The 68,591-nt window shown below is 36.1% G+C and overlaps 1 protein-coding gene across 4 annotated transcripts; it reads right to left on the bottom strand.

Annotated features, from left to right (window-relative positions):
* Positions 1 to 11,411: 11,411 nt before the first annotated feature.
* Phf6 (PHD finger protein 6) lies at positions 11,412 to 66,767 on the bottom strand. Of its 4 annotated transcripts, none has more exons than XM_013144413.3 (11): positions 66,585 to 66,767; positions 62,509 to 62,692; positions 62,068 to 62,169; positions 48,980 to 49,113; positions 48,666 to 48,709; positions 29,827 to 29,996; positions 29,423 to 29,566; positions 28,457 to 28,561; positions 25,178 to 25,311; positions 18,474 to 18,600; positions 11,412 to 11,646 (listed from the first exon to the last, which is right to left on the bottom strand). In XM_013144413.3, exons 2-10 carry the CDS (start codon positions 62,644 to 62,646, stop codon positions 18,474 to 18,476), a joined length of 1,098 nt encoding a protein of 365 aa, XP_012999867.1. In that variant the 5' UTR covers positions 62,647 to 62,692; positions 66,585 to 66,767; the 3' UTR covers positions 11,412 to 11,646. The 4 variants fall into 4 exon arrangements, with proteins under 4 accessions (XP_012999867.1, XP_005000338.1, XP_005000339.1 ...); XM_005000281.4 differs by lacking the exon at positions 11,412 to 11,646 and adding an exon at positions 15,108 to 18,136; XM_005000282.4 differs by lacking the exon at positions 11,412 to 11,646 and adding an exon at positions 15,108 to 17,206.
* Between the last annotated feature and the right edge of the window lie 1,824 nt (positions 66,768 to 68,591).

Below are 68,591 nucleotides of genomic sequence, written 5' to 3'. Positions count from 1 at the left end.
TTTTTGTCTTCACAAATTCCGTGTGGGATGGGGCCAAAAATATGCCACTGCTTACTCTCGAACAGTTGTTTGTAGCGACGACGTTGCTCCTGTTGTCATCTGTGTAGCTCCGCACCCCCCTCAGTACCCGGGCCCCCACGCAGTCAGCGGCTTCCCGCTTCTGAGGATCATGAGGAAGATGTGCTAGAAAATGGGGAAACCGGCAGGTCGTTGCACTCCGCTGAACTTCTGCCTCTCCCAGCTACGTGCCCTCCTGCAAGTTTGTTTGTAGTTCCAGCAGTTCTGGGCGAGTCCGCTCAGCAGCTCAAAAAAATTATATATATATATATATATATATATATATATATATATATATTATACACACACTGAAAATGATTTCTGTTGTGAAAAACTAGTATGAGGGCTGTAAAGAATGATTTATGTAAAGCACTGACAATGGTACTTGCCACATAGTAGGTGCTCAAGAAATACTAGCTGTTATAATTTTAGTGTGTGTAAATGTGTGAACTACATACTTTCCCTAGTTTTTATGCCTTCTCTGTCATGGAGCGGCAAGAGGCTACAATGGAGAAGGTACCACATGAATTTTAAATGGAGAAAGATCTGAATTCAAATCCGGAGTTCACCAGTAGCACTGTGATTTGAGGCAAGATCCTTGAATTCTATGCTTCAGTTTTCTCACGTCAAGTGAAGCTGGATCTCCATCACAGGGCATGGTGTGGGTTAAATGAAATAAGGTATGCAAAACGTCTTATAGAACATCTGGTTTGATATATAATAATACCAGTGTCGCATGCTTCATAGTTTTGCCTGCAACAGTTCCTCACTACTTATCCCTGTAGCCTGTAAGAATTTTTACCGATTTTCCTCTTGATGGGCATTTGGGCAGCTTCCATGGAAGTTGGGACTGCAATGAACATTTTAAAAATACGTTTTGCTAAATACATGAATGTATTTCTATTTGGAACAGACGTTGAAGTTCATATTAGCATATTTTCATTACTTATCCTCTTAACAAACATTGAAGTCTATCTGGAAGTTCATTTTGAAAACTTCAGGTTATATAATTAGTTCCTGACACATGTGGACTCAGCTACCCACATTTGTTTGTAAGTTAAATACTCAACAACTCAGAATCCTTCCAGCTTGCTTCCGGGCTGCCTTTTCTTTCTTTAAACCTCTCAGGTATCATAATAGTAGATTTGGCATAAACAGTGATAATCAGGTAACTGGCAACCAGGCAATTGTAACTACATGATTTATACTGACAAAGAACCAGTACTATTACTACAGACTTGTCATTCTGTATGACAACTTGGAGTTTTTATGATGTTTAAATTGGAAAGTAGTCAACAGAGTACAATTTGCAAAATGTAATGCTTCTTTTTGGTAAGTGAAAATCTGGGTCATAAATGAATGCTTTTCTGAAATCAGACATTACAGTTAAAATTGAAATATAGTCCTTAAAATTTGCTTTCAAAGTAAATATGACATTAAGAAATGATTACTGGGGCTGGGGATTTAGCTCAGTGGCATAAGCGCCTGCCTTGCAAGCAGGCAGTCGTGAGTTCGATCCCTGGTACCAATAAAAAGTTAAAAAGTTAAAAAAAAAGAAATGATTACTAATTTTTTCATGATTCTACAGAAAATATTTTGCCATATTTTGTTAAAAAATGATCCACTCTGGGATTAGGGATATAAATCAGTGGTATAGTACTTGTCCAGCGTGTGTAAGAACCTGGGTTTAATACAGCAAAACTAAAAAAGAAAAAGGATTTCTCTATTCCTGCCTTCCCAGAAAAAATGTTGTAACCTGTGCGTTTGAACAGAATTATGAATTCTTTTTGCACTACAACCATTTCCAACTATGTTTCTGCTTCATAAATTTCTTGATTAAGAACCATGTTTTAACCATGCTTCTGTGCTCCTCCAAAATTTATACTCTTATGAAAAAAATATCACCACAAATATACCCTAAATGCTGAATTTTAAAACTGAATTGACAGTAGCTTTCTTAATAATGTCAGAGGTTTTGCTTTCACCAGAATAAATTTCTGTAGCATTGATGCAATGAATTGAGTAGAAAGTTGAACTATTATTGGAACTAACTGATGTAATGATTAATTTTGTGTGTCAACTTGGCTGACCACTGCTGCCTAAATAGTTGGTCAAACATTATTCTGGATATTTCTGTGAAGGTGCGTTTTTTGGATGAGAATAACACTTAAATCAGTGGAATTTGAGTAAATCAGAATACCCTCCAGAATGCGGGTGGATCTCATCAGTTGATAGCCTTAATAGAACCAAGACTGACCTTCTCTGAGTTAGAAGAAATTCTGCTAACAGACTGTCTTTGGATTGGAACTTGGCCGTCTCCCTACGTTTCCAGTCTGCCTGGCTACTCCATCCAACTTTGGACTCACCCAGACTCCACAGCCCTGTAAGCCAAATTTTAAAAAATCTCTCTCTCTCTCTCTCTGTCCCTCTCTCTCTAGGTATATCTAGACATACATATATATGTTCATTCCAGTGGTTCTACTTCTGTGGCAAGCAAACTATAGAACTTAACTAATAGAACTGACTTTCTAACTGGAGCATCTAATGGTATCAATTTGTAAGTGGTGTCACTTAACTATTTGAGAAGTTTGGCTGATAAAACTACACATTAAAAGTATTGCTTCATTTTCTATCATGTGCACGGAATTTTGAAATAGAAAATGAGGAAGTGAATTTTTGTGAAAGTCACTTGCTCTAGAAAATGATTCACAGAACAATATGTAATTATCCTCTTTGCAGCAGCACCTCCTTAAATCATTATCTTTGGGCATGGTCTTCTGAAAAGGAACTACTAATCTTGGAAATAGATGCTATTGCTTTCTCTTTTCTCAGAAGATTTATGTTTTCTGGTTTTCATGTGGTTGGTATCCTCACTGTGCCCTGAGAATGGATGATAAATGTCAACAAATGTTTTATGCACATTATACATTCACCATTGGCTTTCTTGAGAAATAAATTTGATATTTAATTTTTTCATTAACTATGCAATTTAATTTATGAACTCATATGTGGAAAGAGTTGACTGCAAAATTTCAGAAAGTACTACCAAATAATGGGTTGTAGATTTGCACCATGCAATGACTGATCTAACCACTAAGGGCAGACTACCCTTACATGTTACATGTTCTATGGCAGGATCATTTCACCTTTATTGCCGAATATGTTTACATGCATGTATATACTGACTTTATTTTATCCGCTGACCTACTGGCTGGTGGCCTTGCAGCTTCCTTTATTTTGCAGGCTTTGGCCTGTGTACACTTGGCTCATACAGCAGGTATTCAGCAAGAGACACAATGGACAATACTCTCACGCTCTGCTGGGACTGGAGTTACTTGTTCCCAACGCTTGCAGTCTTGAGTGTCCCTGTTCTGTTATCAGTGAACACTCTGCATGCTGTCCTTGAGAGGGAGTCATTGTTATATTTTATTTGGAAAAGATTAGGAGAAGGGAGAACGGTTATCACTGGTTGTTTCTGTTTAATCTTGTGTTAAAGTGAGAACTTTGTCCTCTCCGTACCTATCTCACAAGCTAGCAGTAAGGCAGAAACTGGAATTTAAAAGTTCCAACACATCTATCCTGGCTTATTTCAATGCAGGTATCATATCAATACTTAGAAAATAAAAAATCTGGATTAGCTATTCAATTGGACAAAATGCTGGGGGGATAAAAATATATGAACTGGGACTTTCCCAGGCAAAGTGGGCTGCAGAGTCCTCAGATACCGAGATATGCGGCTGGGATGGAGGATGCTTCCCAGTGGTGCACATGGCAGCAGCTATTGAATTGCAGGATCCCAATCTCTGACTGCAATTTGCTTCCTCTCCATTCGTTTCTGGCCACCCTAATTGTGCTGTGGACTCATGAAAATCCCCAATTCTATGGTCTACCACTCAGCTCCCAGCTTCCTTTACTTCCCAGTTCTGTTGCTTGACTTCCCAATCCTAGAAGTCCCTTGTATCCTCCCTGGTTCTGCTCTGCAAAAATGGCTAAGCCATATCCTGGGTGAATTGCACAGTTGCTGAGTGCTGCTGCGGAAAACCCTGCAACCATGGAGAGTGCTATTTCTACAGTTTCATGCTCTTCAGTCCCAACTGAGCCATCAGAATCGTCCACAATCCATTGAGTCCTAGATTGGCTTTCTTATTCCTCTCAGTAAAGTTCAGAACATTGTTCCTCATTCAGCCTCCTCTATCAGCATTTTACACATAGGTTCAACAAATGCATTTTTGAAAAGACTGGACTCACATCAGTTCCTTCCATCCATATACACTGCTCCCTTCCCCCTTTCCTCCAGGCATAGAGGTGAGGAGCCCTTCCTCTGGCCAGTGGATCTGTGTCCTGTGTTTCCAGTGTAGGAGCCAATCCAGAAGGACATGGCATGATTCATTGTCAGGTCTCCTTAGTCTCCATTATTCTGGAAGAGTTCTGCAGCTCAGTCTTTGACTGTCATGACCTTGCACTGGCCAGTTATTTGGTACAACTCTTCCCAGTTTGAGATTGTCTGCTGTTACCAGTGATTAAATTGATTAAATTTCGGGGCTTGGGATTTAGCTCAGCAGCACAAGTACCTGCCTTGCAAGCAGGCAGTCCTGAGTTCGATCCCCAGTACCAATAAAAAAGATTAATTAAATTTCCATTTGAAGATAGAAATACAACAGTAGAAAAAATATGTGTCATGACAGTGCTTCATACTGGGAAGTACATGACTATAAGGAGAAGTACTTGTTGCTTGGGTCAGCCTTAATAGTCTGAAAAGTATAACAGGAAGTGATGGCAGCTGTGTGCCACCACCATGGGTTATAAATCTAGAGTTTTTTGTCACCATCCACATGCTAGGGATAAAACCCATGGTCTGGCACATGCTAGGCAAATGCTCTACTGATCAGCTATATGCCCAGCCTCACAAGAAGCTCCTTTTGATCATAGCTGAGTTAATATTAATAATGACTTAGGTGGGGCCTCTAGATCACCTCGGGGTGGGGCTGGGCACCAGAAAGACCAAGTGATTAGAGGGTTGGAACTTGCAGCCCCACAGACCAACTCTGGCAAGGGGGTAGATCAAGCTCTGTAAAATTTTTCCGCAGTAAAATCTCATGAACTTCTGGGTTGCTGAACACATGGAGATGCTGTAAAGATACTGTGCCCAGAACCAGCACAAAAGCTGCATGCCCTCTCCATACCTTGCTCTGTCCATCTCTTCCATCCAGCTGTATATCTGCATCATTTTAAATATTTTTTATAATTACAAATGGTTCCCCAAATCTTTTGAGCTGTCTTAGGACTTTTAAAATTTTTATTAGTGCATTTGCAGTACATGATTGCATTTGTCATAAGGAGTTGGTACATGTGGATAATACATCTTATTTCTTTTTTATCCCCTTTTCTTCTCCTCCCTCTTCCATCTCTTCATCTCCTTCCCTTTTGCAAGTTATTTCCCTGTTTCCTATTATCTTCTTTTATTGTACTATTTTACTTATACTTTGGGTTTGTCATGTGAGAAATTGTGCAATATTTAAGCATGTGTGTCTGATTTATTTCACTTACCATTATGGTCTTTTTTTTTTTTTTTTTTTTTGGTACTGGCAATCGAACTCATGACTTCATACTTACCTTATGCCACTGAGCTAAATCCCCAGCCTCCAACATTATAGTCTTAAGGTGGATCCATTTTCCTACAAATGATCAAGATTTATCCTTCTTTAGGGCACAGCAGTACTCCATTATGTATAAATATTACATTTTCCATATCATCTCTTGATGGCCAGAGTCCACATCCAATATTTAGCTGAGTTGCACTGCTATAATCATGGGCACACATGTTATCACTTCAATATGATGCCTTTAACTCTCTCAGGAAGATACCTAGAAGGGGAACAGCTGGATTGAATGGAATTTCTAGTTTTAGTTTTTGGAGGAACCTATCATAGCTAATTAATTGAAACTGAAGGGGGATTGTGGGATCTCCTTCCCCATTTACAGCTGGTCAGAAATACAAGTTACAAAAAAAAAAAAAAGAAATACAAGTTACTGCCTGGAACTTGCAATTGGTATTGGAGATGAAACGGGGTAGTCTAGTGAGACTGAGTCCTTAATGTGACTGATACTATCTGCAGTTATAGGTCATCTGATCACAGAAGTGTTCTGGGCTGTGTTGAGAACACAGCAAGATCAACAGGTTTTTTGTTTTGTTTTTCTGTTTTTTGTTTTTTTCTTTTTTCTTTTTGAGGATCACTGGAGCCCAGGAGTTTAGGGCCAATCTGGGCCCAAAGACCCCTGTCTCTTAAAAAGAAAAGAAATATTACTTCCACAAAATGAAAAAGGAACCTAGGACAGATGAGGACAGGAGATACAAACTAAACAACAGTGACAGCTGAGGGATGAAACAGCCCAGGTTTATCCTCTGTTTTGGATACACCATAGTCACCCTGAGGATTAGGAAGGGAGAAAGTTCTCTCTTGCTCATCTGACCCCCACTTTGTCCTCTTATCCTCTCACCTCCAGGGGCGTGTGTGTGTGTGTGTGTGTGTTACTGAGGACTGAGCTCATGGTCCCTGTACCACTGAGCTATGTTCTACATATACAGCTCTTTAGTTTGTTTTTTGAGACAGGATTTTGCTAGGTTGCTCACTCTGGCCTCCAATTCACAATCCTCTTATCTTAGCCTCTTCAAGCCAGATGTGGTGCCATATGCCTGTAATTACAGCAGCTGGGAGGTGAGGCAGGAAGATCACTATAGGTTCAAGGCCAGCCTGGCACACTGCGTTTCAAGTCAACCTGGACTACATAGAGAGCCTCTGTCTCAAAAACAGAACAACCCTACAAAGCCCTAAACAAACAATGAATTAACAAATAAAAAAAACCAAAAACCCAAACAAACATTAGCCTCTTTAGGAGCTAAGATTAAAGGGGTGTGCCACTGTACTATGCCCATTCAGATGTGATTTTTTTGTTTTGTTTGGCTTGCAGACGGGGTGTCGCTATGCAATTTAGGCTGGTTTTAAAAACAGTGTAGCCCAGGCTGGTCTAAAACTCACAGTGATCCTCCTGCCTCAACCTCCTGAGTGCTGGGCTTACAGGCATTTGCTACCACACCTGGCCTTACCACTCACTTTTTTTAAAAAAAAATTGCCATTACATCTGGGTCATGTTTCTTTCGTTTTTTTTTTTTTTTTTAATCTGGAACATTTCTTCAGCCTTTGTTTTTGAAGGCTTTTCTTAAGGAGCTCAGGCCAGTCACTGTGTAGATTACCCTTCAATTTGGAGGTCCCTGCTGTTGCTGTGATTAGATATCAACACTGTTTGCAACAACAAAATAGCAACAACAAAACCTGGCAACTATTTAAACGTCCAATGATAAGGAAATGTAACTCAACTATGAGAAATCCACAAAATGGACAATGATGCAGCCATCAGAATGACACTGCCCTGCAAAGATATGTCTAATCTTTAAGTGAAAAAAAGATAACTTAGTAGGTAGAAGAGCCTATTTTGTAAAAATAGTGTGTATAGCCATATATGAAGGTGTGATACAAAATATGATGAATGTTTAAATTAAAAATTACTGTAATGAGCTGGGAGGTTACTTCAGTGGCATAAGCACCTGCATGGCAGGTGCGAGGTTATGAGTTCGATCACCAGTCCTGCCCCCCCCCAAATTACAAAAATTAAAAATTACCATAAAAGACACATTGCCATTAGTCCAACAGATAGAACTTGCAAGGTGATTTTGTTTTGTTTTTGAGTGTCTTGCTGTATAATAGTTTAGGCTCATTTTGAACTCACTATGTGACGCAGGCTGCCCTCTAACTTGCAGTGATCCTCCTGCCTTAGCTTCCCAAGTCCTGGGATTATAGGCAATGTGCCACCATGGCCGCAGTGAAATGGGCTGGGCTCTCTGAACCTACAGTGTTTGACAGAAGGCAGACATTATGCAGATATGCAGCAGAAGGGGTTCCTGCAGGAAAAAAGTAGTATCACTTTTTCACCTGTCTGCTACTTGCCTGGATTTGTGGTTGGAATGTTCAATTTCCCAGCTTTTGATTTCATGCTTTGCTCATCTGGTGATTTTCATAGGTTTTATAACTAGGCATGTTTATCTTTCTTTTGATTAGATAAAAATAACATGTACACATGTACATACATACATTTTTCATTCCCATGGACTTGAAGCTTTTGTCTTGTTCTATTTTCATGATGAGTTGGTCAATCTACTCCATTACTCTTTTACATAATGGCCTCAACTTTCTGTCTCAATTGTCTTTCACCCTTTTTGCCTCCCAAGTACCTACATTTACTCCACCCTTACATCTGAGGGTCTTTCTTTTGCCAAGAAATATCAGATTTGGGGTACAGTGCTATGAAATCTCTGCTAGTAGGTAAGGTATGTAGACCATATAGAATCCCAGGTGACAGAAGGACTTTTCAGTTTTGGTCCCAGCATCTAATGTGTTACTCCCACTCTTGAGTCACTGGCAAAAGCAGATTGGCAGAAGATCAAGTGACAACTCTTATACTGTCAAGGACAACAAAGAATCAAGAAGTAACTTAAGAATAAGAAAAGCACACTTGTTTTTCAAATCCCAGTGTAGTCATGGTGAATTTCACTCAAACAGTTTTAAGGGTAGTTCAAAAGTACAAATGGTTGGATAGAAGCAAGCACAGTGGACCAAGGAACAAATTATAAAAATACAAAAGTGGAGATGTGAAGCACACACTGGGCTTTAAGAAAATTAAATGGGTGAGAGAATAAATGGGGCAAAAGGTGGAATTGGGAACAAGGTACAAGGGACAGTATTGAGGGATGGGAGTCTCAAATCTGGGTTCCCTTTCTTGAATTCGCACAAGTTTATGAATAAAGCGCTATCTTTAGCTACATTTTATAGGTATCAGGTGAAGGCAGTCAATAATTCAATCAATGGGGCCGGGGATTTAGCTCAGCGGCATAAGCGCTTGCCTTGCAAGCAGGCAGTCGTGAGTTCGAATCCCGGGTACCGATAAAAACGAAAAATACAAAAAAAATTCAATCAAGCATACATGCAATTTGAACCTAGGCTACCAAAATCTGGAGTTTCCATGCTTATGTTCATAACAGATTCCAAAGACAAGGAAGTAAAGGACTAAAGATCAGCAGTAGTTGAGCTAACTACCAATTAACTGTGGTAGCATCAGTCTGCATAGTTATATGACTTTCTCTAGCAAGTCTTCCTCCCAGATGTGAAGGTGGGACAAATTAGGGATGAAGATGACATGGTAGTGATGATGGCGGTGATGTGACAGGATGGCAAGGAACTGAGAGAAGTGAGAGTTCGAGGCCAGTGCTATCAAAAAGTAATCTGCCATCACAATGAGAATGATTAAAGAGAGAAGACCAAGAATTGTCCAATAAAGAAAACAAAGGAACTAAAAGTCTGAACATGGGCAAGTTAGAAATCTTAGCAAAAGGTCAAAAATAAAGTAGAATCCCCATTAGCCTAAAAGCAAGATGAAGATGGCTCCATAAGACAGAGTGATAGATGCTGAGGAACTTAGCAGCAAATTAAAGTGGAATTTGAAGAAGACCAACTATTAGGCTATTGATTAATGATGTCACATCCAAGCATAAACTTAGGTGAGTACAATTTAGTTTGGGACTCATGCTTTAGTAGACAGCATCCTGGGTAGAAATTAGCATGGAATTTCAGTGAGCCACAGTAAGGTGACAAATGTAGTAGACTGTAGTGATGGATGAGAATACCACGTGGCAAAGACCTGAACATGGTTTGGATGTGTCCCTCAAAGGTCCACATTTAAAGCACTACCTCCAGGGTAGTGCTATTGGGGATGGAGCCTGCTGGGAGTTCTTGAAGTCAGTAGCGGCAAACCCTTGAAGGGGATTATGGGACCCTGGTCTCTTCCTATTTGCTGCCTGGCTGCTAAGGTGAGGAGTTTCCATGATGCGCTGTCTCATCAGAGGCCTGAAGCGATGCACTAATTGCTCTTGGATTAGAACTGTCCAAATTGTAAGTTAATATAAACCTTTTCCAAGTTTATTATTTTAGCTATTGTTATATTGACCGACAGCTATCACAACCAGGAACATGGGTGGGTAGGGACAAGCGTCAGAAAAGGAATGGTCTTGAAAGGGTGAAAATCAAGGCAATAGTTTCCAAGATGGCATCAAAGGAAAAAAAATGAATAATGATGTGACTGTTTCAAGTTTTGTGCTAATCATTGTAGGAAGTGGCCTTCAAAGTGTTAGCTACATTCCCAAGGCCATAGTAAAGACTGCTTAGTCTCTCTCTTCTACCCTGCCTCTTCCCCAGACAGAAAATCTGTTAGGCTTCTGCCTGAGCAATGCATTTTCTTTAATGCTCTACTCCTGCATCCAGAGCACACTGGCTAGCTGCATACGCCATTAGGGAATATGGAAAATGGTAAAATGCCAGAGGAATAACTTTATTTTTTGTACCAAAAATCAAACTCAGGACTTTGTGCTTGCCAGGCAGGCTTGTGTCTCTGAGTTATATCCTCTAGTCTCGGAACAACTCTTCTAAGGTGTGTTCAGAAAGAATGCTGTATTTGAGGACAATGCCAAAATTTCAGCGCTCTGTTCTGTAAACTTTCAGAAAGTCTCTTTTGTTTGCTCTGTAAGCAAGAATATGTGATACTAGGGTTCAAAGAGTTATTGCTTGCTGGTAATACTAGATCAATACTAAAAATAGAACATAAGCCTATTGGGCTTAAGGATCAGGAACACTTGAAAATAAGCCTTTGTGTTAAATTGTCCAGTTAACTTCTGAAATGAAAATGACAGCAGTCTGTATGACTGCTGCAGTTCTAAGTTACAGAAAGAGGTCTCTAATGAAGTCACCCTATTTTGTTGCCTCCCTTCCCCCCAGATTCTTAATTAACAAACCTATGAAGAAGAAGTAGAAAGAAACATGATCAAAGGTTGGGTCATTGATAAAACATTATAAATTCTGTTATTTTTGTATCAGGATCGAACTTACGACCTCGCGCTTGCCAGGCAGGCACTTATGCCGCTAAGCTAAATCACTGGCCTATAAATTACTTTTGTAATGCTATACTTCTGAGTTAAATCTTCTTTTTTAATGAAATAGTTTCACTAATGTTATAAATACTAAATAGCACAAAATTTTTGGAGAATTAGAAAAACCCAATTTTGAAGTATCACGAGTCATCCTTGAAAATAATTTTTTTCTTTGTTTAGAAATGTCCATGCTGACTGATCAGTATAACTGAGTATCCAACTTACTGTTAGCAATAATTTCTTTTCAGACATGTAGGTAACTGTTTGAAATCACTAATGAAAAAAAGGCCATTTTCTAGCAAATAAGCCAAAAGCAAAGTCATTTTCTTGGTTAATTTTAGACTTTATTCATAAAAAGCCAAAATAGTTTAAAAGAAAAACATTCAAAGGACTTTTTCTTCTTTCACAGAATTGACCAGTTGTTTGACACAGAATAAAGGTCCTAGGAGTTCAGCAAAACAGTATACAACCCCTTCATATGTACTGCACTGAGCAACATACAACCCTGGACACAGAGAAGCAGGTCAATCTGGTAACAGTAGACATTGATGTACAATCTATTACAAAAAAGAAAAGGAAATGATTGATCAATTAATACACATGAAACAAAATCTTTTGATTTTGTCATTTTACAAGTGAAATATATTGCCTATTTTTTCAAAGATAACCCATAGCTCGGTTTGACTATAGTCTAATATGGGCTTTACAACAAAATCAAAACACCATGGCATGTGTATTAGAAAAGGTACCACACACACCTCTTTTCACTAAAAAGCACTGTTCTAAAGTGGAGAAGCAGGCAAGCTTAATCCCTATAAATAGACCATTAAATTGGTACACATTTTTTGGATGGCAGTTCTGATCAAAACTTTTAACTGTGCACACCTTTGACATAGCTTTTCCACTTGTGGAAATTTAGCCTAAGAAATTACTTGTATAAGAACATAAGGATACCGTATGTGAGACTAGATAAAACATTTCAGCTCATTCATAGAATGCAATGATAGAGAGGCTTAAAAAGCATGTAAAAAAATCTAGATATCCTGACACCTTGCACTGTGTTCAAGTAAAACATACTATAGAACTTAACAGCATTTTAACATTAATAGCATTATCCTAATAAAGAAAACCATATAAGTTATCTATGTACAGAAGCATGTAACAGGATATATATTCAATACTTCTGGGGAATAGTCTTGTGGAAAAAGGGAGTATTTTCACATTTTGCTTATATATTGTTGTATATTTAATTTTGTACAATGACCATATACACTATTAGTTTTCTAAAATTCATGTAGCACACTCACCCTTTTAAGTGTGTAATTTCCTGGTTTTTAAAGTATATTCACAAAGCTGTGCAGTCATCAAACACTAATTCCAGATGTTTTATCACCCTCAAAAGAAACCCTAAGCCTGGTAACAGTCACTCTTTTCCCATCTCTGTAGCCACTGGGAATCAGTAACCTGTCTTCTGTCTCTTTGCATTTCTCTCTGGAAAGTTCATAAAAATGGAGCCCTATCATATGTGACCTTTCATATCTTCCTTTTTGTATAATGTTTTCAAGATTCATCCACATTGTAGTATGTTCCAGTAATTTAATCTTTTTCATGATGTTACTTTTATAAATAAGAAATCTATAAACAGTTCTGATTTTAAAAATATGCAGAAACACATATTACCTTCTGTAAAAATCACTTTATAGAAACTCAAAGACAGATCTAAATCCAGTGCCCATATTATGCGAGTTTATTTGGGTCTCACCATTCCTAATGCTCTCTTAAATATCTAGTCTCTGAGGACCATTTAAAAGGCTACCCCCTCAAACAGTATTCTTGTTTTCATATATGCCTTTTTGCTACAATATTATCAGTCATAAGTAGACCTAGTTAGTTCTTTTTCCAGCTGCCTTTTATCTTTCCTAACCCCCCACCATCATAGTAAACGAAGCAACACAGATATAGCCAAAGTCATAATTTGGAAATTTTGTGGATCTATTGTCTTTTGACAAGGAACCAGTGCTGGGTGGTTGACTTTAGTACACTAAGCATATGCAGAACATGTCTCCTAAAGGGTAATATTTTCAGATGCCATCAGTAACATCACAGAAATTGGTACTTTGTATTTTTCCTCTTCTGAATAAAAATCAAGAATATTTTCTAAACCAGGCATGATGGTACATGCCTGTAACTCCAGTTACTCTGGAGACTGAGGCAGGAGAATAATGAGTTCAAGGCCAGCTTGGGCAACTTATCAAGATCCTAAGGGAAAAAGAAAGGCTAGAGATAAAGCTGAGCACTCCCTAGGTTTAATCTCTAGTGCCACACACAAAAAAGAACATATTTTGGCCTTCTATCTTTAGTAATATTACCTTATTATCTGAACAAGTCAAAGTTATGTAACATTAGTTGATACAAAAAAGAGCACTTTGCCTTCACAATTGAAGACTCTAAAATATAAATGTAAGATGAGTTTATTTTCTCTTAAAAAGATAGACTGGCCATTTTCGGGCCACAGAATTTTGCTTTGTAATGACCTCATTGATTTCTAGGGACTACAGTTAGTAGAACAATAAGCCAACTGTCATGGTTGGTTTATTTATGGTTTTTTGTTTGCTTGTTTTGAGACAGAGTCTTGCTCTATAATTCAGGCCAGGATTGAACTCGCTATGTAGACCAGGCTGGCTTTGAACGTGCAGTGATCCTTTTGCCTCAGCCTTCCAAATGCTGAGGTTACAGGTATGTACCACCATGCCCAGCAATCAGCTGTCATAGATTTCATCAGCTAAAGAAATCCACATTAATTCCCCATCTCCGTATTTTTATTGGGGCAATTCAAATGAAACCTAGTAGTGGATTTTAAATATACACATGCATGCATGTACTATTTGATAGAATTTGTGGTAAAAGCATACCATCCTATGTTCCTACATGGATCAGAACCTGTTAATTGATATTTTCTTCCCCTCTGAGGAAGAACATGGATTAGGAATTATGTATAGAATAAATGTATTCCACTAATTAAAGCTTCTTTTGTGGTTTTAGGGCTTGACTTCAGGGCCTTTCCACAGAACTTCATCCCCAGCCCTTCTTTTTATATTTTTATTCTGAGGGTCTCACTTTATCACTAAGTAGTCTGCTTAGTTCTGTACAAACCACTTTATAGAAACTCAAAGACAGCTCTAAATACAGTGACCATATCCTGGGCTGAGGTTAAACTTGCAATCCTGTTGCCTCAGCTTCCCTGAGTGCTGGGATTACAGGCATGTGTCACCATGCCTAGCTCATTAATTAAAATTTTGGTTTTTAGGGGCTGGGGATTTAGCTCAGCGGCATAAGCACCTGCCTTGCAAGCAGGTAGTCGTGAGTTCGATCCCTGGTACCGATAAAAAGGAAAAAGACCAAAAAGAAAAAAAAAATTATTTTTTGGTTTTTGCCCTGAATACGATAAACTTCGATATAGGAACACTGTAGCAAACTGTCCATATAAGGGGAGTAAATACTAAGTGTATGAAATGGAATCCCTTTATGGCATACTAATCCTTCAATTCTTTTTTCTGTCAGATGAACTGCACAAGGAGTTTTGATGTGTTGATTTTTTTTATCAGTACCAGGGATCAAACTCACAACTGCCTGCTTGCAAGGCAGGCACTTATGCCGCTGAGCTAAGTCCCCAGCCCTGATGTGTTGATTTTCAAAATCACTTTCCAACTAGGTTCCAGAATTCCTGATTTAAGCTGTAGATATCTGAACCACATACTGGAAAAACCAAGATATAATGCAACTCTGCTGAATGTAAAAGACTACCATTCACTGCCATAATAAAAATTTTAATATTGTAAAACTTTAAACTGAATTCAAACACACTTTTTCCCCCTCCCATACTTGTTTATTTCCACAAATTCTTAAACTATGCCAGGCATTTTCACCTTGGAATAAAGCAAGATTAAAAGGAATATAATACTACTGTTCTACTCAAATAAACTTCATTATACATTTTCACAAAAAAGACATACAAATATGAAAGTCATAACTCATTTATTGAATGAATAGTATATGCAAGAATACCAATAAAAGGAAACTAATACTACAAACTACAATTTTGAAAATAAAGCCAATATAACAAGAACAAAATATACATAACATGAGAGGAATGTTTGATTTTTGACCCATGATGCATTCCTTATCTTTACAATTAATCTAAATGTCTGTTAAAACAAACTATACCTTGGTCTAACCTCAGTGCTTTTTAAAAAAGCAACAACACTCTAGAAAACTTTTTCCTTTGCTTTGAGATATTTGAGATTCACGCATTTGTTCAAGTACATAGATTCTGATTTAATAGTAGATTGACAGATCTTATTATTCTCTTAGTATCTTGAGTAGCACGTCATTCTGAGCAAGTATTATCTGAAATTCTAAAATTGCTAATCCTTGAAATAAAATTCATTTCAGTTGTGGGTTTTTAATAAATTGAGATGAATGTAAAAATCCCCCCCTCACCTCCCCCCAGGAACAAACAGTTGTTATTAAAGTATAGAAACTCAAGTCTATCTTTCTACTCTAAAGAACATTTCTTACTAACATTTCTGGTAAGGCAATAAATGCTCCAGAATAATCTTCAATATATGCTTGCAAAGATTACACTGTTTAATAACAACAACAACAACAACAACAACAAAACAAAAAGAAAAAAACAAAAGAAAGAAAGAAAAGACACTTCAAAATTTTAGGCTAAAATATGCATAAAAGACAGCAATGGCAATATTTTTTGGAAATGATGTAAATGTCATATACTTATCAAATAATGTCATGCTTATTAAAACTACAGTTAAGGACTTAAGAGATGTACAGTAAATACACTGCTGAGGTCCATTTATCTAAATATTAATACCACAATGTAATTACTACCCAGAAGATGATGATACTACTTGGGAACATAAGTACTGTACAATTTTTACATTGTAAGGCACTTGTACTCAGCATGTGATGAAAAATGGATAATCAAAACATTGTAGGCTTACAACCAAAGATGACCAAAGATGATTTTTCATGTGACTTCAATTTGTATTTCAATTAATGAACAATTATTCAGCCAATCACACCACAGTGAAAAAAACAGGTAGTCAGCCACTTATCTAGCCAACCAAAAGGTAAAGTGCTATTCTGGTTGCTAGTGGCAGGGAAAGAGCTGAAGAAACCCATACACAGTCACGTATTTTACTACACAACAAACTTATCAACTGACAGCTGTAGTATTTGAAGTCTATTATATAATTATTGACTGGCCATGATTACCCCTGGCACCTTCTATTTTTCCTTAAAAATATTCATTACAGTAGTTGTCCAAAAATGAAGGAGTTCTGTTTCTCCATGGGTAAGTTCTATGGCACACAATGTAAAAATGACCTAGACACAGTGATTTAAAGATTTAAGAAAAAATGGTTTTCAAGCTGTTGCAGAGAAATAAAGTACAGATCCTTTGGAAAAAGTCACATAGCTTGGTAAACAAACATTTAGATCTGTCCTTGCACTTCAAGTCATGAATTCTGAAAATTAATCACATACACATGATGGCATATTAAAAGCAAAAAGAAAACATAGAGGGCAATCCACTACTGAAGACAGTTTCCTTCTAAAAATAACAAGAAAGATGGTTAAAATAAAGCAAGCATTTAGTCCCTTGATTGAAGTAAATGTGTGAATACACACTTGACAAACGTGTTCTTAAGGGACTAGCAGTTTAAAAATTCAGTCACTAAGCACAGTGTAATTTTTCACTTAGTACATTTAAAAATGCTGTTCTATCAGCTGCAGAATATCTCAATGTAGTCAAGTTAACATGATTTTTTTATTTCCAACTCTGCTTTATTGTGGTAGGTTAACTAATAATTCAGAAATCAGAATCCGCATCCTTGGTATTGAGGTGCTATGGTAGTATTAGGCAGACCACAACTAAAGCTTTTTGGTTTTGCCATAAAGAAATACATAAATGTGCTTCAGCAGTAAGTGGAAGAAAATGTCACTAGCGAGAAATGCCAGTGTGAAAATCCTTTCTAAATAGCTGGGTTCTTCGGCTTTAAGAAACAATTCTGATGATCAATAAAACAACGCCGAGCCCTACCAGGAAAAAAGCAGGGCAGAAAACACTATTTAATAGATAACCAAACAATGACAGAAAACATTAAAAATATTAAATAAGTTTCTAAAATAGTGGTCACAAAATTAAAAATAAATACTGCTTTATGTGAAGACTGTTTTTTACTTCTACAGCACACGAAACCTCCTTACACATTTTGAGCCAATATGTGAAGTGTTCCACACAACGGGGCATTTGAGAGAAATGGGTTTCAGATGTGGTGTCTAACGTTCTTAGCAGGTAGTAACCCTTTAAATCTGCAAGAGGTTTAATTTGCTGTTGCCAAATATTGGTTTAAACTGGAAAGGATTCAATCATTTTGCCAGAAGCTTTTTGCATGACATGGAAAGAGAAGTGTATTGTCATGAGAATTTTGGCATAAGCACTGGAGCTTGCAGCTCATAATCGCCAGCTGCCCAAGTCCATGCTGGTCAGTGAGAACAACTCTGCCAGGAAACCAAATAAAAAGCTTCAGCACACTTCTTGGAAGAGACTTTTAGTATGTGTTCTCAAAGCTAAGATAAAAAGCAGGTTCTCTTCATTTTTAGCCTCCATTACTTGAGTGCAAAAAAAATTCACAAACTACCATGTGTTGCCACCAGAGGCATGTTTGCATTGTAAAGTAAAATTTGCTTACATTTCCCTTGAGCATGATCCACTAAACAAACTTAGGGTTAATAGTGTTTCAATTGCTTCCCAGAAACTGCACACTACAGCTATGTAATATCGAAATGTCAAACTCAGCCGTCTAGAGAAAACTCATGAAACAAACAAGATGTTTTTAGGCAGTTCAGTGAAGGATCTAAGAGTTGGGCAGTAAAAAGTTACAAACCCTTTTAGAAAACAGTGAAAAAGAATAGTAGTTATGGATGTCTTATTCATTCCCAGTTTTCTAACTCTGTCCCATGAACCTGTTTAAAAGATGATAAGAAAATGTAAAATATGATGCTTGAGGGAAATACAATCAACATAATGTTACTGAGGAGTGAGAATATCTTACTGATTTGACATTGTAACTACATTTATTGATAAAGTAGATAGTTTGGTTTTATGGTTACAAAACTGGCTAGTCAAAAAAAAAAAAAAAAAAACTACACAAGCCTATATAATCCTCAGCATTCTGGTAACATGCTCTTAACTAAATACTTTAAGGTTTAAAAAAATCTTATTGTATACCATTACTGTATCATGTATTTATCAGTGAGTATTAGATCCTGACCACAGATCCCATATAATTAACGTTCATACCTAGTTTCCATTAAGTTGCTGCTGAGCTTGCTGCTGATCAATTTCCACTTTTCCTCGGCTTTTACTCTCTCGTTCCTCATCTTCTTCATCTCTCTCATCATTTCCACTATGGTTTTTACAATACAGTCTACAATGATGAAAGACATTGTCGATGAGAATACATCTGTGTTAGCATTAGCAGATGAGGCTGGTGCCCATATAAAATATGGGTTTCCTCATTCACATTTAAAAACACCCCACAATCAATTAAAGTTCCATTTCTATCTGAAAGATAGGAAACTATACCATTACTAAGATTACAGAAGTTCATTTGGAATAAAACCTCTAGTTAAATACAGCAGTTATCATAAAGGCAATTCTCATTTTGCCCAGTAAGAGTAAAGCCAGGTTTTCAGTCAACTTAAAATATCAATTTTTGGCGTAATGAAATAATAAGAATTCTATAAATTCACTTTATGTACACAATTTACAATCACATTTCAAGAAATACAGTCTATATATATTTTACTTGCTATTCACATTCTGTAAAACAATTTTACTCATACTCTTCAAATGCCCTTTCATCATCACTGTACTGGCCTTCTTTAGAATACATTCCTTCATGCATCATCCACATTTTCCAAACTGCATTCAGTTCTGTCTCTCTCAAGCTAGACTGGTCCCTCCAACTTCTTTTTGTCTCTCGACACTGACTTTTTTGGATGAGACCAGGCCAGAGAGCTTACCAATTGAACCACACTGTGGATTTTCTACTACAGTTTTGTTTCTCTTCTCAAATTTTTTTAAACTGGGAATAAGGCTTATGGGCTTGGTTAGCTTTAGGTTCAACTTGTATATATGTTCAAACAGCTCCATTATTAGTGAGCCTATGCTTAGTTGATTGGTTAAGGTGGTAGTGACGGATAGATTTTGTCTTTAAAACAAGAAAGTGATTCCTGTAGTGACTCATTGGCAACATGTTTTTCCAACTTTTTATTTGGATATATACACTGTACTTTTGAAATTTATTAAGTTTTTAATAAAAATAGTACTGAAGGTGGTTTGCGATAATCAGAAAAAGGTGGGCTGATTTGAACTCAATGTCAAGTCAACTGTACATAAGATGATAGAACAACTCTTAGAATATGTTCATTGCTGGCCCTCTTGTGGTCAGCAGTGGACAGAAGGCTCTACAGGAATTTACCTGTCACAAATAGATTGTGTAATCCAGAGGGAAATAAAGAATAAAAGGCAAGAGTGGGGTTGGGAGTACCATCATAACAATTAAATTCAATCTAGTTTCATTCATTATTTTAGAACCTTAAAACATTTTCATTAGCTTTCAAAAAGCCATGGAGAATTTATACTTTTTAAATGTTCTACCTTGGGAACTACCTTTTTTTAAAAAAAATCATGATTTTAAATATTAAGAGATTCCTATGTAGTGTCATCTATGAAGCATCTTCTCAAAAATATAACCCAAATGAAATTAAACATTTGAACCAACTTACAGTTTACACAAAATATGGGGCGAGAGGCTGGGGATAAAGCTCAGCAGGACAGTGCCTGCCTGGCAAGTGCAAGGTCATGAGTTCGATTCCCAGTAACACCACCACCACCACCACCAACAACAACAACAACAAAAATCGGTAGAGGAGGGAGAGAGTTAAAGATACAAGATAAACAGCATCACAAAATAGCACACAGGCAAGTATAAAACATGACAGTTACGGGACAACTTACTGGAGTATTTCAAGAAAGAGAATGTCAGGAGTGGGGTGGGTATGGTTCCATTTTAAAACAGACTTAAGAAATGGTAAATGCCGTGCAGGGATCTCATAAATATTCAGATTTGAATGTATCAAGTCTAAAAAGCCATTTACAAGACAACTGAGGAAATGCAAAAATGGACTGGGTATGATAGGATGTTAAGAAATAACTGTTCACATTATATCCTGTGATAATGAGATAGTGATTATGTAAGAAATATCTCTTCGGGGAAGGTGGCACCAGGAATTGAACCCTAGGCCTTCAATGAGCTACAACCTTGACCCTTTAAAAATTATGTTTTACTTTGAGACAGAGTCTTGCTAAATTGCTAAGTCACCCAGGCTGAGTTTGAATTTGTGATCCTAACTCAGGCTCCCAGTGTGCTAGGATTACAGGCATGTGCCACAACACCCAGAAAAGAAATATCCCTGTTTCTAAGTATTGAAGTACACAGGGATAAAATGACAAGAGATTTTGCTTTAATAAACTTTTGGGGCAAAAACACAATACATGACACAGCTGTGGCAATAACTAAGTAAACGGAATAGGAAAGTTGTTATACTACTCTATTTCTGTGTATATTTGGAAATCTTTTTAATAAAGAGTTTCATCTAAAAGGATAAGTCCTTGGTTGTCGGAATAAAGTTTTAATCTTTCTATGGGATTTTCACCTGTGAAATATATCTCATAGTCCCTTACGTGCTCTTCACTTGTCTAAGGCATTAAGGTCATAGGTGTCGAACTGAGCCAACAAGAACTCTGCAACAGCACTCACATTTTATGGTAGGAGACCGACATTTTAGAAGTTTATTTTAAATAATTTTAAAATTTAGTAAAGATAAAAATCAGGATATACAAAAATAAAATCCATTATATATTCTTCTCATCCCTTTTCAAATACGATTAAGTCAAGATCTAGAAAGGGCTGGTAAGGAAGGAAAGTCACATTTAGAAGACAGAAAAGCCAAGGCATTCAGAAATATCCCTCCTGCTCTTTCCTTCTATTTGTCGGTTCCTCTCTCCCTAAATTATTTGCATATAAATTCTTATTTGAATTCTATGGTCTATCTGCAGCCACACTGAAAGCAGATTTAAGAAATACGTTTCTATTATTTTGCGCTTTAAAGACAGGGTCTCACTATGTTGCCCAAATTGGCCCCAAACTTGCTATGTAGTCTGGGCTGGCCTTAAACTTGCGATTGTCCTACCTCAGCCTTCTGAGTGCTAGGATTACAGTGTACATCACCACACTCAAGAGTAAGAAACACAATGATGCAGAAAAAAAAGCAATTCAAATTATCATGGATCCTAGCATGAATATTTTTATTCAGAGATGCTCACTGAAACATTTTTTAAAATACTTAAAAAGTAAAATTAATGTAAATGTCTAAAGTAAGAAAACAGACTATTAAACCATACATGTAAGAAAATTCTGCCAGTTGTGGTGGCTCATGCCTGGTATTCCAGCATTCAGGAGGCTGAGGAAAGAGGATTCCTGCAAATCTGAGGCCAGTTTTTTTTATTTTTTTTCGAGACAGGGTCTCACTATGTAGCTTAGACTGGCCTTGAACTCACTATTCAGCCCAGCTGCCCTTGAACTCAGCAATCCTCCTGGATCATCCTCCCAAGCAAATAGGATTACAGACATGTGCCACCATACCCAGCTGGGATACATAAGAGTGAGAAAAAGGCCAGCAGCCTGAATTACATAGCAGGATCCTGTCTCAAACAAACAGAACTAAAAAAGAAAACTCCCTGTGTTTATACATTTAAACAAATGTCTAGAAGAAACATTCCAAAAGATTTAAAATTGCTATCTCTAGGAGGTAGAATTATTTTACTTTTTATTTTTTGGTACTGGGAATCAAACTTGGGACCCTGTGCTTGCCAGGCAGGCACTGTGCCACTGAGTCATATCCCTGGCCCAAGGTGGTAGAATTAAAATTGACACTAACTTTTTGTTGGTTTGTTCTGACACAGGGTCTCACTCTGTAGTCCAAACTGGCCTTGAATTCTTGATCTTCCTGCCTCGGTCTCTGAAGTGCTGCAATTGTAGGCATATAACACCATGCCTGACTAACTTTTCAATCTTAACTAATTTTCCAGTTTTTTCAAAATGAAAAAAGGTAACTATAATATCTAAATAGAGATAAAATTTAAAGCAACAATTCTTCACACAGTCAGACTGTAGATGTTTAAAATGGGCTTATTTTCAAATAATGGCTAATAATGGACTGCTTGTGGAAATATTCATACACCACAGAATTGTCTCCTGGAGCAGTATGAAAACGGGCTCTTCTCTGGCATCCTGACAAAACTAACAACAGGTAACAATGCTGAGTTTGTTGAATGTGTTTCTAAAGCTATTCCTACAGATATAAAAACACACATGTGGAATGGCGTCCTAAGGAAGAGTGAGTAGAATGATGGTGGGTCACCTGGGGTCCTGATGACATCTGGGAAACTCTGTCTTCCATCTACTCTTTTCCTCTGGTGTCTTTATGTAAAAAGTAACTATCTTGTGTAAGCTATTTTTCTCATTATATAAAGCACATATAACCATTAAAAATAGAAAATTATACTGTTTGCTCTTCTGCATTAAACCATCAAAAATTTTGGATTTGATGAAAATTATACCAATTTATAGATTAATTTGGTGAGAATAGGTATCCTTCAGTGCTGCATGATTCTATTAAGGAACATAATATATTTCACCATTCATCTGTGTCTTATAAAGTACATTTTTTAAAAGGAAAGGCTTACTATCTGTGGGATGCATGCACACATGTGTGCATGTACCTGTGCAGGCAGGCAGAGGGAATGACCATTTCTCCTTTACATTTTCTCTAAACAGTTAATTTTAAGTCATCTCATTCTACGGCATAAGTGAGTATTCAATGATTTTACTAAGTTAATGACCATTTTATTTATTATACAGTTTTTTTTTCATTGATGGGAATGGAACCCAAGGCCTCTTTAATATTGGACGAGGTCTCTACTACTGAGCTATGTCTCCAACCTGCCCCTTTCTTGTTGCACTAGCTTAACTTTCCCAAAAAAACCCACTGGAAATCATGTTAGTAGCTCATCTAATGAAAGTGGATTTAGTCTAGTGGCTCAGTTAGAGATGAACATGAGAATTTCTGGAGACTCATCAAACAAGGGTTAGGGTTCAACCCAGACCTACTGAATTTACATCTCTGTGAATGAGGCCCAAGCACACACCATTTCCAGAGAGGACTCCAACTACCCTCAGGGATACTGAGGCTCACTCCTAGATAAAAAACAATGCTTCTTTAGTTCAATATTAAACAAACTATTTCTGTTTTCTCTTACACATCCACTAAGTTTCCTAGCTTGCCAGGCATGGTGGCATATGCCTACAGTCCCAAGTAGTCCACAGGGCGAAGCAGAAGGATCGTAAGTACAAGTCTAGCCTGAGCAATTTGGTAAGGCTCTATTTCAAAATAATTTTTTTTAAAAAGGGCTGGGGATGCACCACAACACCCCCTGGGTTCAATCCCTGGTGATAGCAAAACATTTCCTAGTTTACCAAAGTACTCTTACTGTGGTATTTTAAGATCCAGAAACGGATGTTTACTGAATATTATAGAGTATTTCTTTACCATTCATGGGGAAGGTTTTTTCCTTTATTAACTACAACAGAACACATTAACTAGTTTTGGGTATCTTTAAATTCTTGGATTACAGAGCTGAATTTGACTTGCCAGTATTTATTTCAATTTTTGTGTATTTATAAAAGGAAGACTGGCATAGTCTTTGTTTTTTTATCTTGTTCAGGTTTGATACCACAAGTATGCATGCTTTACAGAATGAGCCAAGATTTCCATCTCTTTGTGCTAGATCTCCTCAAATATTTTATACTGGAATTATTTGTTCCTTAAAAACTTGACACAACTCCCTTGAAAAATATTTGTGCCTTTACAATTAAACAAAATTTGGTAAATTTTACAATAGCTCTAGCATCTGATGCAGGTACCCAAAGGATCTGATGACAGTGTAAATTGTTTTTTACATAGAGTTAACACAAAAGTTACTGGCTCACTGCATACTAGACATGTGAGAATATGGAAATGGTTTACCACTTGTAAAGGTCAATTAAATTTCAGAGAGCCTTCCCAAATTATACTCTACTTGATTAAACAAATGGAGCCATTACAGATATACATTGTAATACCAGCCCAAGGAAGCAGAGTAAGTGGAAGAACCATGAAAAGGACAGTGTCACGCAATTCTGAAACTCCACACCCTTAGTTTTTGTGGTGCTGGAGGTCAAACTGAGGAACTTACACATGCTAGAGAAGTGCTCTACCACAAAGCTACACCTCCAGCATCTTCAAATCCTGCACTTCCATCATCTTGGTTTCGATCTTCAGTTGTCTTCTAACTCATCTCATCACATCCTCTTAGTTTCTGTCCCAAAGGTCTTGCACATCCCTGTTCTCTGCCTAGAACACTTCCACTTAGTTTACCTTTGCACTTCCTCTTTCAGTGCTAGCACTATTTCCTTCAGAAAATTCTTAAACATTCCTCTACAGACTAGGTTAGCTCTTCCTTTTTACAGGCTCTCACAGAACCTTGGAACATCATTACAGGGCATATGTAGTTTGTAATCACGTATTTCCTCACTAGGCCATTTAATTAATGGTTTCTCCTGATAGACTGTATGCTTCATGAGAACAAGTTTGTGTTGGCTCTTTATACCCATGTCCTAGCACAATGCCTGGCACAGTGTAAGCATAATACTGGGTGAAAAATGCTAATCTAGGGCTACTAGGAAGAAGGAAATGTCAATCACAGTTCTCATGCCTTCTATAATATCCTCAGTACTCTACCCTTGACTAACACCACTTAAGAACAAACATCATTTAAATTAGTGTCATCTATTTAAGGAGAGCTATTTATTCTAGGAAAATGGACAATTATTTTCTTACTTGTAAATTCCTCTTGACATATTTTCAATGTATTTAGCTTTGTCTTGTACTCCACAGTGGTAATGGTAGGTCTTAACACAGGCTTTTATTTCACATCCAATAGTAGCACCAGGCTGACTGCAAAGCGTACATTTCTGTTTAAAGGAAAAAAAAATAATCATCATAAGCCATATTTCAGAGTTTAAGCAATCTATGTTGTTATTGCTGTTGTTGTGAGGCAAGGGCCCCTTATGTAGTTCAGGCTGGCCTCAAACTCACTATGTAGCCTAGGCTGGCCTGGAGCTCACAGAGATCCTCCTGCTTCACCCTCCTGAATGCTGGCATTACACACCCAGGTAGGCAATCTTATTTATTTTACTCATATTTCAGCCAAACATTTAAGTTTACAAAGCAAACAGCAGCCACTTTCTACTTTTAAAAAGGAATACACAAAACTCATTACACAATATATAATTGAAATAATGCTATAGTCAGACACATTTGTTTGCCTTAACAGTCTTATTCAGAATGCTGAGGCAGGAGGATCACCTGAGTCCAGGAAACCTAGTCTCAAAACAAAACTGGCGGACTGAAGGTGGACTGGCACATGCTTGTAATCTCAGCACTTGGGAGGCTGAGGGAGAACTACTGCAAGTTTGAGGCCAGTCTGTGCTACATAGTGAGTTCAAGGCCAGCCTGCACTACAAAGTGAAACTCTGTCTCTAAAACCCAAAGACTAATAATAATAATAATAATAATAATAATGATAATAATGATAATACTGCAACTTTTACCATACTTCTAAAGTCATCCCCTGATGTTTTAACTGTTTAACATTTATAAACTACCAAAATATTAAAAAAAAACACCCTAGCCAGGAGAGATCTGACATCTAAGTACTGTATAGAAAAGACATTCCTTGATAATGCCAAAACTAAAAAGAGTAATATTGCATATTTCAGTGGTTTGATTTTTTCTCTCTCCCCAAATCAGAGGTTTCCCATGCTGACTGGGCCAAAGAATGGGACAACAAAAAAGCAATCTCCTTAGACAAGGGTCACTACTAAGTAGGCAAAAGGACAAAGGGAGACTAAAGAAAACGAAATCTTTGAAAACTTCTCAGTGTGGCCTATATCAGCATCACCGAAAGAATGATCTGAGATGAAAAGGTACCTGGAGAGAAAAAGGATTTCAGTCAAATATGTTTGAAAAATACCAGGTTAACTCGACTGCTTTATTGTAGAACTCCTGATACACTTTTCTTCAGGAAGAAGTATACAGTAAAAATTTTTCAAATTTACTAAACTCAAGCTAGGGATTTAGCTCAGCAGCATAAGTGCCTGCTTTGCAAGCGCACAGTCATGAGTTTAATCCCCCCAAAAAACAAAACAAATTTACTGAACTCTAACTGCCCTTTTATTTTTGAAGCTGGCTGGGAGTATTCTTATAGACTGGCTAATTTCCTTTGATGCACACCTCAGAGAAATGCTAGGTTAGTAGTGCAGATATAAACGATAAATTGATTGAGAGAGTTGAATTACTGGGCTGTGTGTGGTGGTGCATGCTTTTAATGAGAGCCCTCAGGAGGCTGGGGCAAGAGGATCACCATTCGAAGCCAAGCCAGCCAAGTGTGTTCAAGGCCAGCCTAAACTACACAGTGAGACTCTGTCTCAAAAAACATAAACAACAGCAACAAAAAGAGTTCAACTGTTGCTTTACTCACCTAATCAAATTTTAGTGTATGATACATTTCTGCATTATACAATAAATGATTTTCCATTTTTTAGTACTACAGGTTGCTTTTTAACATTTCATTTTTAAAAAGAGCAACCGAAGTATCAATATTCTGAACTATATCAAAATAGAAAAGATAAAAAGAATGTTTACACTTTAAAATAGGAAGTTCTATGGAGGGTCATTTCCAGTGGAGGCAAAGAAGATAACTGTCTGAAAATGTTACATGAGACAGAAAGACGACTTCATAATTGAGGGAGGGATCAGACACCACCTGCATTCAAAGATCAGCCATTATGATCTATCTGCTATGCTACCACATAAAGTTGAAACTGAATCTAAGTAAGCCATTACATGCAATTCTCACTTTAAGTGGAAATATGGGCGATGGAGTGACAAATGAAATAATGCCATGAGAAATCAAATAACACTAGGATATTCTACTGAACAATTAAGTCAATTTCTTCAACAAATCAATAGCATAAGAAATATCAAAAGCAACCAAGAGAGGGTGAACGTTTTATGCTGTATTAAATAAGGGATGTGCTATATAAGAACCAAATGCAAATACAGTCATCTTTTGGAATTCAACTCAAATAAATCAAGCTTATAGTTTTGAGACAGTTAGGGAAATACAAACATGAACTAGTAACTATTAACTTACAATGTGTGTGATGTTGTTAGCTAAGAAAATGTCCAATTAAGAGATGTACACAGAAGTATGTAGAGGTGAAATACATGAAGTCTGAGTTCTGCTTTAAAATACTTCAAACAACAAAAATTAAAGGCATACATAAAATGAATGTCACAAATACTTGATAGTTGTTGGATAAAGGTGATGAGTGGATGTGTTACTAGGCTTTCTTTTTTTGATGTTTTAAAATTTCCAAAAAACATAATGAAAAATTAAGTCATTTGTAGAGATGATGATGGTTCTTAAAGAAAAGACTTTGTATTCCACAGATTTTTATATTCATAAGCTTCAAAGGAATATATAATTAAGAAAATCACCAGTATTTCTTGAAGCTTCTTAGTAGTTCAGTTATGTTTAAAAATATGAGTCTAAAACACATTTTACTAAAAACATTTACTAATGTTTTACAATAAACATTTTACGAGACATAACTGTTTATATATAATCTAAACAAATGACCCTAAAAAATTTTATTAAAACAAAAAAGAAGAATTAACAGTATTGTGTGGTTCTCAATGCTGCATTAGGTTTGTGCAACTTTTCTTTAATCGAGCTTATATAATTTAACATTTTAAACTTTATAAGCTTTTCCATATTCATATCTTCATTTATTTTATTAAAGTACTTGCAAATACCTTGAAATGAAAATCTCCTTTGTATAATTTTCTTAAGAAATGAAGTTGCATAGAAAGAGGGATAAGTTTCAGTAACATTAACATCCTTTATTATATTACATGTAAGTCAAATATATACCTTGCCCTAACATATGAACTACTTTATATTAAATTTCCGGATGACTGGATATATTTCAGATACACTATAATAGAGAATTTAGAGTAATGTTGCATAACACAAATATAAAAATCACCGACCATTCTTTTTCCTCGCTTAATCTCCTGAAGTACTGTTTTAATATCAAAATCTCCAAATTCTGCTCTTGATGTTGTTGTTAGCTGGACTGTGCCAGAGGAAAACAACTAGAGAAGAAAAATGCAGAAGTATTACCATTCAGAGTGCCCTTATAAGAGGGTAAACAAGATAACAAACACATAATATTGCTCTAATTTCAAGAGCAAAAGATAATTTTTCTTAATAATATGTATTAAGTCAAGTATTTTATTTAACATAGTCATATCTGATTAAAATACAACCCAAAATAAGAACACTGGGGGAAAAAAATACACTGAGACTGCCAGTGTATAGCCAAGACTAGATACTCTGCTTCAAACAATGAAGATTAACATTATTACTCTATTGTCTCAATGGTTTCATATTTCATAAAGCTTCAAAAACTACTTTAAATATCAAATTTTAACCAGAGAGGCAGATGAGAAACTCCTGTATTTCTGTTCAGTACAATATAAGAAACATTTTTGTACTCTAAATCAGGCCTGGATTTAAGAAAGGAAAGATAAAAACAACTTCACCATATTGGGTCAGGGATCTAGCTCAGCAGTGTAAGTGCCTGCCTGTCAAGTGTGAGCTTGTGAGTTTGAGCTTGGTACACCCCTCCAAAAAAACACTTCACCTTACTCTTATCTTCAAGGAATTTAAGGGTCTATTACGGAAAGCAGGTTCATCAAAATATAATTGTAATACAGTATGCTAATCACAATAAAAATGATATTTATTAGAGTATAAGCCTAAAATACCTTTCATAATGTATTTATGATGACGAAATTATTACATCTGTGAAGTAATTATTAGTTAAAAATGTAGGTTTGGCTGGGACAGAGCCTCAGCTCTAGATGCTTTCCTAGTATATCCAAGGTTAAACCCCCAGTATTGTAAGCAAAAAAAAAGTGGGCTTAAAAGCACATAAAAAGAACCATGCTTACCATGCACTTATAATGTGCAGCTGCCTTCTTAGCATTAAATATATGCAGTTTTCCTCTTGCCTCATTTTCTTCTTCTCCGACATGACAAAATCCACATTTAGGCCTGGTGTCACTGGGGCTGCTTCTATGTGGAGACCTGTCTCTCTGCAAATGGAAAAGAAAAAAAGTACTTTAAAAATGCTATGGGGGGGCTGAGGATTTAGCTCAGCAGCATGAGCACCTGCCTTGCAAGCGCGTGGTTTTGAGTTTGATCCCTGGTACCCCACCAAAAGAATAATTTTAAAAATGCTATCATTTTTCAGGCTTATTTAACACTTCAAATGATAAACCCTACTTATAAACACAGTTTAAATGAAATATGCATGATGTAACAAAAACTAAGAATCCAATAGTTTACTACTTACATAGGAACTACTTTCCATTTCATCTGTTCCATGAGAAGATGTGGACCTGGTATCTTCTGACAGTCCTTTAAAATTAGTTTTTCTTGGTCTTCCTTTACGACTTTTCTTTTTACTTTTTGGGGACGAGGGCTCCAATTCATGCTCATTAAAACTTTCTTCTAAATCAGCTGCTTAAAAATGAACAAAAGCTTTATATGGACCAATCATAAAAAGGAAAATTTGTTTATTAATCCACAGGACATAGGTTTTCCTTACAATTAAATCAGTAGAAATGAGGAAAAATGGTCTGTTATAATCAACATAGCAACCTAATATTTCAGATAAATGCAACAAAAATAAAATATAACATATTATAAGCATTGTAACCTTAATTATTTCCTTTGACTTGCAATTTTGTAAAAGTGAATTTTGTGATCTTGATTATGCAATTTTACTTTTCCTTTTGTTTTTCTGAAACAGGGTCTTCCTAATTAGGCCAGGTTGGCCTCTGTTTGAAACTTTCCTGTCTCAGACTCCTGAGTGCTGACATTACAGATATGTGCCACCACACTGCCTTGCTTTCAAATATTTCAGTCATTTAAAATGAAAGTAAAACCAGTTTCACAGTCACGCCGACCACATTTCAAGAGCTCTCACCCACACATGACTAGCTGCAACAGTACTCAGCTGCACAGATATGGGCTGCTTCCATCACTGGTCTAGATAATCCTTCAATCATCATGGAAACAGAATGTACAAATTCATCAAAGATGTCACCTATAATTGAACTGATCAAGTAATTAAACAAATAATAAGTAAAAAAAGAGTTCCCAACACAAGCGGGAGAAAGGAAATGTTTAAAGTTTAGTTGTGTATATTTTGATAGATTGAACAAAATTTATGTATAAACTTCAGAATTATATTTCCCAACAAATTGAAAATAATTTCTAGCACTAATGGAAGCTATTTCATTCAAATAGTAACTACAAATATTTATTAAAGTCTACTGTACATAGATAATGTATTTAAATTATCAGAAGGGTATAAAAACTGATTCTTGTCCTAGGGTCAAACCATAAATGTTCTAGGCATAGCCATCTAGCACCTTCACTGATTTTTCCTTTAATATGTTATTCGCTTAATTCTAGAGACTAATTTCACACCAAAAAAGCATCAGCTCCTCCTCTCAGATGCTTATGCCTGCCTGCCTGCCTGCCTGTTCATTGACAATGATGGGGATTGAACCATACTGAATTACAACCCCAAACCTTTTAAAAAATTTTTTAAGACAGAGTCTTGCTAAGGTGCTAAGCTGCCTATGTTGGACTCAAACTTGAGAACTTTCTGCCTTGGTCTTCCAGAGTGCTGGTATTACTTTAGAAGTGTCAGTATTTTCTTTTTTCTGTGCTAGGGATTGAACTCAGGGCCTTGTGCATGCAAGGCAAAAGCTCAACCACTGAGCCACATCCCCAGTCCTGGGACTACTTTAAATGATTTTTTTTAAATAAAAGCACATACATTACGGTGAGAAAATGGTAACTTAATTAGTATACTTAAAACGTAAAAATTCAGGGAAATTTTAAGTATTAGACTGCAAAATGACTAAGTTATATGAATGGAACTTTACCTAACTATGATGGGATTGGAGGGATTTAAGGGGAAAAGGTGTAAGTTAGTGGACAATGATTTACAGGGAATAAGATAAATCTATGTAAACAACTTCCTATGCAGACAGAGAACTAAACATAGGTGATCATAAAACTACAGAAAATTTCATATCAAAGCATATTATTCACTTTTAATATTCAAAGTGACTTTATTAAAGCTGTTAGGATTACTTATACTTGCTAAAAACTAAAAAGGCTTCAAATGAAAAATCATAGCTGAATTTTTCAATTTTTGATATATATTTGTATATATATTTCAGTTGTGTGCATAGATAGTGGTACCTCAGTTCACAAACACTTTTGTGTGTAAACAATTTGGTTCAGAAACAAAAGTGTTTGGCAGAATTTTGTTTTTCTTTGCAAACTCTGCATCAGGTGACAAACATGATCTTGGTCACCTTACCCACAGAAACAAAAATGTGGCCATCTTTTCTAAAATCATAGAACAAATTAAGTTCATGAACTGAGGTGCCACTGTGTATGTAACATTTCATTATTTATAATTAAACAATCACTAATACCATAACACTACATTAGTCTAAAAGAAATTAAAAACTGATCCTATTACCAGCACACATGACTAGTTTTCCACATGACATCTTTCTCCTAAGTATGAAATCATTCAGCAAAAATATTTTAGGAGACATTAGCAAAACTAGTAAAGTTGCACAGAATTGACTTAAATGTTCAATTTTTAAACTTCTGGAAGCTAAAAAGAATGGTGAGTCAAAAGGCAAACAGTAATCTAGAACAGTATTTCCTATACTGTGACAGAAAATTATTATTCTTATATAAATTCATATACAATTAATACCCCAGTAGAAAAATGGATCAAAGACGTGATGACAAAATTCATGAAATATATGTAGTTAATAAAACGTATTTTGAAATAATTTCTGCCATGCATGGTAGAACACACCTGTCTGACCTACTAGGGAGGCTGAGAGAGGAGGATTGAAAGTTTGGTCTGTCAAGGCAACTAACAAGATCCAGTCTCAAAATTTAAAAACTTAAAACAGCTGGGTAGCTCAGTAGTAGAGTGCTTGCTCAGCATTTGAGAGGCCATGAGTTCAATCCCCAGCACCAGAAAAATATTTAATTTTCCTAGCATCAAATTATAAATTAAATGATATTTTATCTATCAAAAGAGACTTTAAATAGAAAAATTACAACAAACCCAACAAAAATGTGATAGAAGTAAAAATATAGAAGTCCTTTCTAAATGCAGAACACAGATCATGTTTCTAAGTAAAGGGGATCAACATTAGAAAACAAATTTTGCAAATCTAATTTAACATAAAAAGAACTTTAAGGTATTTCTATAGTTTTCTGGCAAAGTAAATGGACAAGAATACAAAACAATACCTTTTCAAAAAATACCAAATATACTATATAGCAACAGCTGTTAAAATATTGGTATGAGAACAGACACATATAAGTGAAGACAGACCAAGTGGATGAGAAAGGTAAGCTTGAAAATGGATCATGAAACATTTGAGAACTAAGAATAGGATAATGCTAGATTTTCAGATGAGTGGGGAAAAGACAAGATCATACTACTGGCTATTTTTTAAAAAATGAGATTCCTTTCCTCATACTATATAAAAAATCAGAGACACTTTAAAACCTAATCACTAAACAAATGATAAATGTAACAGAATGGAGATTTTTACAAATATTCTGTAGAGTGGGATACATGTACTTATAATAGAAAACAGAGATGTGACTAAAAATAAGTAGCTTTTCTACAGCCAGATGTATCATAAATTAAGTTTAAAGATAAAATAGGGCTGGGAATACTGAGCATCACAAACAGCAGCAACAAAAAGACAAATTGTGATACTATTTGCATATGGTGGTTGAAATGCAATACCAATATCACACAGACCACCTACAATTCAACTTTACAAAGATAAACCTCCAAGAGAAAAATACAAAAAGGACAGGAACGGGTAATTCATAAGAGAAATAATGACCAAAAAATATGTACAGAAGCCCAACCTTACTAATGATAACAGAAATGAAAATTAAATGACATAATCAGAGTTGCAAAAACTAAAGACAAAATATTAAACTCAAAACTTGAAAAATCAAGACTGACACTCTTGGTGGTAGCTCAAATTGGGTAAATGATTTCTGAAGCAATGTAAAGGCACTTACTCATAATGTTAAAAGCACAGAACCTTTGACCATACACAACTTTCTAGGAGTTTCTCCCATAGTCACACAAATTAAGTACATATATATATTTTCACAAGGAAGATCATTGCAGCATGATTTGTAACCACAAAAAGTTTTATAATATATTTTTATTAATAAATCCTTAAAGGGTGACTCTATTATATTCCATGGAATAGAACTTTAAAATGACATAGATCTGTACGCTTACAGGGAAGGTCTAATTAATATATCACAGAATGAAACAAGCAAGTTGCATAACTGTGTGTGTGTGGTATAATGTCACTACATTAAAAGTGTGTAAGTGCACATATGTCTAAATTTGTATGGAAAAATAGCTCTGGGAAGATCCAAATTATTACTACTGATTTCTCCTTTTTATGGCTTATAACTAGATGCTCCTGTGAGAGCCTCACGCACTTATAAGCAGGGCTTCTGGAAGGTGACTGGATTATGGGGGCTTATAGCTGACTTGCTGTTAGGGAAAGGGGCCTGTTAGGAAATGGTGAGTCACCAGGGGCATGCTTCTTCCCTGACTCCTCACTTTGTTCTCTCTGATTTGGGGCATGCCTGACATAAGCAGATTCCCTCTATATACAAGCCCTTCCACCATGCCGCAGGACTGAAACCTCTATAAACTGTGAGCCAAACAAAATCTGTTTGCCTTTAAGTCCTGTCAAGTATTATGTCTCAGCACCAAGAAAAGTGACTAAAACACTTGTGGAGATGTGATTTGGAATGAGGAAAGAACTCTTAAAAACTCACAGTAATAGCATCTTTGTACTTTTTTTTGTAGTGCTAGGGATGAACCCAGAGCCTTATATATGCAAAGCAGGTATTCTAACCCTCAGCTATATATACCCATTCTAATTTTTCTTAAACAGTGAGTATTGTGCTACTTTTGTAATTACCAGAATTTGCAGTCTCCCATGTGGTGAAGGGGGTGGACATCTATTCATCACTGGTGAGAATATAACCTAGCACAATATATTTAGCAAGTAATATGGCAATGTGGATTACGGTCAAGAAGTCAAACTTTTTGTTAAGAAAGGGTACTTTTTGTACCCTTTGACTCACTGAGTTAAGTTATAGGAATTTACCCTAAAAAATAATTGAAACTGTACATGAAAAAGTGAACACAAAGACAAAACACCTATTTAAATTTTTCATGATTACAACCTATTACATTTCCCTTACCATTCAAAATTGTAAAAGGTTTTAACATTTAAAAACTGTATTTCCTTTTGTAATTATAAAAGAAAGTAAAAATCCCCCTGCTACCGTCTGCTTCCACCTGCTCTGCTCTTCCAGCTGGCTCCCCAGCCAAACCACCTCTCCTCTTCTCCTTACTCTTTAGGAGGTTCTCTCTCTTCACTGCTTTCCTTTACTGCCTCAGAAACTTGAGTGCCCTAGTATAAGTCTTGATATCTATATATCTACACTATATCTCCTTGGACAGAAAACCTACTTCAGAAAATCTTGAATAAATTACATGAGTTAGTTCATTTAAAGTACTTAGAACAATGCTTGGCAATAAAACACTTAAGATTAGCTATTCTTTTCTGAGTATGCAAATTCTTTTCCAAGGTATACACAACAAACAGAATTCTAGGCATACTATTCAACACCTTGCCTTTTCTTTTAATATGGCTGAGCAACCTTCCATGTCAGTAAAGGCAAATTAACCTCCTTAAAGAGTTGGCAGTAATACATTCTGTTTAGCCAACTTGATTATATGACCTATAAATTATTTTCTCATTGTTTTTGCTATGTTGTAATGCATGTCTTTCTCCATTTATCTTTTTCACCTATAGAATATCTTATCAGCTTTCATTTGCAAATACATATGCATATATGCAAATAAGAAATACAATCAGAGCTAATATTGAAACTTCTGAGTTTTTACTGTGCTAGATGCACTATGTAGTATGTATGAATGACAGAAGGGTTATCTGAGCCTCCCAACAACCCAATAAAATTGGGTTAGTCATCTTCCCAAATTCTCATTTTATACCAGACAATAAAGTTCAGAAAAATTAAATAATTTTGGTCAAGGACATGAAGACAGAGAGCGGAACAAATGTCGGTGAGTAACTACAAATATCCTTTGATTCACTGGTACAGAACTACATATTTTCACATTGTCCTGGACGTTAGAAAAATAAGCGTTATACATGGACATGCATGCACAGAACTGGTCTGGAAGGTAGCACAAGAAATGTCTACTTTTAGCTACAGAATTTGGAAACTGAGATACAGGGGCCACGATGGAAGAAAGTCTACTTAAAGTAGGCAGTGAAGCATGGTGGTGCACAGCTGTAATATCAGCATTCAGGAGGCTGAGGCAGGAGTTCGAGGCTAGCTTGCTATGAGTTCGAGGCTAGCCTGGGCTACATAGTGAACTCAAGGACATTCTAAACTACGTAGCAAGACCCTGTCTAAAAAAAAGGGCAGTCTTTTGTACTGCTGATTATTGTTTAATGTTTATACACCTATTCAAATAAATAATGATACAGCTGTAATTTCTAAAAATTCAGGTTAAGGAAAGTGACAAAATATGGACCTGTTCTTCCTGTGCCACCTAATGCCTCCTACAAATACAGCCCTCCGATAATTATGTCATTTTAAAATGGCTAGAACCTTCTGTTACCCTTTGGTTTGCCTCTGTTATGGCCTTTGTAGGGCAGAGAAGCAATCAACTTTCAAGACACCAACTTTCCTTCTCCCAGTATTAAAAAGCCCCATCTCTCCCTCTATTAATTTTCTACTCTTTATTATCAATGCTTTCCTCATTTTACATTCCCTGACTTATGCTCCATTTCACTTCATCTCCTAAGTTCTCCTATCAGTTAACGGTACAAAGCAGAAAGGACCCTTGGACATGAAGTCTGCCATTTAGCAGGTTTCAACTTGGTTCAGATCCTCACCATTCACAAGGCAAACACTCCTCAGGTTTAAATGGGACTAATGCTAATACTTTCCTTTCAAATCTACTTCCAGAAATTACTTATGAAAAATGTTCTGTAAACTACAAAGTTTTATTACTCTTTACTGCTTTCTTAATAATTTTTCTTGGTGAGATAAAATAACCAACGCCCAAAGTTAAGGGAACAAAGCTTTATTTGGCTCACAGTTTGCAGAGGTTTTGGTCTATAGCTGGCTCCAAGGCAGGGTGATTTGGCAGAGGGGCATTGCAGAAGAGAAATATTTCATGGAGGGCAGAAGATAGCAAAGCAAGCAAGAGATAACCACAGCTCTATTTCTTATATCACATCCAGGCTATTTAGTGTGAGTAGCACTCACACCCTTAATCCTAATGCTCTTGATTGTAGCATTGCACCATGAAACAATCCCAGCATCGCACACTCTAGATCCAGTCACCTCTGAAAAAGCCCCACTTAAGATCACGTAAGGCTTGGGAAGACATCTAGATACAAGTCAGAACACCACTCTTGTCATGTAACATGTAGACCAGTGGTGAAGAACCTATGGCATGCATGCTACAGTAGGCTGCTTGTACTACTGAAAGCTCTAAAGGTTTGCCATCACTGAATTGTAGATTATAAACTCTTTGCTCTCAAGGGGATTCTTTTCTAAATTTCCCAAGACAACCATATTAATCAGGTACTCAAAAGATGTTTGTTAGAATTAGGAAAAAAGAGGCTATCAGGGCTTTCCTCACAATAGCCTGCTCTGCTTCCTCCAGGGTATTCTTTGAAGTTGCTTCTACCTCTTGTAGGCAGCCCAAGCTTTATCTGCAGAGCCTGTTTTGCCCTCACTCTTCACTCTTTTTCAAATAAACATCACTGCTTTTTGCTCATTTCATTCAATTGTTTGAGAAGAGAAGAACCTGGAATCTAACTCCAGAAAGAGAGATGAAACTTAGGTCCTGGAGAGAAAATCTGACCAGGCCAAGGTCCTGGAGCAAGTATGTGGAGGAGGTTGGATTTGAACTCATACCTTTGACTGTGATGATATGCTTTCTACTTTTTCTCCCTTAAACTAATCTAGAAATATTCACACTATGAAAACTGGCAATATACTAAATTATAGCACAGTGACTGCAACGAGTGGCTACCAAATAAATGAAAGTTGGATTTAAAATTGAACAAAGACAGCCATTAAGGTTGGGGCAAGCATCACCACCTACACTTGGCATCTTTATGGTTGCTGTAAATGACTAACTGGAGCTCATTTACTCTGATTCTTCTAGTGTGACCATGATGCACATTTGCTATGTATGTTCTGGGAAGCTAATGAACTTAGCTTCCTACTTTCAGGAAAGGTATCATTTAAACAACATATTTTATGAATATTCATTGTGCACTGATACATACATATACAAATATGTAGCACACATCCCAAAAGTACTATTCTTAAACAAAACAAAATGTATTATTCTTAATTAAGCATGCTAAAATCAGATGGGATATCTAGGATTTCTTTGGGACTGACAAAGCAAAACTGGCCATAAATCTGAAGACTGCTGAAATCAGGAAAAGAGTACATGGGAATTCATTATGCTGTTCTCTTTACTTGTGTGTATGGTTGAAATTTCCTATAGTGAAAGTCTCCAGAGTGTGCCAAACCCAAATGAGCATACACAGTGATTTGTACAGGGGTGGTCAATAAATCTGGAGAATCAAAACAAAAGAATATGGAGTCAGTTCTGCATAAAAATCACAACGTAAGTATGTTATTAAGGTTTTCCAAATTAAATGAGGAATAAAATTTAAATTCCACTGTCTTCCAAGGAAGAGTACATAAAAAGATGAATAGTAATAAATGTAGATAGTTTTTTAAAGGAACAATGATATAGAACACAGTATTTACTGAACACTAACTATGTGCCAAGAATGTGAACAGCCTTACATATACTATTTTATTTAGTCCTTACTACAATCCTATGTTGTGTGTGTTCGTGTGTGTGTGTGTGTGTGTGTGTGTGTGTGAGAGAGAGAGAGAGAGAGAGAGAGAGAGAGAGAGAGAGAGATGCTGAAGATCAAACCTAGGGCCTCAAGTATCCTATCACTCTATCACTGAGCTGCAAAGAGAGAGAGAGAGAGAGAAAGAGAGAGAGAGAGAGAGAGAGAGAGAGAGAGAGATGCTGAAGATCAAACCTAGGGCCTCAAGTATCCTATCACTCTATCACTGAGCTGCATCCAGAGTCTTGTTTTTCTTTCTTTAATCTCCATTTTACAGATGTGTCTAAAGTTTTCATCTGAGAAATATCAAGTAACTTGCCCAAGATCATGAGATTAGGAAGTGATAGAGCCAAGATTCAAAACAGATCTAAGGGGCTGGGGATTTAGCTCAGTGGCAAAAGTGCCTGCCTTGCAAGCAGGCAGTCTTGAGTTCGATCCCCGGTACCGATAAAAAGGAAAAAAAAAAAAAAAAAAACAGATCTGATGGTACTGCCTTCCCAGTACTTAATAAGCCTATTCATTAAAAAATTTTAATATACCTATATTCTAATTGACATATCATAATAAGCATATGTCTAACTGACATATACATATTTATACACTTCAGATTGACATTTCAATACATATATACAATGTATAATAATCAGATCAGGGTCACTGGCTAAATTGAAAGATTTTTTAAAAAGTTATTATCACATGAAAATCTCCCTAAACTTCTGAACTTCCATTTTTTTTTTTTGGTCTTTTTCATTTTTATCGGTACCTGGGATCGAAATCACGACGGCCTGCTTGCAAGGCAGGTGCTTATGCCACTGAGCTAAATCCCCAGCCCCCTGAACTTCCATTCTATAGAAACTTCACATTCTATAGAAAAAGAACAAGAAAAATAAAACACTAAGCAAATATTACCACAGGCAAAGACTTCAAATCTATATAACATTCAGCATATGTCTAATACAGTGGTGCCTCAGTTTACAAACTCAATTCTCTCCACAATTTTGGTAGCAAACCAAACTACAGGAGAATTGAATCAAATTTTCCCTTAAGGTCAAAATTGAATCTAACCACTAAATTTTATTAGGTTGTGGTCCAACTCTGTTTGTGACCAGAATCAAGTTCATGAATTTAGGTAAGTACAGTGACCTATTTCCTAAAACATACATGGACTTACATGATTATACTGAAGTATAATATTAAAGATTCAGAATTGTTCATTAGAGAATCTCTAGGTACCTGAATAAAATCAAGATTACAGACCCCAAGGTTAGGCACAGAAGATTCCTTTATGTCTCAGAAAGCATGGAGTTTTATGGTCAACATAATCACAGCACTTGGCATTTTTAAAGTAATTTCAAACTTAATAGCCTTCACTCAGATTTTACAAATGTCACTATTTTATATCTGCTTTATCATTAATTTTTTTCTAGATACACACATACACACTTCTGAGAGCTTTACAGTTCCTTCTTTAATACATACACATTTTTCCTGAAAGCATTAAAAGATACAGGCATTGATTCCCTTTTATCTCTAAATATTTCTATGTGTCACCACTGTAACATTTTTGGATTTTAATCCAATTTTATTTTTTATCAGTACATCTTTGCTGTACATAATGACTATTTGCATTGCAGGGAGTTGGTACAGCTACATAACATGTTAATTATTTGCATTTTTTCTTCCTCTCTCTTCCCTCCTTCTCCTTTGCCTCCTTTTTATATCTATTTCCTTTCCACTAAAAATCTATTTCCCTGTTTATGATTATCTTTCATTTTGCTCTTTAATTCTTTATGTTTTGAGTTTCTCAGAGAAAAATATACAATATTTAAGCTTTAGTGTCTGATTTATTTTATTAAGCATTAGACTCTCAAGGTGCATCCACTTTCCCACAAATAACTTAAAGTTATCCTTCTTTATGACTGAGAAGTACTCCATTGTGTATGCATACCACATTTTATTTATCCGTTTATCTGTTGATGAACCAATAGGCTGCTTCGAAGATTTGGCTATTATGAGTTGTGCTATTTACAAGCACGTGTATGCAGTACCATTGTAATAATGTACCTTTCAACTTTTGGGGGGAAGATATCTAGACAAGAAATAGCTGGATCAAATGGAATTTCTAGTTTTTGGTTTTTGAGGGCTCTTCATAGTGATTTCCATAGTGGTTGTTGTAATTTACAATCCTATTAACAGTGTAAAAGAGTTCATCCTCCTGCCCAGCCCCACAATCCCACCAGCATTTGTTATTATTCAATTTTTTCATGACATTCTTTCTGGAGTAAGATGGAATTTTAGCATTGTATTAATCTGCATTTCTCTAATGTCTAAAGACGCTGTACACTTTTTCATGGACTCATAGGCTGCTTGCACTTCTGAGAAATATCCATTTCAATTGCCTATTTTTTGGCTGGGTCCTTTATTGAGGGAGGTCCTAATATTTGTGAATTCTTTTTGTTTTTGGTCTTTTTCCTTTTTATCGGTACTGGGGATCGAACTCACGACTACCTGCTTGCAAGGCAGGTGCTTATGCCGCTGAGCTAAATCCCCAGCCCCCATGAATTGTCTTTTAAGACAGGGTCTCACTATGCAGTTCAGGCTGGCCTTGAACTCACTTTGTAGCCCAGGCTGGCCTCGAACTTGCAGTGATCCTCCTGCCTCAACCTCCCAAGGGTCAAGATATTCGTCCTCTGTCAGAAAAGTAGCTAGCAAAATATTTTTCCTACTATGTATTTAATTCTGCCAATCGTGTGTGTCACTAAACTGTGTCCGGCCCATATCCCTAAAACTTAAATTATGTTTTGTTAATGCATCTTGTTCTAGGAACACCCAGTGCAAGAGAAGCTGTGGGAGAAGAAAGTTTCACCCCCAAACACATTAGATACTGGCTTAGTTTCAACTGGAAGAAACTGAAGAGGTTACAAACTTTTTTTGAGTAACCATCCCATCCAAGACATTATTTACTAGGTAATTTAAGAGAACTAATATACCACAGGTTTAATTCCTTATGATTTCAAGGTCCTAAACTGATCTGAGTTTACACTTGAGATTATGATTCATACTCTTGATACAGATTATTCTGTCTCATCATAGAAGCTTTTGCTCAATATAAATAAGTGCAAAAACCTTCAACCTTTTAATTAAAATGATTTGCATACCCAATCATGGTTCCTTGCAGGTACTCAAAACATTTAGTGATGATAAGCTATTATATTACAAAACTTCTACAAAACAAGAGATGCGTATGAGTAATAAGATTGGATGATTTGATATTAGCAGTATTTGACATTTTTAAAGGATAAACAACATAGCTATATGTAAAGGCATGCATAGGAAAACCCATAAAAAATAGGACTTGTTTTGGCCATGGTGGGGGTTGAATCCAGAATCTCAGGCACGCTAGGTAAGCACTTTACCACTGAGGTAAATCTCCAGCCCAAGAGGTAGAAATTCATTCTAGTTATTCCTGCCCATTTCAAAGTGGAAATTTAAGAATGGAAAGGCGTGGCCTCATTTTAAGTAGTACAACAGCCAATAACTAGATATAGCTAGCCAGTTGCTACCATACTGGATGGCACAAATAAAAAACATTTCTATCATTAAGGAAAGTTTCACTACAAAGCATTTGAGTCATTAGTTCTCTATCCCCTTGTAAAAAGTTGTGCATCTTTGATATCGATGCCACTTAGCTGAACCACTGCTTCTCAAAATTTAAAGTAAATACAAAGCCACTGGGGTCTTGTTAAAGTGGCAATTACTACTTAATAAGCTGAGGTAAAACTTGAGGTTAGGCATTTGTAACGAGCTCCCACATGATGCTGGTTCATACACAATACCCTAAGCAGGAGTGGTTCCTTCCCTTCCTGGTTAACTATTACTAACCTCCCCCCCCCCGCCTTTTTTTGGGTTCTTTTTCCTTTTTTATGGGTACCGGGGATCGAACTCACGACTGCCTGCTTGCAAGGCAGGCGCTTATGCCGCTGAGCTAAATCCCCAGCCCCCACTAACTCCCTTCTTATCTCAAGTATTTAGAACATAGTTCATCATAGCCCTTTTGCTAATCTCAGCTTCTGCATTCATCCTGGGTGATTTCAACTATACACATGAACAATTTTAGCAACACTCAGCCACTCAGTTTCTTCATCAACCACTCAATTCCAACAGTCATACCCAGAATACCCAGACACCTTGTAATCACCTACAATGCTTCTACCTTTGCAATTACTATGTCACACTCTGGGACCACAGACATGTGCTTTCTCAACTCTTCTCAGTCTCACTGTTTTTCAAACTCATCAGGAGCTCCACTCCATTGATTCCTTGCTGTTTCTTACACTCTGCCTTCATTTCCTCTCTATATAGCTCAGATTTCTGTCTTATACAGGTAAATACCCAAAACTCCCTCATTCTTTTACTTCTTTGTTGAACCCATCTGACAATACCCCAGTTCAGAATTAATCAACTCACCACATTCTCTGTGCTATACCTATGACCCTGAGTTGCTAAAGGAAAAGTCACATTATCTGTCTGTTGGGTACCAGTATACAAATTCATGAATCCAAAATTCAGTGGGGGCCCTCAATCTGGAAACCTTACACATTATTCCTCTCAGTCTTCAAACTTGCAAACAGATCAGACAGGAGCCACCAATCCTCTTCTTCCCTCCTATTCAATCGAAACACCTTCCTAGTACAAGCCAATTATCTTCCTTTGCATGATGAATCCTATCTCCTGTACCTTCAGTCTCTTCATAAGCATTTATGCATTAACAAATTCTGTCCTCAAACAAAAATAAGAGCTAATAGGGGCTGGGGATTCATTCAGCTCAGCGGCATAAGCACCTGCTTTGCAAGTGCACAGTAGTGAATTCAATCCCTGGGACTGATTTAAAAAAAATAAGAATCAAGTAAAAGAAGCCAATCTGAAAAAGCTATATACAGATATTACTCACTTAATGACCTACCTGTTTAACAACTACTCAGACTGATGCCTGAAGCAATGCTGCTCAGGTTTATGACCTGTCTTTCTTGGGTACAGTTCTATATATCTTGTCTATAAAGCCTCAGTATTTTTTTTTTGGTATAAGATACCTTATTTATGCAGTACTGTAATTTTTCCTGGCTATACTGTATAACATAGTACTGTAGTTTCATTTTCTGTTATATAGTACAATACTGCATGTAGGAGTTATGCAAATAAAATCCAAGTAATCAAGTTGGAATTTTCTTTGACTATTTCTTTGTTCTGAATATTGTGATGTATATACTATATATAATTCTTCATTTAATGACAAAGTCATTTAATGACCTAGCCAGAGGAATGGAACTCAGTCACTAAAGGAGGAGTGGCCTACTGTATGATCCCAACTATACGACATGCTAGAAAAGGAAATAATATGGAGACAGTAAAAATACCAGTGTTGAAGTTTTAGAGAAGGAAAGAACAAGAAGGTGGGATACAGGAGATTTTCAGAACAGTGAAGTAACTTGATATGATAGTACAATGGTAGATAAACAACAGTGTATATATGGTAAAATCCACAGAATATACCAGACCAAGAGCAAACCCTAATGTAAACTATGAACTTTAGGAGATGATGATATGCCACTGTGCTTCATCAATCGTAACAAAAGTACTACTCTGGCATGGAATGTTGATAGGGAGGGAAGCTCTGTGTAACAGAAGCTGACAGGAGATGTATGGGAATTCTACACTTTCTGCTCAGTTTTTCTATGAACTCATTCTTCTAAAAAGTATCAAGTGCTGAAAATAGCTCAGTGGTAGAGCATTTCCCTAGCATGCATCAAGGGCCTGGGTTTCATTCCTAGCACATACAGTCTATGAATTAAGAAAAAGCCATCATTTAACTTCCTTCCAACTATTCCCATGCCCCTTTACAAACAAACATGTTAGAAAGCTTCTATTACTGCTCACCAGGACTTCTATAATAGGCCACTCTTCCTGTGTAAAACCCTCATCATCTGTCATCCTTTAGAGTCCAAAATCCTTACCAATCATTCTGGCCCATGTATTTCTCTTCAAACCTCACCATGCACACTGTATCCTTTACTATGTATCCCTTTGCACTAAATGCTCCTTCATTCTTTTTAGTCTTTCAGATCTTAATCTAAATTAAACTGCTTTGTAGTTACCCCCCACAAACCTTGTATTTTTTTACTGGTGTTATATAATCAATTATAAACAAAAAAATTGTGCAAATATTTATTTATTGTACACCTCTCAAATTTTAAGCTTCTTGGGGTTAGAGATCCATCTAACTTATGCTTATGTCCTTAGTCATCTAAGAAACACGGTACATTGTGGGTTAAATAAATTTACCAATGTGTGTATAACTCTAGAGGGACCTTGTCCTTGGTTTGCTGTCACCACTGACAGGGGAGATATTTTAAAACAGAAATGCTTCCTTGCATATTTTATGTCATTTTGCAGGCAGCCTTCCTAAGGTCATCATCAACTCTAAGAGGGAAATATATATAGTTTTGGGGTATTCTAATCATTTGGTGACAGAGCAGAAGTCCATTTAACAGACAAATACTTTAAACTACAGATTAAAGAAAACATTGCTTCTGCAAATTCACAGTCCATTTTTTAAGCAAAAGCAATGACATCAGTCTTATATATTATTAGGCAGTATTTTACGTAAGAGGAGACAATTAAATTATGGATTCTTTCAAAATAATACAAATTCTATACAGCTAACATGAAAGACTGAATTGTACAATATTTATCAAATATTAAGTATCAGAAGTATTGAACTACAGATGACAACAATAAATTACCACAGATATTAGTATCTCTTTGCTCTAGAGACTATGCAATACAATTCTCAAACACAGTCCCTGAAATCCAATTCTGTAACTCTTCTACCATAAGCCAATCATAAAGTAGAGCGTATGTTTCCTATCAGAATAACTGAAAGTTCTGTTTCTGACAAAACACACCATCTGGCACGGTGGCTCATGCCTGTAATCCTAGCACTCAGCAGGCTGAGGCAGGCGGATCATTATGAGTTAGAGACCTGCCTGGGATACAAAGTGAGTTCAAGGCTGACCTGAACTGCATAGCAAAACCTTGTCTGAAAAAGACAAATACATAAATATATAAAAATAAAAAACAAAATAACCCACACAATGTAAAATAAATTTGCACTAGATCAACGAGTGTGACAAAAAGCTATAAATCAGTAAGTATAAACTCTGTAGCACTTTTAAAATGTAAAATTATTCTTCAAGTTTTACAATGTAAGCATAAACACATTTTACATGCCAATAATATAAGATGTCCTCATACTCTACAGAACTATACAATGAATCCAAAATTCAAGTATATCACACATTTGAAGTTGTAGTAACCCTGATAGCTACATTAAAGGAAAGTGTGTGTTAGAAAGAGTGAAACAAGATCTCTCTTATTAATAAGTTTCACAGAGCAAAAAACATGGTATTACGTGTACTTTTTATAGTCCGCAGTAACTTTTGTCCACCACTAGATGGTACTATCAGCTTCAGAAATCTAGGTAATAAAATGGGGCCAGTTACATGGATCAGTGTGTATTAATCATCCCTCCTAAAGATCTCCAGTCCCAGTATGCTCATATTCGTGCACTAATCAGATCACAAGTTTCAGTCCTCAGCTGTTAACATCCATGGTCACGGCAATCTTAAAAGTGCATTGAATAGATATACTGTCAAAATCTGAAGTAATCAAAGGTAGGAAAACACAAACTTTCACAAAAGATTTCTGAATTCAATTGTAGAATCAGGTGAAGAAAAAAAAGAAAAAGTCTACAAAGGCTTTTGATTTATACTTTATGAGCTCAAAGGCATTTTGTTACTATTTATCTAGTTTGTTTATCTTAAAGGCTAGTATTTACAGAAGACTATTATTTAATTTTAAATTTTTATATTTTAATTGCACATATCTATGAAAGTGCAATAATTTAATACACATGTAATGATCAAATAAGGGTAACCAGCACTTTCACCTCCTTAAATATTTTTAAATTTTTTGGTTAGCATAACATAGTTGTGCATATTTATAATACATTGTATTATTTCATTATGTGGTATAAAATCCATGTAAGTTTTTTTTTTCCTTTTGACAGCATTAGGGATCAAACCCAGGGTCTCACATAGGCTAAGGAAGTGCTCTATTACTGAGTTACATTCCCAGGCCATGGTTATATTTTAAACCATACTTTAAATATTTAGATTAATCTGGAGTCCAGAAATGAACAGGGCTAAGAAAGTAGCTTAGTAGCAGAACACTTCCCTAGCATATGCAAGGCCCTGGACTCAACTCCCAGTACTGCAAAAAAAGTGAAAACAATATTATTTTGTATTATGAAAGCCATGATTTAAGATACCAAAAAGGACCATCAACTTTAATATGTTAACACCAATAATATAGGTTAGTTTTTATAAAATAAACAATTTCCTAAAACAATAGTGCTCAATCCATATAAGTTCTAGGCAACATATTCTCACAAGCTAACAAAAATTTTAAAGATCTTTAACCTAAATGAAAGAATAGAACAATCTCAGATTAAATCTAAGCCATTTCATATTGCTAGTAAAAGAATCAAAATCATTTGTTTGAAAGTCTGAAACAAGTCAGATTTCAATCTGAGAACTTACTCATTTTAAAGGCCAACTTGATATGTGTGTGTGTGTGTGTATTTATTTATATATATAATCTAAGAATATAGTGAATGTTTAAATTAAAAAAACAAATCTCAGCACTTGAGGCTGAGGCAGGAGAATCATTTGCAAGTTCGAGAGCAGCCTGGGTACAAAGTGAGCCCAAGGCCAGACTGAACTGTATAGTGAGACCCTGTCTCAAAGACAAATTAAAAAATAACAACCAATTTTTAAAAATTGTTACAGGAAAAGACACATTGCCATTACTTTCCCTCAAAATACTCCTCACTTTGAGCATTGTCATTCCATCATTCTTGCTACTTTCTAAAGCAGTTCTGGAAATCTTCTTTCCTATGTGTCTTAGTTGTGCTGTCACAGCTGCCTTGCTATCTTAAATCAACTTTATTTACCTTTCATGATCATTTTGACTTTGGGGAAGACCCAGAAGTCACACAGTGCCAGATCTCATGAATAAGGTAGATAAGGACACACTATCTTTCTGTAAACCTGGCTTCCCACTGAATGACATGCAGCAGCAGCATTTAGCATACTGGTGATCATATCTAAAGACACAAAAGAGAACTTCCAGAATGCTTCAGAAAGTGTCAAGGTAATTGCAATGTACCTTTTACTATTTTGTTACACTTCATATAAAACATGACTAACCTGATTTTGTTTAAATTTAAGTGAAAAAAAACTATAAAATAATTTTCTTTTCAAAATTTGGTTACTTACACACATCTGTATTTTGTTAAGTATGGTAGTATATCCCCTTATCTGCAGGGTATATGTCCCAAGACTCCCAGTGGTGGCCTGAAATCATGTATAGTACCAAACCCTAAAAATAGTATTTTTTTCCTATATAAACATAAGTATAATAAAATATAATTTAGAAATTAGGTACTGCAAGAATTATAAACAATAAAAATAAAATAGAACAATTATAAAAACTTTCTGTAATAGTTATTTAATACTAAGAAATTGTTTACTTCTGGAAACTTCATCTAATAATTTTGAACTGTGGTTGAGCAGAAGTAACTGAAACCAGAGAAATAGAGAACTATGCATGGAGGGGAGAGCTACTATAGAACAGTATGAATAAAACTTTAACAGAAAGTCTGATGATTACAAAAGGAAGACTGTAATCCCAAGTACCTCAAGCATTCACAAGATCACATTCTCTTTTGTTACCTGTATAGAAATGTATCACCATTTCAAAGTAAAATAAATTTTCAGTATATATTTTATTAAACTTCAGCATAAATTCTTTTAAAATTCAGAATTCTTTGCTATGTACATTAGGCGAACATAATGATTTTCTCAATTCTTGTACAAATATTTAATATTGAGATCATTTTAAAAAATTAAAATAGGATAATTATTTATATTGTACTCAAATTCCCTCTTGAAAAAGTGGCTACATGACATACCTTCAGAATTATGTGTAGTTTTCTTATGTTTTCGACAATAAACCCTAAAAAAAGAAAAAATTAAAAACTGTCAAGTAAGAAAAGTAAATTGAACTTTATTTTCAATTAAGAAAATGAGTAGCACACTTCACTCCATTAACAAGTTGGCTCTAAAAGTCTTATTATGAAACAAACTTTTGTACCACTGTCTAATCATTGAATTCCTTATAAAAACACATGATGATGTTGATGACGAAATGCTTTGAAATGGTAAAATTTTTAAAAAGTGCCAAAATTATGAGTTTAAACAACTTAAGGGGAAGTTAAGTAATTACATGTAAATTCCTTGTGAAGGTTTCTCTCGTATTTGAGCTTTATCATGCAATGCACAGTGGTAGTGGTATGTCCTGTGACATGTTTTCACATCACAACCAATTGTCGCTCCAGGACAGTGGCACAAAGAACACATCTACAGAAAAACAACAAAACATATTATTAGCATGTAATTTTGCTAAGACATTAGGCTAGAAGCGTATTCATTTCCAAGAAAATTTTTAAGAAAAAAAAAACTTGTTATTGAAAACTTTTTAATTCATAATGGTATTTTCTTTATTTTTCTTAGAAATAACTTGAATAAAATTTTTCTGGAGAATGTTACAAATGTATGTTATTTCACTGTGGTAAAGAAAAAACCTGCAATACTGAAACTCAGAGATGTGAGCTATACATAACCTTGTAATCGTTTATAAGGTAGATGTTTTCTTGCATTCTGAACCTTGGATATGAGCGACCAGGAAAAACATCTCCATTAAAAGTGCCACAGAGTATGTGGCTCTGGCTTAGTATGCACAAAACTCAGGCACTGATGGCCCAGTACCATAAAACAAACAAACAAACAAATAAATGAAACACAAAAAGTAAAACTGCCACTTAAAGTTAGGAGAGGGGAAAAATAATAATAATTATTATTATTATTATTGAGACAGTGTCTTGCTGTGTAGTTCAGGCTGGCCTCACACTCATCATGATTCTCCTGCCTCGGCCTCCCAAGTGCTAGCATTACAGACATGCACCACCTTGCCCAGCTCAAGACATAGCTTTTAAATACCTTGAATTCTGGACTATTTTGTGATATCAAATTGATTATATTAAGGAAACATTCATATTTTTCAGTCTATTGAAGCCCTTTCTTTTTTTTTTTTTTGGTACCCAGGGACTGATCACGACCTCACACTTGCCAGGAAGATGTTTATGCCACTGAGCTAAATCCCCAGCCCCCATATACTTCAGTTTAATCTATGTCACTTAACCTGTTTTTTTGTTACTGTTTCTAACTTTTCAAAAATTGTCACTTACCTCTTGCATTTGGAATTCAGGTGACCAGGGTCTTTCAACATATTTTAATACAGTTTACCTTCTCAATTTATTAGAACATTCATACTGATTAACTAGCTCATGCTCTGTATGTAGGAAAAATCTTTTTTAAAAGCACGTAAGAATGATTGTTAACAGTTTTGTTTCACATACCATAGTATACTATATACCCAGTGTACTTTTAGTGAGATATCTCTTAAGGTGTAAATGTCACACCAAAATAAATTCATAATAAATCTAAAAAACAATTTGCTTCTTAGTTGTTAGATACTCTGTTCTAAATTACTCTCATTCCTCTTCATTAATTATTATTTTTCTGGTACCAGGAATCAAACTCATGACCCCATACTTGCCAGAAAGACATTTGTGCTGCTAAGCTAAATCCCCAGCCCTCCTTTTTATTAATTTAAATGCAAAGAACACTTAGCATCTGAACATTTGAATTAGTTGGCCCCTACGCAATTCTGGTATATCAAATTTCTAATAACTATTTCAATAAAAAGAAAGCCAAACACTCAAACTCACTCAAGGCTTCATTTAAAAAAAATTCAAGTGACCAGACATGGTGCTGCATGAATGCAATCCCAGCACTGCAGGAGGCTGAGGTAGGAGACTGGAAGTGCAAGTCTAGCCTGAGCAATTCAGTGACTTAGGGAGAGCCTGTCTTAAAAGATAAAAAAGGGCTGGACATGAAGCTCAATACAAATGTCCTGCATTCAACACCAAGTACAAATGAGTAAGTAAATAAATACTCCCATGTGTAAGTCAAAAGCACTCCTCAGGTGTAGGTACTGCCCAGAAAATGCGAGGGCTGATAGCCTTCTTTTCGTGTGTATGGTGCTGGGAAAAGAACACTTGGCCTCTTGGCAAATACTCTACCACTGAGCTACATGCCCAGCACAGTACCCATTATTAATACTTGAGAAAAACCCCACTTCCTTAAATAAACGAATACTGTGCTAAATTATCAAGCATACAAAACTTTTGTATGGCTTATAAAGTTAGGGAAGTACAGCACTTGTACTTAGCTTAATTATGAAGTTCTATTATTTCAGTAAACATTTCTGATCAGAAAACAAAAATTTTGGGAAACATAAATGAGCACAAACAAGTTTTAAAAATCACTCATACTTCATATAAAAAGAGACACCTGACAATGCTATAGGGCTTACATGATGAAAGTATTTTTCTATAGATTTCTTGATATTATTTTGCAATCTAAGTTTGAACATAAACTTTATCTCATTTCATTAACCAGTCTACTCCAAGCAGTTCATCTTGAAAATATATCTAAAATGGGTTTGGATAGATACATTTTGAAAAACCTGTTGAATTCTTGCTATTAAGTTAGCAAGTAATACTGAAAAGAGAGGCACTGTCAAAATTATTGTCACAGATATGGTGAGACGGGCGTTCCTGAATACTGCCAGAAATTGGTCCACATGCTCAAGCACCCTCTCTGCTTTATTTATCAGACAGCATTTGTAAAAGTTTACCTCCTCCGATGTTTATTTGACTTGTATAAATTTAGTCTAAAAATAACTAGTTTATATATCAACTGCAGATTCAGAATGGCCACAAACAGAAAATGGAAAACTTAAAAATGTTTAAATTATAGTACATCCATCTGAAGGAATAGTCTATAGATATTCTTCAAAGAAATTTATGTAAAGGGAAAGGTTTATATATAATATTAAATGAAAACTGAGACAGGAGACAAAAGTAAATGAATTATTCCAATTGTTACATTCTTTGAAAACAGGTGAGGCAAGCCGGGTGTGATGGCTCATGCCTATAAATTCAGAATTTGCGAGGATGAGGCATAAGGATGGCTGTGAGTCTGAGGCCAGCCTGGGTTACACAGTGAATTCAGGGTCAGTCTGAACTACACAATGAAACCCCGTCTCAAAAAACAAACACACATACAAGGAACCAGGTGGAGGCAGGAAGTGGAGAGAGTGGGGGTAAGGACGCTGAAAATGATCAAGATCTGTATGTTATATACATGTACCAATTCCCCCACATGAAAGTAGTATTATATATTATGAATTTATATTGATTTTAAAATGAAAGAAAACAGGCGGAAGTAAATATGGCTGAGTGGCAATCTCTGGGTAGTTAGTTTTCTTCACAGTACCTTCATTTTCTCATTTTTCTACAACATACACAAGTGCTCTGTTATACAAAAAATATTTTAAAAACATATCAGGAATATTTTTAGCAGATGGATTCAGTATCTACCTTTCAGTTTGGTGAGAAAGAGAAGGTAACTGAAAGCTCAAAATATATCAAAATGGTTTTTGGGCTGGTAATAAATTAAGATCTCCCAAAAGTAACTAGTTTAAACTGCTATGGCAAAATAAATCCATTTTAGTTAGTTAACTAGTTAACTACAGCAATATAGGGCACACAAAATGTTTTTAAAAGTGAGTAGAAGCTAACTTTATTTTAATTGTCACTTTCATTATAAAAGAAAGAGAAAGGCATACTACAAATATTTTCAGCATACAAAACTCCTCTTAAGGGTAGACATTTTGCTGAATTAAAATTCATAGCATCTACTTTAAATAGCATTTATATACAAGCAGTCAAGTTTCTGGCAGGGTATTAACAAGATAGCAAAATTTATCAATAATAAAACTAAAATTTGCTTAGCTAGAAATTACAAAAAGCAAGTATTATCTCAACCATTTTATTCCCTTATGTGACCTATTTTTAATCAATATACAGAATGTATTCATCAGTTCATGTACCTTATGAAGTAGTTAGTGCTCTATAAATTCTGTTCATTATGGTATTGGAGAATTTAGTATCTTACTGCATATTTTTTTTCATTCATGGTTTTAACTGCTGATTTTACATAATTATATTTGGGCACATCTAAAATATTATTTATAAACCATCTGATTTGGGATTGGAAAGCTGAATTTGGGGGAAATAATCCAGTTAAAGAGAGATAGAATGAATGGTGGCAACATCATTTGGTCCTTTATAGAAATAAGCTAAGAGAGATTAAAAGGAAAATTAAAGAAACTGGGAAACCAGACAGGTAGCTGGTAGTTTTTAAAAATATTAATGAGAAATAAAACATAGAGGACTTTTCTAGAAAAACACCTAGGAAACAGGATCTTCACCCAGCAATGACCAGGACCACCACCGTCACAGCAAGCCACTAGTTGGCTGGACCCCCATAATGGTGTTCAGAATTGCCCTTTGCATCAAATATTTGCTCAGTCTCAATTAATACCTCAGCAAAATGACTGTCAGCTGCCATTTATCAACATGCCTGCACTGTAACCAGGGCACCCTCAAATATGAAAAAAATAAAACGTTAACCTGACAGGAACATGTTTTTTAAGAAAAATGGTAGCCCTTCTTCCCTGCCCCAAAGGTCTGACCCATCTATCAGCTATCCTGTTGACAGCTAATTTCCTTCCTAAAGCACAGGTATAAATGTTAATTAATTAGCTTCTCATATGCTAATTTCATGTTCTTGTTTTAAAGAAGCATAAAGTTCACTGATAATGATTTTTTTTTTTACTTTTAATCCCCACTTCCTTTTGCTACGTAGATCTAGTTTAATACCAGCTCCAAATTAGGGAGACCGGAAAATGAGGCTCTGGTTTTTTTTTGTTGTTGTTTTTTTGGTACCGGGGATCGAACTCATGACCTTGCACTTGCCAGGCAGGCATTTATGCCGCTGAGTTAAATCTCTGGCCCTGAGGCTCTGTTTTATTACAGATACAGTATCTCTATAATACTGTCAGTATTGACACTAATTTAACAATTAAGTTGAGATATACAAAGGCTTAAGTTGCTGACATACAGATGAGAGAGGAACTAAGTCACACATGAGAAGAGATACAAGAATGCAATAGACACACTTAGCTTAAGTACAGGAGGAACCAGAGACTGTGAGGTACCTGCTCCTCTGTCAATCAAACTAGGCCAAGCCTGAAATTCAGTTTTCAAAACGTCTTAACTGCTAAGCAGTACATTTATTTACATACAAGATGACCAAAATTGTGTATTTTTGTTAATTTTTGTAAGATATAACAGGAAAGGGGCTGGGGATTTAGCTCAGCGTCATAAGCACCTGCCTTGCAAGCAGGCAGTTGTGAGTTCGATCCCTGGTACCAATTTAAAGAAAAAAAAAGATATAACAGGAAATAGAAAAATAATGCTTTTATCAAATCTATTGAAGAATCAATTGGTTGAAACATCACTCATGCAAGTAATACTCAGGATAGTCAGTATGCAAACAAATGTGCTGCCCAAGTGATGCTTGGAGTAAACTTCTGGGTGGTTAAGGAACAAAAGAAAAAATATCGCTTTCCCAGTAGCTATTGGACAAATAAAGCACAATAATGTTGCCAACTTCTAGGACAGGCAGAAAGACAAGGCTTTGCGGGGAAAGCTGGGGTCTATTGGGAACCTAGGAAATGCAGGCTCTTTACAATCTGGTTTCATCCAGCCTGACTGCCATATATGTATTATGCATACCAGTAACTAACTGAGTGTACAGATACAAATGATCTGAACCCTGACCACATACTGCAGTTAAAAATATTTTTTGCCAACCTCTATCATAAGGTAATGGTCTATGAATACAGGTATTCATCAAAAGTAACTCAGGAAACTTTTCAGAAGATATCTGTCTGCAACAACTTAGTAACAGCATTAGTCACCTGGTGTCTTCTATTCTTTTTTAGGCAGAAAGCAGGCAGCAACATTCTATGCGTTGTAGGTGCTCCATTTTGCCCTTATTGAAAGCTTAATGAGTTGTACATGCTACATTTAAAGAGCACTGGTATGTAATATTTATAAAGATTTCAGACTGGCTATGGTGGTGCATACCTGTTAATCCTAGCACTTGGGAGGCTGATGCAGGAGGATCATCAGGAGTGAGTTTAAGGCCAGCCTGGACTACATAGTGAGACCCTGGCTTAAAAATATAATTCAGATCAAGCCCTTCTCCTTGAAATTCTTTCCCTTTCACCTCTACAGCATCACTTTCCCAGTGGAACACATTCCAAATGTCACTTTTATGAAGACTTCTAACTTCTGCAGTAGAATTAGTGGTGGTCCTCTTTTCCATCTCTTTGGTGGCATTCTTTATTTCTCAGGCTAAACTGTATTCATGTTTATATCCAAAATATCTAGCATTGTGCTTGGTACAAGTAGACATTCAAATATTTGACAAACAGATACATGAATTCTAAACTCTTAATATATGAAAACCTTGACAAATATAATGCTTAACCATACAGGGTAAGTGGTGGTTGAAGAAAATATGAAAACTCTCATGTTTGAGGCATTCACAGCTCTCTACTATCCTGAAGCAATAACCAATCTAATTTTTTCATTAGACTTTTCCCTTCTCAAACTGTGAAAGCTGCAAGCAACACTAAAACACTGATTAACCAGAACAGAGGTATTCTATGCTATGCCATGACTTTTCTGATCCATTTACGCCTACTTCATTAAAAAAGGTTTATACTATTATCCAATTTAAGCCCTTTTCTTCTTGAAATTCAACCCATAAGTGCCCACTTACTTACTTCATTAGAACATTACCTACTAGCACAGAGACATCAAGCACCACACTAAGTGTTTCCCATGCATTATCAACAACCACATAATCCTACACCAGGGAAAGAGAACATAGTCTTAGTCTCCCAGAGTCCGTAACACAGCAGGGAAAAAAAAGCTCATACATATTCACCAAATGCAGTGCCTGTTGTGCTATACTTACTATGTAAGACAGGCAAGTCTGGACTTTGAACTAGACCTCAAAAACAGAACTCTTAAGAGGCAGCTAAAAGAAAAAGAATCACAAACAGCAGTGGGGCCAAGCTTAGAGAGGACGTTTGAGAAACCAAGAGAACAGTGACTGAGTTAAGGACGAAAAAGGTACCTTAAGAGAGGCCTTCTCAGGGCTGGGGATTTAGCTCAGCGGCATAAGTGCCTGCCTTGTAAGCAGGCAGTCAGGAGTTCGATCCCCGGTACCGATAAAAAGGAAAAAGACAAAAAAAAAAAAAAAAAAAAAAAAGAGAGGCCTTCTCAATGGCAGACTGAAGACTGTTATTATTTTGTTTGCAGTAAGGAACCATAAAAGGCTTTGAGTCAGGGAGTGACATTAGCTTCTAAAAGCAGAGATCAAGTAACTCCCAACAGTATGTTTATTGGAAGGGTGGGAAGAAGACTGGATACTGGGTAATATTAAGAAAAGGAGGCACAGGCATCCCAGAAATGGAATTCACATGACTTACGTGTAAGAAAGAAAAGTCAAAGGTAAAGATTCAGGAGAATCAGGTTTCAGGGTGGGGAGATTATCAATACTGGTTTAGACAGGTTGAGTTTAAGATGCCTGCAGGACATCTATGCAGAGCAGAAAAATACGCTGCCATCATTGTGTTTCATTTTCCACAGTGCCTATTGTGTATCACCTGTCTCCTGAAAAAATCCTGTTTTCCCCTCCTATCTGAGTTCAAATTCCTGTCTGATGTTTACAGACTCTGCAAATGCCTCACCTTACTCAAATCTAATCTATCATTGCTGATCTCAATGACCTGTTCTGGGTATGGTGCACTCGTTTCCCACATGCATTCCATTTAACACTGTACTATCTCTAGGAAGCAGTCTTAACTTCTTAAACAGATAAGACTCCTAAACAGAAGAAAAAGGTATGCAATGAGCTGTCTTTTACATACAAAATCACAGCATGCCTAATGTCTAGATCATAAACTCTCAAAGCCAAACATTCTATTTCTCTGGATTGTCACACCCTCCACTGGTACAGAGTTAACAAAACTATGCAGACTTAGTCTTTTCATTTTCAGAAGCTATAAAAATACCTTGACAATAAAAACAGAACAGTTATAAACAGGATGTATAGAGTTTTTGTCCTGAAAATGAAAAAAAATGCTATTAATACAATATACTAACAGGAGTCAGAGTATGTCTTTAGCACTATTTCTACTGAATTAGAAAACTACTGTAGTAAGCTCCTATCACTTCCTTTTAAAAATGTGATTTTTGGTTGGGAACCTTAAAAGGCAGCCTAGTATATAAACCTGATAGTTTATACAAGGAGTTCTGGTTTTAAGAGTTTCCTGCCATTGAATTCAAATCTCAGCTCTGCCATTTATTAGCTATATGACCAGTCAGTAGAGTTTGTAACTTCTCTTTTCCTTATTTATAAGGTGTGAATTAATACTTTCCTATTTCACAGTATGACTGTGAAGATTAAATGCAATCACATTTAAAAAAATACCTAGCCTAGTCCCTTACATACATTAAGTGTTGAATGTTAGTTATTTCTGCAAAAAACAGGAAAAAGGTCCAAATGCAGTGGAGGTGAACCTATGGCACACATGCCACAGAAACCTGCTTGTTATCATTGAAAGCTCTAAAAGGTTCACCATCACTGATCTAAAGAATTTCAAGACATGTGAGTAAAACATAGTTTGCAAAAGGGAAAGTTTAGCAGTGATCTAAAGATGGTCATCAAGTCTATAAAAGATTTTAAAATACCAAAAAAAACCCCTATATACTGTACGTCTTTAATACAAGAAAAGAAACCTAGAATAAATGACTTTAAAGTGAGATACTGGAGTTGCACAGAGGAATGAATTCCTCAATTCTGAAGAATATTACATATTATTTGTTCTGTTTCAGATTATAAAAGTAGAATTCCCAATTTCCTGACAAATTTAAGAACATAGCAGGCAAAAATATTGTCTTGGATGAGTAGTCAGTAATCCTGCCTAAGAGCAAGAAAGATGAACTAAATGTCCTCCTCAGCTGTCTCTGTTTTTGCAGTCTTTTATATACATGACACAAGTACCAATTAGTAAAGAGCTATCTGATGTGTATCTTCTTCATGATCGCCTCAACTAGCTTCAGCCAGTACATTCTTCAAACATACTGCTCAAGGTCTCCTGAAAGAAATTTTAAAAAGCAGGGCCAGGGATTTAGCTCAGCGGCCTAAGTGCCTGCCTTGCCAGCACACGGTCATGAGTTCAATCCCTGGTACCTAAATAAATAAATAAATAAAAATGCAATACTAACTCATAATTTTACTTGGATATTTGTAGCTTTTTGTTTTATGGCTTGAGAGTAAGAATATATAGTGCAGGTATGGTGTCTTCACATGGCTTTAGTAGGAACTAGAAATCATTCTGGAAAAATAGTATGTTTTCTGTCAAAACTTCAAAATCAGGGGCTCAAATTATAAGCCTTAGTATTCTAGCAAATTTTCCCTAGTCCACCTTGGTGTTATGTAGTTAAAGATGATATAAAAGAGATGGAAACATTCATGCAGGATGCTTCTTTCTTCCTCTGCTCCCTGTGGATGATGTGAAAACCTGGATTAACTGCCCATGGCTACAAGTCCATAGGAACCATACACCTGTACTGCTCACCCTAATGAGTGCAACACTGACCCATCTGACTGCCTATACGTGTCCACTTCAAGCCCTAGCCTCTTCTCTTTGTCATTCTTTATGATTTTGTTGTTGCTGTTGTTTTTTTGAGGCAGGATCTCACTGGGTCCTGCAGGCTAGCATTGAACTTGTTTATGGAGCCCAGACTGACCTTGAAATCACAGCAGTCCTCCTGCCTCAGCCTTCCAAGTGCTGAGATTACAGTCACGTGCCACCATATCCAGCTGTTATTCTTTTTGGAATAATTGATCACTTTTGGGACCAATGATGAATTTGTCTCAAAAGCAATCATAAGCTAATGCTCCTGTATTTGCTTACTTTCAATGGATATTCAACTAGAAATGTAGATGAACAGGAAATAGGCTCACATGATAAAATGTTTTAAGAAGTTTATTACAGAAGTTTATCATCTAGTTTATATATAAATTATGTAGTTACAGAAAGCTATTCATTGCTCCACCTTTCTGTTTGATTTATGGCCTTTTATTGCTCAGACAGATCTACACAGGGAAAATAAAGCAGAAAACAAGTTGGGAATTTTGGTAATTTGATAGCATTTTAAAAAACTGTACTAGAAAGGGCAGAACTTAAGGTAAAGAGGAGTTTTTTACAATTATTTCAAAAAGAAAAACATAAATGTAGTCCTCCTGTCCCCCATACAAGCTATTTATTTATTTTATTTTTTTGGTACCAGGAATTGAACTCAGGACTTCCAAACTTGCCAAAAAGGCACTGTGCCTCTGAGCTATATCCCCGGCCCTACAAGCTATTTAAATTCCTGTATTTCAAGGAAGGGAAAGGGATATAAATTATACTCTCAGGCTCAGAAATGTCCCCCTTCTGGTGGTATCCCTCAATGCTACAGGCCCACAGTGTCAAACTGTTTCTGAAACACTTTTTCTAAGGTGATTCTTTTAGATAGTACCTTTTAGTTGTGCAATGTTGCTGTTCAGTAAGCAGTGATATAGCATTATCTGTTTACAGTTGGTGAAAGACAACTGAATGACTTGTTTAAGGTTATATAATGTGTCTGTGGCAATTATGAAAAAATAGGCCTCAGGGCTGGGGTTGGGGTACAACTCAGCAGTACAGCGCATGTTTAGCATTCATCAGTCCTGGGGTCAATCCTCAACACCAAAAAATTTAGGTCCGTGACTTGTCAGCTCACTAAGCTTTTCATTAGCCTACAAAGATAACAGCAGGACCTTACTTTTATTTATAAGCAATAACAACAGTGATGGCTACAGTTCATCAAGTCCTAACTACATACCCAGAACTATGCACAGGCTTATCTAGTCTCTTTTAATCCTGGCAATACTTCTGTGAGGCAGGTACTGTTATTTTAAAAAACATGGTCTAGAGAAGTTGATATCCTACTCAGCTAGGAAGTGACAGTGTTGGGAGACAAACCCAAACCTGTTACTATACCTGTACTCTTAAGCCTCAGTATTGTTTCACTTTCTAGACTAGATAAAGGAACAAGCGTCATTGCACACTAACTTGGGGTGGGTTAACAGCCTATACAACACTAAAAATAATCAAAATAACTTATAATAGTGAAATCTGTACAAAGGACTGATTTTTTTCTCTTACAAACATGTCCAAATAAATGAAATCTCCATCTAATTTAGTAATACTGATAGATGTATGCTGATGCTTCATGTGATGGGCCAAACTAGGCACTATATTTGTAATATTTCAACATTAGGAAACAAAACTGTTCTTATTCTGACTACAGGAGCCACAAGTGACAAAAACGCTAACAATTTAGGATGAAGCATTTTTAAACTATATGCATAATGGCAAGTAATAAACAATAGGTAAAAGGCTTGTAGCACTACATACAAGTAAGTAGTATTCTTTCTTTACATCTGAATTTGTTTTAAAGACCAGGAAATCAAAACATTGTGCTCTGGTTCTTAAAAATTGGCATACCACAGTAAAACATGAAAATCTAAAACCACCAAATAAAAAATCACATTTAAAAAGTAGTACTTTCTATTACTATCTACAGTTTTACGGGTAGGAAAGATAACCATTTTCATAGGTAAAGTCTCACTACAACAAAAATAGTCTGATTTCTGAATTTTCATTCATGCCAATACTGATACTAGAATTTAGACTATACCTCTCAAAGTACATTTCAAATGTTATCTTTGAATTTACATTTCTTCATTTTGTCAATAAGAGACTATTTTTCAAAACATTCTGCTCCTAATCATCCAAATTATCCAATCATTTTTTTCTCATAACCATTTCATCTAAAACTATCACCTCACGTTTTTTGTGAAATAAAAGGTTATTCAGAACCTAAGAATGCAGATATATGTTCTGCCAAATTCATCTTTAAAACAATGAAACTTTTGATAGTTAATCTACAGAAGGTACATTTATGAATATAATTTCAATAAAGAGCTCAAATAAAAATAATCAAGGGGCCAGGGATATGGCTCAGTGACATAGCACCAGCTTGGCAAGTGCAAAGTCCTGAGTTCGAGTCCAAGTACCAAAAATGGTTGGGAAATAACCAAATGAAAGTAAGTCTTTCCATTAATTAAATGTTTCAAAGTAAACCATGTGTCATAAATAGGAATTGATAGATACTACTTTGGAACAGAGTAACAGAGTATCTTACAGCCTAACTACAGGCAATGAAGACAATTACAGAACCTTTATTCTAGCATGGCTTTAGAAACATGTTTTGTTGTTATTGTTGTTTTTAAAAAATGCCTGTTAATGTTTTTCAATTCTTTATATGTTCTGGATATAAGTCCTTTGTCTGAGGGATTGCTGGCTAAAATCCTTTCCCATTCTGTGGGTTTTATCACTTTGTTGGTGATTTCTTTTGAAGTGCAAAAACTTTTTAATAATATGAGATCTTAGTTGTTGAAATTCACCAAAAGTTGACAGCCTGGTATAATCCCAGCACTTGGGAGGCTGCGGCAGAAGGACCCACCATGAGGTCAAGGCCAGCCTGGGTACACAGTGAGTCCCAAGGCCAGCCTGAACTACACATGGAGACCCAGTCTCAAAAACAAAAACAAAAACAAAAACAAAAACAAAAACAGAAACAAAAAAACTATTACAACAGAGTGAAATTCTGTCAAAAAATATTCACCAAAACTTGTCCAAAGTCATAAAAGTTGTGCCACACAGCTGAACCACATTGAAATATTTTGCTCTGCAAGTGCTAACATTTTCCTATTGAAGGGTACTATCATCTTCACTTGTAATAACCACAATAAATTTATGAGGACAGAAGAAAACATACTGGAAATATGAAAGTTATACTTGAATGAACACTTTAATATACAATACATGTGAATCAAGCAAACTGTTTGTTTCCTGGGTAAACATAGTATTGAAGAAGGTTTTAATTCTTTTTTGAAAGAAAACTATTTGAGTAATATAGATACCAATTCACAACTTTCTGTTGAGTAGAAAATAAATTAAACCTAGCCTTGGATTTTGCTGGCTCAGAAAAAAGTCTGCAATTTAAAATTATACTCAGGTAATAAGGCCATACATTCTAACATAAGCAATTTCTTTCTTAGTGAGTTTAAAATATTTTTTATACTCAAGAGGCAGAAATACCAACTTACCAGCTTCGTGCCTCTTTTAATTTCCTTTTGGACATCTTCAATAGAAAATCCACCAAGACTCTCATTATCGGAGTGTGATGAAACCAAAGCAGATGAAAAGAGCTATAAATTACATTTGAAAAAAATTAAGGTTCACATATAAATTACAATAAAACAATGAGTAAGCTGTTAAATTTATTTATTTATTTTTATCAGTACCGGGGATCAAACTCAGGACTGCATGCTTGCAAGACAGGCGCTTATCCAGCTGAGCTAAATACCCAGCCTAAGCTGTTAAATTTAGAAGAAATTCTGTAGTACAAATGACACAGCATTACTGTTAAACCAGTTCTTAAAAATTTAACTGAATGTATTTTTATAAGTATTCAAGAATATTCACATGTCATTAAGACTCTCTCATGAATGGTTTCAAGATCTCTTGGGTGTGTCCAGCATACTTACCATACACTTATGGTGTGCTGCCACCTTCTGGTTTTCTGATATTAGTAACTGTCCACATTCCTTGTCTCTATTTGACTTACAAAAGCCACATTTGCGCTGTCTTGTAGGCCCTTTTTTCTGTTCAATTGAGCTTGACATGATTTTTAAATTGCCTTTAGAATGCCACTTTCAGTCTCAAGAAATACTACAGAGAATAAGAATGGCAAAGAAATAGTTAATGTCATTTTAAAATTAGTTTATACATATTCATGTAAATAGTTTAATGTTTGACCTAGGTTTCAATATATGCACTTAAAATAGTTATTATAGATAAATTAACATTAAAACCCAAGATGCCTCTATTTTTATACCTATAAGGGGAAGGAGGGAGAAAAAGAGAGAATACAATAAATGAAATCTGAAGTCATCAAAAAAAATCAAACTTGCCAAATTAGGGGATGTGTGAAATAATTAAAAACTATTTCTGTCTGAATAAAAAACATAAAGTAGAATATTAAATCATCATCTGAAAAAATTAATGAACAGTTTTCAAAGATAGAAGCTGAGTGCTGCTTCAAGGATACAAAGAATTATATACCTAAGAAGAGAGCAAAACCTACTAAGAAAACTACAACATAGAGGAATAGAGTTCTATAAATGTACAATCCATTAAAGTTCTCATATTGATAAAACAATAAAAGTAAATAAGTTCACTTAATCATGACTGGAACATTTACTTTTAAAATCTGAGTTATTTCCAAGTTTTTAAAAAAATCACACACTGTAAATTTAAAGTATTTTTACTATTCTATTCCTTTTTCAAGTAAAAAGAAAATTAAGCATCTAATAATCTACAAAATGCAGACTTTAGGACCCAATATTTGTAAAGCTATATTACAGGAATTGAATTTACTCTAAGTCTGCCTATTAATTAACAGAGAATGATCTAAATAGTCACCTTCCATATGTAAATTAGTAATATTGTGTAATGGATGGAAATTTTTTTCTGAATGGGTTTTGAATTTGATCAAATCATAATTATACATAGTATAGTCAAACAGAAAAAGGGAAGAAAATCTCTAACACAGGTTTCACATTTAGATCATCATTTTCAACACAGATTCTTCAGAACAATACTGGACAAATTTAAAATAGGTTATTTGATTTGTGTAGTTTTCTCAAGTCAACAGAACTAAGCAGTTCAGGACCCAGGGTGTCAAAACACACATCACAATAAAATCTCAAATATTTGCCTTAAAATTAATTTATTAAATTTCTTCCATTTTTTAATATATTTGTACATTTTCATAACACTTTGAAAACTGATGCACAAACACTAGATTGTAATTTTCTGAGAAGAATTTGTTCCCCAACAAGTACAGTATCAGCAAGGTAACAGTGTATCCATAAAATATTCATTGCTAAGCAATATAAAAACTCAGATCCTTAATATTCACATGAAGCCACAAAGAAAACATATCTTCTCAGTAATTTATATCTAGGCTTTCCTCCCTAACAAAACTTCAAATGCCCTGATAGTCTCTGCTTTGATGGGTTTAACAAACTCTTAATGTTATCTATAATTTTAAATACTGTACCTCAGTCTTCCAAGTACAATACTGAATCCACAGCATTGGCTACAAACCATGAAACTGATTGAAAGCAGGCAGCAAATACTTTTAGGATTAAAGAAAAAAAAAAGACGTAACAGAGAAACAAAAGAAACAAAAGGGGAAGTGTGTCTGCATTTGCTCAGGCAAATATGTGTTCAGTTGTTTTTATCCAGAACACAGCTACCCAAATTTTTAGAATTAACTATGCAAAATATCAAGATTCATAAACAGCAGCAAAATCTGCTATTTGAGTTTTAATTAATTTTTTACTACCATGCAATGAATAATAGGCACTCTGAAGACACTGTAATATATTCAGCATTTCCCCCGTTGAGAGAGGCAAGTTGAAAGGATGGCACATTATAAATCTAATCTGTATAGATATCCTTAATGTGTAATTTCTGTGCAATTCTGGCATTGGCTATAAAACTGGCTTAAGATAAAAAAATTCCCAGCGTGGAAAATCATTTTTTATTTTCAAAATTAATTGTGAAATGCTATCCCACAAATTCTATCCATGTTGGATTCTGCCTTTCAAATTATAAAAAAGTAAATTTCTTATATTAATTGAGAGCCTTTTCTAGATAGCAAAGCCTCCAAGATCTAAAACACAAAAAAGATACATTTTATTTTACATGCAAAAATATTCTAATGTATCTTTCTATAATTAGTCTAAATTTAATGTGTAAAGTGAACAGAGCCATATAAAAAGTACAACCAATTAAAAACTTTCCCCAATATGTAATGACTAAATGGATTTTTCCACTAAAATTAAAATAATGCATCTGTGTATATCTTGGTTTTTTTTTACAGCCTCCTTATAAAACACGAAGTGGTGAACATCACGGAAACAATGACTCCTAGCAAAAATGTCTTTATCATAAAAATACATTTTTATCTAACGCTGTCACATTTGTGGTCTCTAGTTAAGTAGAACGAAGGCATTCCAGGGATCAATACTAAGGGGTTCATAATGATTCACAGCTATATGGCATTTTAATTTTAGTTTAAAAGGTTTTTCCGGGCAGGCAGAGATCAAAGTTTGATACTTTCACCCAACAATGAAGTCTTTTCCTTAAAAGAAGCATAATGTTACAAAGCAGAAATAAAGAGGTAAAGCAGGAATAATAGCATAAAAAACATAATTCAAATATCTGAAAAAATACAAAAGCCAGATTAGCTAGGCTGAAGCAATCAATGCGCTTATTTTCCAAGATGCTGTGAGGAACCAAGATAGAAATAACCTGAAATATAAAGGAGAGCAAGCAAGAACCACTGGAGAGCTCATTCAATGCCTTGTATCCGAGAGCATTTTCACAGAAAAACAAACAAACAAATAAAAAAACAAAACCAAAAACTGCAGTTCCGGAAGATTAAAACATTCCACGCGCAAGCAAGCTGAAATATACAAATCAAAAATATATAAACGCGATCTTCAAAAGACAACATTTCAGTCAGGAAAGTTACAGTGAAGAGAAATAAACGAATAAGAGATGTACCGGAAGGGCACCTGAATTTGGTTGCACGATATTGTTAAATGCTTCGCACTGCTTTCAGAGGTTATTCAAAAAGAAACTAAAGGAATTTTCCAGTTGTTTCAAACCCAAGAGGTAGAGAAAGAATTTGAACTGTATGGGTTAAGACCTGATATTACGCAGTAAGCAGATGCAAATAAGGTTTTTCAAAAAAAAAAAAAAGATTTTTTCCAACTTCCACGCAGAATATTGAAACGGATGGAAACCGCAAAAGAATACTGCGCTGTTCGTCCACATAATAAAGGATGGTAAATGTAACACACCGACCTTCTCCGTTATTTATTCCCTGACGCTAACTAGACGCCAAGATCTCCCTCTAATCAAGCGCTAGATAAACTCGAAAAACTATCTTTCTCTAAAACACTTCGGCAGGCTCCTTTCCGTCATAAAGTCAGAATCTCCTAATTGTCCTTTTCCAGTCTCCCCGAATCCAGGAAAATATCATCCCACCACTTTCTTTATGCCGCCTCCACAGGAGATCGCCCTCTAATAGTCTTTGCCTTATATATCACTTTCGTCCCTAATCCCCCCCTCCTCAGAGTTTTTCTTCATTCCCTAGAGCTAACCCTCTTGCCATCCTAAAAATTTTTCCTCTTTCTCCTTCGAAACTGGAAGCCTTCCTCCTTCTCAAATACATCTTAAGCAATAGCAACGACTAAAAAATCCCAGTTTTTTCCCCTCCTCAAATGTTGAGCCCCCTCCCCCGAAGTATAGGCTTAAGCCTTACCTCCCTCTCTCTCTACCTCCAAACCACTTTCTCTCCAGCCTCTCTGTCAAGTAACTACAATGAGCGGCGCTTCTGGGGTCCCTGACAATAAAGAGAGACCACCAAGAGTCCCCGAATCCCCCCTTAACAACGGACAGGGGCGGCGGCCTGGCCACCGCCATCCTCCTTGTCTTCTCCCGCCGGGTAAAGAATGGGGGGCCCCAGGGTTCCGCGCGTACTCACCAGCCGGGCCCAGAGGCGGACGGCAGAGAAAAGCGCCAATGAGGGGAAAGAGAAAGAAGTCGGTCTCGGTACTCCGGCAGCGCCTGAGAGCTGGGCTCTGTCGCCGGAGGTTGTTTCCTTTCATTCGAGGAGAGACTGGCTCGCGAAGCGCCCTTACGTCGCCCCCCTTACACGCACACGACCCACACAGCGTTGATACGTTCCAAGCGCGCCGCGGGCCCTGATTGGCCACAGAGACGGGGCGGTTGAAGCCGCGGGGCCATGGCGCATGTGTGTAAACCACCCCTTGTACTGATCGGGGCGGCAGGCCCCGCCTTCTGCTCGCGCGCGTACCTTCTATTCTCCGCTCCGCCGCTTCTCCAAGTGTTTAGGGGCAGGATCTGAGGAGATGGAGAAAGAGATTCAAAGCTACCGCTGTGGGTTGGGCTCAGTAGGGGCAGAATTGAGATGAGAAACGTTGGCCAGGGGCCCCTGGGTAACCAGTTTTCGACAGTGATTCGAGTGGGTAGGCCCTATCCCTTGCACTTGTTCAGAGAGGCCTTTTCACATCCATTATTTCATTGTACTCCTGTGGCATTGAGATCCTGCGTTTCTCCTTTCATTACCGGGAGAGACTCAGAAGCTCGCAGTGGAGTCAGCTTGTCTGCATTTCAATCCTGGGGCGAATTGTTTTGACCTCTTAATTCTTAAAATGTTTTCTTGGCGGGTTTGTGTGTGTGTGTGTTTTCCCCCCTTGGAAAGCGGGGATAAAAATAGTACCTCGCGGGTTTATTGTGAAGAATGAGGCGAGAATACAGCTAAAGCATGTACTATCGTTCCTGACATGAAATAGGCTCTCTAGAAATGCTGGGATTATCATGTTAAGACTAGATAAAGAATTTTCTTTAAAACATGCACAGGTAAATAAAACACAGAAACCAGCGCTTTCCTTTTGGATGTATTGGAGCCAGACTACTTGGATTTAAATCTCTGCTTCTCCACTTCTAGCTCTATGACCTTGATCATATTAAATTACTGCTCTGTCCCTCAGATTCATCTCGTGCAAAATGGAGAGCACAATAGTACCCATCTTAAAAGGAGATTCTGAGAAATGAGTTAATGTATAATTTACATAGAATGATGCCTGTCATAATACGACCACTGTAAGGACTGGCTTTTGTTATTTTCTACTGGACTGATAGAATGCACATCAATCTTTTAAAAAGATGGAGGGAGGAATCCTAACCGGTGAACATTTGAAAATGCCCTTCAAGTATCTGTTTTTCTTGCAGTGGGATAGATTTTTACTATGCTATTTCTATACTGTTTCACCAACGTGTTATTTTTCGCTACAATATTATCCTTAAGTTATAATTCACAAGGAAATAGTTACTATAGTGGTGTAACACTGATTCTATTCAAGTAAGTACCAAACAAGGGGGGAGAAATCATTTAGCTTTGTGGAACCTTCAGCCCTCTTACGGAGGCTCTGTGGTGTAGAGGCGGTGGCTGGAGATTTGCATAAGACCCAGAATGTGTATATTTTGAACATTTATAGTGTGTGTGAAAACAAGTCCTCCAGCATCTTTTTCTACCAGCTTTACGGTTGTTAGGCTGAGACAGTTATGTAAGTGACAAAACGCAGGGCCTGGGCAGTGTTTTACGTTGGGTTTTTTTTTTTTAGTGTTTTACCTTTTTATGTTAACTTTAAATCCTCACATTTTTCTGTTTTTATCATTCTTTCATCCACACATTCATTTCAACAAAATTTGATTTAATAAACATTTGCAAAACTACCAAGTTCTAAATTGAGACTAGATCAATACAACTTAGTCCCTGCCTTGAACTCATGATCCAAAAGGGGAGAGAAATGAGCAAACAAAATACAATATGATGTGATAAATGCTATACTAGGGCTATGTACCTAATAAAGACATCTGGCTGTTATGTACAAAGCACTATGCTAAGGTAAAATACAACAAATAAGATACAGGTCTTATCTTCAACTCTTTACAGAGTCTAGCGAGA

This window comes from Cavia porcellus, unplaced genomic scaffold (genome assembly GCF_034190915.1).
Source record: "Cavia porcellus strain 051 isolate PalLab524CR breed Dunkin Hartley unplaced genomic scaffold, mCavPor4.1 scaffold_3, whole genome shotgun sequence".
NCBI classification, from domain to species: domain Eukaryota; kingdom Metazoa; phylum Chordata; class Mammalia; order Rodentia; family Caviidae; genus Cavia; species Cavia porcellus.
Note: the sequence above shows the minus strand (reverse complement) of the source record. Positions and strands in the feature narration are given on the sequence as shown.

Coding starts and splice junctions, on each gene's coding strand:
- Phf6 (XM_013144413.3), bottom strand. CDS start 62,646: ATGTCAAGCTCAATTGAACAGAAAAAAGGGCCTACAAGACAGCGCAAA. Junction 29,567..29,826: donor AAATGGAAAGTAGTTCCTAT/GTAAGTAGTAAA, acceptor TTCCATTTGCAG/AGAGACAGGTCTCCACATAG. Junction 25,312..28,456: donor TTAAGCGAGGAAAAAGAATG/GTCGGTGATTTT, acceptor TCCTTTAAACAG/AAATGTACGCTTTGCAGTCA.